This window comes from Rhinatrema bivittatum, chromosome 2 (assembly GCF_901001135.1).
Source record: "Rhinatrema bivittatum chromosome 2, aRhiBiv1.1, whole genome shotgun sequence".
In the NCBI taxonomy this organism is placed as follows: Eukaryota; Metazoa; Chordata; class Amphibia; order Gymnophiona; family Rhinatrematidae; genus Rhinatrema; species Rhinatrema bivittatum.
Window position 1 is genome coordinate 15496742 of NC_042616.1, and position 72089 is coordinate 15568830.

A 72089-nucleotide genomic window follows, 5' to 3' on the forward strand; every position below is an offset into this window, starting at 1 on the left:
AGGTGTAGGTTGGTGAGTAGGGAATTGATGGATGTGAGGCATTATACCAGAATTTTAATGTTATGGATACTGGTTCTTGTATTGGTATAATGATTTGTACATCATCTGCGTAGATGTAGAATTTGAGGCCGAGTTCAGATAGTAGCTGGCAGAGGGGTAAGAGGTAGATGTTAAATAGGGTGGAAGATAGGGCGGATCCTTGGGGGACACCTTGGGAAAGAGAGAATGAGTGGATTCTGAGTTGCCTAGTTTAACAGAGAATTGTCTGTTAGCCAGGTAAGATTTGAACCAGAGGAGGGCTACGCCAGAGATGCCAATGTCAGTTAGACGGGAGATGAGGAGGTTGTGGCTTATCATGTCAAAGGCTGAGGAGATGTCGAGGAAAGCAATGATGAAGGTATGGCCTCGGTCTAGGCCAGTAAGAAGGGTATCAGTGAGTGAAAGTAGTAGTGTTTCGGTGCTCAGGTTTTTACGAAAGCCAAATTGCGAGGGGTGAAGGATGTTGTCTTCAAGGTAGTCCACTCCATAAGTTGGGAATTCAACACCTTTTCCATAATTTTTGCGATGAAGGGAAGGTTTGAGATTGGACGGTAGTTGGTAGGATCTTTGGGGTCTAGGGATGGTTTCTTGAGCAGGGGTTTGACAGCTGCGTGTTTAAAGGAATCTGGGACTGTGCCAGTGGAGAGGGAGCAGTTGATGATGTCTGCTAGGGGTTTGGCAATAGAGTTGGGAATGGCTAGGAGGGTTTTGGTGCGGATGGTGTCAGAGGGGTGAGAAGCGGGTTTGATCTTTTTGAGGATAGACTCGATTTCCTTGGATGATGTGAGGTTGATCGAGTCTAATGTGGTGTTGTGAGTGATGAGGTGGTTGGGGGACATGGGGGGGCTGTGGGCGGGAATCGGAGGAGGATGTTTGTTATTTTATTATGGAAGAAACAGGCAAGTTCCTCGCATTTAGTGCTGGCTTCGTTGTCAGCTATGGGTGGAGGGGCAGATTTGGTGAGGGCAGCCACATATGAAAACAGGGCTTTGGGATTGTACACTTATTCATGTATTTTGGCGGCGTAGTAGTCACGTTTAGTTTTTAGAATTGAAAGTCTGTAGGTATGTAGGGTTGATTTGTAAGAGGAAGCATTTTGTTGAGATGGGACTTTACACCAGATTCTCTCTTTCAGTCTGAGGTTGCATTTCATTTGATGTAATTCTGTGGTGTACCATGGTTTGTTGTTTGAGTGTGTGGGGTATTGCTTGCGAATGGTGAGGGGACATAGTTTGTTGGCTATGTCGTGGGTGAGGTTGTTTCATGAGCTGAGGGCAGCTTCAGGGGAGGAGCAGTCTAGTTTGGTCAGGGATTCGGCTAGTGTGGAGGTTAGGTCCTCAGAGGAGCAGGATTTTCTGAAGGAGAAGGTGTTGTTGTGCGGATGGTTACAGGTGGAGGGGGCGTTTATAGTGAGGGGAGTCTTGATGAGTGAGTGGTCTGACCAGGCTACTAGGGTATAAGAAGCAGGGGATGGAGCGTGGATGCAGGAATTAATGAAAATGAGGTCAAGGGTGGTCCTCAGAGGAGCAGAATTTTCTGAAGGAGAAGGTATTGTTGTGCGGATGGTTACAGGTGGAGGGGGCATTTATAGTGAGGGGAGTCTTGATGAGTGAGTGGTCTGACTAGGGTACTGGGGTATAAGAAGCAGGGGATGGGGCGTGGATGCAGGAATTAATGAAAATGAGGTCAAGGGTGTACCCAGCTTTATGTGTTGGAGCGGCGATGATCTGGGTGAAGCCTATGGCCTGAAGAGAAGCAAGGAAGGTTTCACATGAGGGGGAGAGGGGTATGGAGTCCACGTGGATGTTGAAATCTCCTAGTAGGATGGTGGGTTTTTCAATGTTAATGTTGTCAGATATAAATTCTATAAGGGGGAGGGGTTGTGTTCCAGGCCTAGGGGGGGGGGGGGTGTAGACAAGGCAGATTTGTAGTTCAGTGGATTTAAAAAGACCAATTTCGTGTTTGGGTGGGGTGCTGATGTTCAGTGGTCTGAGTTAGAGGTTCTTTTTGGCAGCTAGGAGGATGCCTCCACCTCTTTTTTTGGGTCTAGGAATGGAAAAAATATCATGGGGGGTGGGGAGTTGGTTTAGGATTACGGTGTCCGTATCCTTGAGCCACGTTTCCGTGACTGTGCAGATTTCAGGTTTGCAGTCCAGGAGGAGATCATCTAGGATGTGGGTTTTCTTGGAGAGTGACTGGGCATTGAATAGGACTAAGGATAAGTGGTGAGTCCTAGTAGTTGTGTTAGAGGAGAGATTAGGATGGGGAGGAGGGATTTGCGTTGGGCTGGGGGTTAGCGAGAAGGAGGTTAGGTGTTCTGTGTGACGAGTGATATATACGGGGGATAGGAAAGGTGGGAAAGTTGGTGACAGAATAGGGGGGCATGGTTGATGGGTAGAGCTTAGATGGAGGAGGAAGGGAAGATAAGTGAGAGGTGTGGTAGGGAGAAAATTTGGGAGGAGCAGGTCATAGTGGTTAGCAGACTGTTGCAATATGTTGGGCGACAATAGTACAGTTTACCAGTGATAGAATATATACAGTGGCTACGTAGGCTGTTACAATGCAGAGAGAGGCTGTAGCACGGATTGCCAATGATTAAGTATATGCAAAGAATGCTAGAAACGTTACTGTCAGGTATGATGCGTCAGGCTGTGAAATATCAAGTCAGACTAAGAAGATCTTGCCAGCAGTTCTGAGGCAGACGACAAGGGCACACTAAAGGGCGCACCAAGGGGCAGGTCCCTTAGGTCACGCTCCTTCGTGCGTGCGACGCCCGGTGCGAGGTGCTGCAGAGAAAAGCCCAGATTTAAAGGGCTTTAGGTGCCTCCCTCCCAGGCGCTGACGTCAGCGCGGCTCCCACCACTTTGATTGGCTGGTCGGCCGCAGCTCAGGGAGGGGATGTCCTGGGAAGGCCTCGTGGTCTTCGGGTCGGCAGCTGGATGAGCTGGAGCGTCTGCTGGACGGGCGAGGCGATTGAAGGGCTGCAGGCAGGTCGGGCCAGGGAAAGAACGAGCCGCAGAGAAAACCCCAGATTTAAAGGGCTTTAGGTGCCTCCCTCCCAGGCGCTGACATCAGCATGGCTCCCACCTCTTTGATTGGCTGGTTGGCCGGAGCTCAGGGAGGGGATATCCGGGGAAGGCCTCGTGGTCTTCGGGCCGGCGGCTGGATGAGCTGGAGCGTCTGTTGGATGGGCGAGGCGATCGAAGGGCTGCAGGAAGGTCGGGCCAGAGAAAGAACGAGCCTCAGAGAAAAGCCCAGATTTAAAGAACTTTAGGTGCCTCCCTCCCAGGTGCTGACGTCAGCACGGCTCCCACCTCTTTGATTGGCTGGTCTGCCGGAGCTCAGGGAGGGGATGTCCCGGGAAGGCCTTGTGGTCTTCGGGTTGGCGGCTGGATGGACTGGAGCATTTGCTGGACGGGCAAGGCGATCGAAGGGGCTGCAGGCAGGTTGGGCCGAGTACTTTCCATTCACTCTAATACTCGCCTTCGGTTGGTTATATAATGCTTTAATCCAAGTAGTAAAGTTGGATCCCAAACCCATCTTGTGCATAACTTGAAAGAGGTAAGGCCAATGCACCTTATCATATGCCTTCTCGGCATCCACCGCCAACATAACTGCTAGGAAATCTTGATGTTTCACCTAACACATTAAATTCAAGACTCTCTGCACATCGTCTACCACGAGTCTTCCCAGAACAAATCCTGACTGGTCCCCATTGATAAAGAAAGGATTTTTATACCCGACCTCAGAGCCAGAACCTTCGCGAGTATCTTTAGATACAAATTTTTAGGGAGATAGGCCTATAAAAAACTACAAAGAGTGGGATCCCGGCCCCCCTTTAGCCAAAACAGTGATACTGGCTACATTCCCACTTGCACTAGTTGACCATCCTCCCTCAAATAGTAAAACATTGACATTTTAGGTCAAACTAAGATCTACTTGCATGACTTACAAAATTTGGCCATATGCCCGTCAAGCCCAGGGGCTTTGCCCATTTTTAAGTCTGATATCCACTTACTACCTCATCTTCCCTAATCTTTGCATTCAACTGCTCTCTTGCCTCTGCTGAAGATAAGCTAAAGATATCTAATTGAGATATTTCTCAATATCAACCTCCTGATATTATGGTCAGGAGCATAAAGCTCTTCGTAAAATTGGGCAAATCTATTTGAAATTACCTTACTGTCATATATAAATTTCCCTTCCCTGTTATTCATTTTGTGAATCTGGTTTTGCATAGATTTTTCCTTGAGACACCTGGCCAAAAGCCAACTTGCTTTGTTTCCAAATTCGAAATATTTCTGTTTAATCTGCGTCATCTGTGATACCATCTCAGCTTCGTCTAAGGCCTTCAACTCTTGGCGAGCTAACTCTAAAATCATCAGCGTGTGAACATCCTGACATCTCTTATGCTTTACTTCTAGTCTGGCAATAATTATAATTTCACCCTTTCTTTCTCTTTCCGAAGGAAAGAGACTCTAAAGAATAACTTCCTATGGACTACAATCTTTAAACAGAGTATGCTTTATCAGTCAACAAATCTTCATTCAGCCACCAGCATTTACGCCCTGATTATTCCTTACCAACTTTCAGTTCCACCCACACTGGAGCATGTTCTGACCATGTAATATTATTTATATCTGCATCCAGTGCATTTCCCACCAGGATCTTATCTATCAGAAAATAGTTGATCAGGGAATAAGAACCACGTGGTTTTGAGTAAAAAGAATAATCTCTTGAAGTTGGATTCCTCAAGCGCCAAATGTCAGTAAGACCCCATTTACAGATCATTTCCTTCTGCCTTTTTTAATGCATGGAATATATTGCATCTGGGCCTCAAGGATGGTAATTTTAAAAAGTGTCTTCATCTTCTGCAAGTTTTTGATCTTCTGGATTGATGCTTTCAGTTTCTTAACAAATTTCCTTATTTTATCATAATTTCCCTTTTTATAATTAAATGCTACTGCGGTCGTTTTCCTTAGTAGATCCTCCAGTGATTATGTCAAATTGTATTACGTTATTATCACTGTTGCCAAGTGGATCCCCCACTTTATCTCTTGAACTAGATTCTGCCGGCCACTGAGAACTAGATCTAATATAGTTCCACCACTAGTCAGTTCCATGACCAACAGCTGCATGAAGCAGTCATGGATGTCATTTAGGAACTTTGCCTACCTTGAGTATCCTGATGTGACATTTACCCAATCAATACTTGGGAAATTGAAGTCTCCCATTATTATTGTGTTGCCCATTTTACTAGCCAGTCTAATCTCTGTTAGCATTTTACAGTCTGTTTCTTCATCCTGGCCAGGTGGATGGTAATATATCCCCACTCACAAAAGAAAAATGTGTGGCACAAAGTAAACTGGACAATAACAGTTTTCACATCCAGTGACTACTTATTTTAAATATGCACATTCAACAGTGAAGGACCTTTGCATTTATACAATTGTTTACTGTGTATTTAAACTCGTGCACTGTTGAATCACTTTTGTAATTTACCTATATGTGTGTGTTCTTTACTCCGCCCTCCTCCTATGCTATCGCTCAATATATCCCCACTACCATACTCTTCCCTTTTACCCTTGGAATTTATTTCTGTAAGGAATCCAGAGTGCAGTGTTTTCTACAAAATTTTTATCCTGCTCGACTCTATGTGATCCTTAACATATAGTGCCACCCCTCCATCAATTTTATCTGCCCTGTCATGTTGCTATAATTTGTACCCTACTATCACAGTGTCCCATTTTGTTATCCTCCTCCTTCCAGGTCTCTGAGATGCCTAGTATGTCTATATCTTCCTTTAGCATCATACATTCTCCGTTATGTTTTGACGTGAGTCGTGGGCCCTTGGTCACAATAAGAGATGGCATCTCCCACAGGGCGGAGCCCTTTGGGGACTTGCTGAGATAGGCTGCCTCTAGTAGTAATGGACACAGAGGATAGAGAGTTTTATTGTACAGCAAACGATGAATATGGCCCAGGAAGCGGGCAGAGAACCTCAGCCCAGAGAAGAGGGTCTCAGATTAAGTATTCCTGTCTATACACTGTAGCGTGGAAAACGCGGAGGCAGGGCCGGTGGAAGCACTAGGCGATCGCCTAGGGCGCCTAGCATTAGGGGGCGCCGAGCCGCTGGTGGCCGATAAGAAGGCTCATATGGCTGCCGAAGATTGGCAGGGCCGTGGTGGATCTCATGTCACCACGGCCTGAAAAAAAAAGGTCGCTCTAAGCCTGCAAATACTCCTCCTCCTTCCTGCCCCCCCGCGGCCCTGGAAGAAAAATGTTGCCGGAGCCGCGTGGGCAGGAAGGAGGAGGAACATCAGCCGCGTGCCGGAAGAGGAGCATCAGCCGCATGCTGGAAGGAGGAGAAGCATCAGCCACTTGCAGAAGAGGAGCAGCGCTTACGGGCTGCCGCGAATCCCAATCCACATTGCGGGCGGCCCGAGAAGACCAGGGTCGCCGCAGAGCCCATCCTGCAGCGCCAGCGACCCGTGAAGAGGAGGCCCAGAGGTGAGAGAGAGGCTTAGGGTCTGTAGAGGGTGTGTGTGTGTATGAGATGAGTTGAGAGATTGTGTGTGAGAGTGAGTTGAGAGACTGTGTGTGGGTGAGGACTTGAATGTTTGCAGAGACAGTATGTGAGAGCCTCTGTGTGTGTGAGAGAGAGACAGCATGTGACAGTGAGAGCCTGTGCTTAAGCAAGGCTCTCACTGTCACATGCTGTGAGAGCCGTGCTTAAGCAAGGCTCTCACTCCCAGCATGTGGGAGTGAGAGAGAGCCTGTGTGCATGAGTCAGACAGCATATGCCAGTGAGAGACTGTGTGTATGAATGATTGTATAAGAGAGAGCATGTGACAATGAGAGCCTGTGCTTGAGCAAGATAGCATGTGGGAGTGAGAGAGAGTCTGTGTGTGTGAGTCAGACAGCATGTGACAGTGAGAGCCTGTGTTTGAGCAAGATAGCATGTGGGAGTGAGAAAGAGTCTGTGTGTGAGAGTCAGACAGCATGTGCCAGTGAGAGACTGTGTATATGAATGATTGTATGAGAGAGAGCATGTGACAGTGAGAGCCTGTGTATGTGTGTGTGAGAGAGAGAAAGCATGTGAGAATGAGAACCTGACTGTGATTTTGAGGGAAGAAGATAGATGGAGAGAAAAGAAATAGAAAAAAGACAATATAAAAGGAATTGGCTAAAAAAATAAGAAAAGAAAGGTGGAAAAAAAATCCTGTGACCAAACGATTAGAAAACTAAGATCAGACAGCAAAGTAAAAAATAATAAATTACTTTTTAGTGATTGGCACATGTAATCTTTGGGAATGTGCAAGAGTAGCACTTTCTCTATGCGGATCTCACAATGTACGAGATCAACTTGGAGGAAGTGGAAACCCACGGGGCCTGCACAGAGGAGGCAGCAGAATGGGCTTCAGTGCCAATAGCAGCAATCAGCGCCTCCCCAATAGCCATGCGGCATCAGTGACAGTGGCAGCAGAGGAATGAGAGAGGCTCCGAGGTTGCTGGCAAAAGAAAGAGAGGGGGTCTCTGCCTTTAGTGTGTGCATGTGTATGAATGGGAGTCTGCCTGGGCAGACCCAGACCCGGTTCCCAGATCCGGGGGATATGGATCCTGATAATTCAGATGGTGATGATATCCTAACCGCTGAGGGAGATGATCCCAGCCTGGTCCGCCTTTTTAAGTGGGAGGAGCTGCAGTCCCTTATTCCCCAGGTTTTGGACGTCCTGGGCCTTAAGGTTTCTCACGAAGAATCTGACAATGAAGGAGATGATCCAGTCCTCGATGGGATACGGGGTCCTACAACTTCTTTCCCGTTGCCTAAGAAGGTCCGCAAGCTGGTAACTCGCGAGTGGGATGCCTGGATGCCCTGCCCAGAAAAGGGAGCAGAGCACAAGGAGAAAGATTTATGCCAAAAAAACCCAATACAGAACCCCCAGCGCAGAGCAGCCATGAAAGAAAAGTCACACCCATGCCCATTGATGATTCCAAGTCCCATAGGTCAGCCAAGAAACTAAAAGGCCACAGAGAGAAGGTTAAATGCGCTGCCTCTCCAGGTTCATGTGATAAAGATCGAGACCCAAAGTAGAAAACTTAATAGCAAAGAAAAGAAAAATATTGCAGCAAAGGGCTGCAAGCCTGAACATCCAGGAGAAAAAATCCCCAAAAAGAGAGTGCACTGTCCCCAGAAGAAACAGTCAAGAAAGAGACAATAAAGCATCAAAAGGGAATGTGATCAAAAATACATTAGCACTGCGAGGGGAGGTGAAGCTGGAACTTCTGCTCAGGACCAATTAGAAAGATGTCAACATTAGCTCCCAGAAAATTGGAGACCCCCCCACGTAGAAAAGTACCCATGAGAACGCCTAACAGCATCTCCCGGTTAGAAAGAGAGGTGGGGTTATCCTTCAGCCACTTGACGGATGCGGAGCATGATAAATTGAAACAGGGTTGGGTGCTATTTATTATGTTATGATATTAGGATAAGGGATTGTGATATGTTTTCTTTGCTATTGTTAATGTTTATGATACAATATATACTTGCATTAGATTTTAGATTCTCTTATGTATGATTTATTTGTATTGTTAACTGTTTTGAATTATGTTGATTTGTGGTTTATCAAAAATAATTTTATTTATTTATTTATTTATTTAAAGTCTCTTCTATACCGATGTCCGTTTGCACATCGCATCAATTCACAATAAACAAAAACTTTTAGGCGGAGCCCTTATATCAAACAATAAATATACAGATAACTATAGGGAGGAGCCCTTACATATATCAAGTGGAGAACAAAACCAGGGAAGGGTCAGGGTAGGGGAAGGGACAGGGGTAGAGAAAGCAAAAACAATGAATTAAAAGATATAAATTATATACAATTATATACAATAACTAAAAACATAGCTTCAATAATGTACAAAATGAGGGACATAACGTATTCCGTATTCCGTATTCAAACCGCTTTCGTAGACATAGTTCGCAAAATTACAATATAATGGGTATTTATGTAATGGGGGGTGTCATGGTGTAGCCAGGTTTTCAGTTTTTTCTTGAAAATGGGTGTGTATGTCTCCAGGCGAATATCATGCGGTAAGGAGTTACAAATGGTGGGGCCGGCTAGAGAGAAAGCTCTGCTTATGGTGGAGGAAAGTTTGAATGATTTGATGGATTGGGCCCGTAGTGTTCCTTGTAGAGCTGGGCGTGTGGGTCTGTTGGAAGTACGAGGAAGGAGTGGGGGGGTTGATCCAATTGAGGTTGGAGTTTAGCAGACTTTTGTGGATGATGGCAATTGTTTTATAAAGAATTTGTGATTGTATTGGGAGCCAGTGTAGTTCAATAAGTATGGGAGTGATATGGTCCCTTTTTTTGGAATTTGAGAGTATACGAGCGGCGGCGGCATTTTGTAAAAGTTGTAACGGCTTGGTGTGTGAGGCGGGGATGCCAAGGAGGAGTGCGTTACAGTAGTCTATTTTGGATAGAATAATAGACTGGAGTACTGTGCGGAAATCCGTGAAATGCAGCAGAGGTTTAAGTTTTTTTATTGTTTGTAGCTTGAAATAACATTCCTTTATGATGGAGTTAATATATGGAGGATGAGTGCGTAAGTGGAATGTCTGGAAGCGATTGTTTGTTGGAAATTATTAATAGTTCAGTTTTGTTAGGATTTACAGCTAGGTGCATGTCATTAAGGAGTTGGTTGATGGAGGAAAAGCAGGATTCCAGGTTTCCTAGAGCCGTTTGAAGGGAGTCAGAGAAGGGGAAAATGAGTTGCACATCGTCAGCATAAATGAAATGCTTGATATGCAGGTTAGAGAGCAAGGTGGTAAGAGGAAGCATGTATATATTGAACAGGGTAGATGAGAGGGACGAACCTTGGGGAACACCCTGGGGAAGACTGATAGGGTCAGATTCGTTATTATCAACTCGGACAGTAAAAGAGCGATTTTGGAGGTATGATTGTATCCAAGCGAGGGCAGTGCCAGAGATCCCAATACTCCTGAGGATGTTGAGGAGGACATCGTGGTTGACTGTGTCGAACGCAGCAGATATGTCAAGCATGGCAATCAGGTAAGAGGAACCTGAATCAGTACCTTTTATGAGAGTATCATGAAGGGAGAGCAGTAAGGTTTCAGTACTAAGATGCTTCCTGAAACCATGTTGAGTGGATGGGAGGATATTGTTTTGTTCAAGGTGATCAGAGAGGCGAGAGTTGACTAGTTTTTCAATGATTTTAGCTAGGAAGGGGAGGTTGGAGACAGGTCTGTAATTGGACAAGGCGGAGGGGTCAAGATTGGCTTTTTGAGCAGTGGTTTTACTACGGCTTATTTTAGGAAATTTGGGACTGTGCCATGCTCTAGAGAGCAGTTGATAATATTCGATAGAGGTTTCGCGATCACCTTGGGTATAGAAAGCAGGAGTTTAGAAGGAATGGTTTCAGAGGGATGCGATGAGGGTTTCATTTTTTTTAGGATGTTCTCTACTTCTAGGGAGGAGGAAGAGTCAAACGAGGAGAGTGAAACTGTGGAACAGATTGGGAAGGCTAATATCGAAGTTATTGTGGGAGAATTGTGTCGTGATGGCTGCGACCTTATTTTTAAAGAATTGTGCTAATTCATTGCATCGATTTTTTGTTGCATTTGCAGGTTGCTGTGTGTGGGAGGGAGAGGTTAGGTCAGCTACCATAGAGAAAAGGGCCTTGGGGCTATATTGCAAACCATGTATTTTTTAGAGTATTCACGTTTGGTGTGAAGGATGGAACTTCTATATTCATGCATGCGTTGGTAGTATATTGTTTTATTAGAGGCGGATTGTTGTTTGCGCCCAGACCTTTCCGCAGCTCTGAGTTGTGTTTTAAGATTTCTGAGGAAAGGCGTGTACCAAGGTTTTCTATTTCTACGGTTCGGGTTGATAGTTTTCGTTATTTGCGGGCAATGTTCGTTGGCAAGGCTAAGAGTGAGGTTGACCCAGGTGGAGAAGGCGCTATCTGGGGAGGAGAGGTCAATTAGGTTTTCTATGTCAGCGCATGCTTGTGTGATGGTATCAATGCAGGATTTGCGAAATTTAAAAGATATGGGCTGTTGTGGACGGAGGGAGCACTTTGAGGAAGAATGAGTTTAGTCTGAATCATAGAATGATCTGACCAAGGTACAGCGCAGCAAGAGGGGGGATTGCTAATGTTGATGGGGGAATTAATAAAAATCAGATCAAGAGTGTGGCCGGCTTTGTGTGTGTAAGATTTGACAATTTGTTGGAAGCCCATAGCTTCGAGGGATGAAAGGAAAGCTTCACAGGCGGGGATTGCGGGGAGGAATCAACGTGTAAGTTAAAATCTCCTAATAGAATCGTGGGTATGTCGTGGGATAATGAGTTTGCAAAGAATTCAATAAGTGGGGATGAATCTTTTTCTAGAAGCCCTGGAGGGGTATAAAAGAGACAGAGTTGAAGTGATTTTGATTTGAAGAAGCCAATTTCGTACTGATTTGGAACTTCACATTTTTGTGACAAGAGATGTAGGTCCTTTTTTACAGCTAGGAGGATGCCGCCTCCTCTCTTCTTTTTCCTAGGGATTGAGAACACATCGTAGGTATCTAAGGGTAGTTGGTTGATGAGGGGAGTGTCATGTTGCTTGAACCAGGTTTCAGTAACAGCGCATTTTTCAGGTTTAGAGTCAGTGAGAATGTCATGTAGGATATGAGATTTCTTTGGAGTGATTGTGCGTTGAATAGGATAATGGAGATGAGTGAGAGACTGATGGCTTGATTGCGTGTAATGGTGGTTATTGGGATAAGCCTTCTTTTGTTGTATGAGGTCTTGTGTTGTGAAGCAGGGTATGAGAAAGAAAGGGATGGCTTAGAGTAGTGTCTTGGTTGGTAGGCTAAAGAGCAATTGGCGATTAATGGAGGCATTGTAGTACTGCAGAGTATTTAAGGTGTATGGACTGGGAAAAGTGAGAAAATGAGGTAACTTGCAGTCGAATAAGTTATCAGCTAATTTCCAGGTATTGGGTAAATTACAGACCACATAGAGATATCAGATTACTGACAAATAAGTTGTAAGGCAGGTTAAACAGACATTATACATAGACAGTAAATACTTTTCTCGGATTACTGCTGGCAGACTACTTTACCAGTCGTACTGTTCCGCCGGGTTTTGCTTGCGGCTGAGGTATACGTGGTACTTTGCTGTCATTTCCGGAGCGAGGGAGCGTAACAATGTGGCTGCTGTGTTCCGTGTCCGAACGTAAATGGTCGCCTAAAAGTGTAAGATGCTGTGAGGCTTTTCGGGGCTGTCTGACGGGGCTGCTCTAAGGAGCGCGTCAAAGGGGCAGGCCCCTTTGACGCGCTCCTTAGGCGCGTGACGCCTGGTTTGCTTTGAGATTTATAGAGGGACAGTTGCCTTAGTCGCTCTTCTCCGACATCATCGGCCGTGCGACTGAACTCGTGGCGGCAATGGGAGGCAAGGGGAGGTTTAATAAGATTAAACCTCGAGCTTGGTTTTGGAAAAGCAAAAAATCAAATGTAGAATCAAAATTTAACAATTAGAAAATAAGAATTTATAGACAGAGGCATTGCTAGGTACTCCAGAGAGATGCAGCACAGGCTCATGTTATGAAAGTGGACCCTGTCTCGAGGTAGATGACTACCGTCGAAGGGCGAGGCCGCTTGGACTGAAGAGACTTGCTAGAAGACTTCACCCTGGAAGCACACAACCCCCCAGGAGGAGCCCATAGGGGTCCGGCCGCTGGGACTTAGGTGACTCCTCTGAAGACTGTAGAAAGTCTGGATGCAGGTGCCTCCTGCAGGTCGTGGGTTCCAGACGGCTGGCGCCTCCAGCAGGTCGAAACAGTCTGACGATGGAGTCGAAGAGAGTCCAAAATCGGTCCGAGAATCAGTATACCAGCGGGGTCCGAGTCCAGTCCAGGGTCAAAGCAGGAGAATGGTCCAGAGCCATACCGGGGTCAAGCCAGGAGAAGGGTCCAACGCCGTACCGGGGTCAAGCCAAGAGAAGGATCCAACGCCGTACCAGAATCAAGCCAGGAGAAGACACGTCCACCAGTCCAGAAGTCAGAAGCCAAGAATCAATCCACGGAGTGGGGAAGACGAGCGGGACGAAGAACCAGGAGCCAGGAACACACTCAGTCAGGAACCTCAATACCAAGGCAAGGACTGAATGCTCAGCCCTTGCCTTAAGTGCAGGAAGCCAGGGGGAGGAGCTTCAGGGGGAGCCATGACACTTCCTGTCATGGCTCCTTTAAGAATCTCTCTCAGCCGCGCACGCGGCTCTAAGGAGCAGAGGGGGAGGAGCCAGACCGCCGCGGAGCCATTCTGCCGATCTCAGCCATGGCAGCAGCCAGGAGAGAGAGAGAAAAGGCTGCCTGCCCCGCGGGCGCCCTCATCCAACCCGACCCGGGTAAGCTATTTAGGTTGTGTCCGTCGGCCTGGCCTCAGTCGCGGTCGGCCGCAGCCGGCGGCCATCACACCCAGTCCCGGTCGCCGCCTGCCGTGGCCGACGCTGCTAACAGCTCATGTAACTCGGGACCCATACAGTCTCTGCCTGAGATTTTGATTATTAAATTCAATGATCATAATCAACCTCTCCCTCCACCCAGAGACTGATCCTGTAAAGATGCAGGTGCTAAGACATAAGTTGCCCTATTGGGTCAGATGGAGGGTCCATCAAGCCCATTATCCTGTTTTCAATAGTAGTCAATCCAGGATATAAGTACTCAAACATTAAATAGATCCTGTACTACTGATGCCAGTAATAAGTAGGGGCTATTCTCTAAGTCAACTTGATGTTTAGCAGGTTATGGACTTCATTTCATTTATTAAAACTTCAGATCCCACTGGATCAAACCTGTTAGCCAAGTGGTAGTACAAATAAAAAATACAGTCATAATAAACTAAAATTATCATAACCAAAAATTATACAAATAATCGTAACAGAGAAAACATAACATAAATTCACATATTAAAAAAAAGAAAACCCGCATTCACAATTCCATCCTTAATGAAAACATAATCTATATATGTACAAACACGTTATAACTTGATTAACTTGAACTGGTTGAATTGACTATAGCTGGAGACCGCCAGTGTACTCACCCGGAAAGCATCGACACCCAGTAGGGTGGGTGCCCTAGGTGAATGAAAACATGTCTTACCCTTGAATCATTCGAAATTCCATGCGTAACGGCAGCAAGGGTGGGATGCTGAGTCCATCTGTCTACACTAAGGAAAACGAAATTATCAGGTAAGTAATTTCTCCATTTCCTAGCCTGTGGCAGATGGACTCAGGACAAATGGATGTATAAAAGCTACTCCCGAACCATATGGGAGGCTGACCGTGACACACTTAGTACTGCCCTTGCAAATGCCGTGTCCTCCCGAGCCTGAACATCCAGTCGGTAGAATCTGGAGAAGGTGTGGATGGAGGACCATGTCGCCGCCCTGCAGATCTCGGTGGGTGACAGCATTCTGGTTCTGCCCAGGATCGAGTTCTGCCCAGGATCGGTCCTTGTTGAAGCAGGTCTCTGTGTGGAGGCAGAGGTAGGGGGCTCTCCCTGCCAGTAGTCCTTCTCATGTCTGCATACCGTGGTCTTCTTGGCCAGTCCGGGGCCACCAGAAGAACTAGTCCCCTGTGTATCTGTATCTTGTGAATGATTGCGCCTAATAGGGGCCACGGCGGGAAGGTGTATAATAGGGTGCCCTGTGGCCAGGTCTGTACCAAGGCATCGATCCCCTGGGACTGAGGTTCCTGCCTGCGGCTGAAGTACCTGGGTATTTGGGCATTGGACCAGTGTGCCAGAAGGTCCATGTCTGGTGTCCCCCACCGGTTCACTATCAATTGGGACGCTGCCCCAATACTATTAAGAAAGACAATGTCCCAAGCAAAAACTTACTGATTCCTTTCAGCCTCCAGCAAGGTGATCCTCTCCTCTCAGTGTTCCCACTGGAATACCTCTAACTTCAGTTAGTCAGCCAGAGTGACTCACTGCTCTCTTGATTAACAAATGGTGGTACCTATTCAAACTAAGGCACACTACCTCAACACCTTTCCAAGGTGAGTAACTGGACTGAAACTTTTCAAACTTTTTTTACTTAAGTATACACTGCTCCTAGCAATTTCTAGCTTCTGGCTACTTTTTTTTTTTTTTTTTTTAAATACAAACACTCAGTTCTGCTTACTAGCTGCCTTACAGACTTTTAAAAATAAACACACTACCCTACTGCTTTCTAGCTGCCTTATTGACTGACTATTTAAAAATACAGTCTAACTTGTTTATTCACTGTCTTACTGACTATTAAAAGCACAAAACACACAAACACACTAAATAATATTCCCAAATAGTTAACTTTGCCCCAATACTATTAAGAAAGACAATGTCCCAAGCAAAAACGTACTGATTCCTTTCAGCCACCAGCAAGCTGGTCCTCTCCTCTCAGTGTTTCCCACATGTTTATTAACCCCTTCAAAAAAACTGAAGGCAGATTTGTAAGGCAAAGACTTCCCTTGGGTAAATCCATGTTGACTGTGTTCCATTAATCATGTCTTTCTATATGCCCTACGATTTTGATCTTCACAATAGTTTCCACTATTTTCCCTGCACTGAAGTCAGGCTCACTGGTCTATAGTTACCCGGATCGCCCCTGGAGCCTTTTTTAAATATTGGGGTTACATTGGCCATCCTCCAATCTTCAGGTACAATGGATGATTTTAATGATAGGTTTACAAATTTTAACTAATAGATCAGAAATTTCATTTTTAGTTCCTTCAGTACCCTAGGATGCATACCATCCGGTCCAGGTGATTTGCTACTTTTAGTTTGTCAATCTGGCCTACTATATCTTCCAGGTTCACAGTGATTTCGTTCAGTTCGTCTGAGTCATCACCCTGAAAACCATCTCCGGAACTGGTATCTCCCCAACATCCTCATTAGTAAACACTGAAGCAAAGAAATTCATTTAGTCTTTCTGCAATGGCCTTATCTTCCCTAAGAACCCCTTTAACCCCTCGGTCCATCTAATGGTCCAACCGCCTCCTTCACAGGTTTCTTGCTTTGGATATATTTTTTAAAAATTTTTATTATGAGTTTTTGCCTCTATGGCCAACTTCATTTCAAAATTCTTTCTTCGCCTGTCTTATCAATGTTTTACACTTAACTTGACGATGCTTATGTTTTTATCCTATTTTCTTCTGATAGATCCTTCTTCCAATTTTTTAAGGATTTTTTTGCTAAATAGCCTCTTTCACCTCACCTTTTAACCATGACAGTAATGGTTTTGCCTTCCTTCTTAATGAGTGGAATACATATGGACTGCGCCTCTAGGATTGTATATTTAAACAATGTCCAAGCCTGTTGAACACTTTTAACCTTTGCAGCTGCACCTTTCATTTTTTTTTCTATTTCCTCATTTTATCAATGTTTCCCTTTTGTAAGTTTAGCGTTAGAGCTGCAGATTTACTTATTGTCCCCCTTCCAGTTATTAGTTTAAATTTGATCATGTTATGATCACTGTTGCCAAGTGGCCCTACCACCGTTACCTCTCTCACCAAATCCTGCGTCCACTAAGAATTAAATCTAAAATAGCTCCCTCTCTTGTTGGTTCCTGAACCAATTGCTCCATGAAGCAATCAATTTATTACATCCAGGACTGTATGTCTCTAACAAGTCCTGATGTTACTTTACCCAGTCAATACTGGGGTAATTGAAATCTCCCATTATTATTGCATTGCCTAATTGGTTTGCTTCCCTGATTTCTCTTAGCATTTCATCATCTGTCTGACCATTTTGTCCAGGTGGATGGTAGTATACTCCTATCACTATACTCTACCCACAACACATAGGATTTCTATCCATATAGATTCTACTGAGCATTTAGTCTCTTGTATGATCTTATCCTGTTGGACTCTATACCTCCTGGACATAAAGTGCCACCCCCGCCAAGTTGATCCTCCCTATCATTGCGATATAATTTGTACCCTGATATAGCACTGTCCCATTGGTTATCCTCCTTCCACCAAGTCTCTGTGATGCCAATTAGTTCAATCTTCATCATTTGCTGCTATCCACTCTAACTCTCCCATCTTACTTCTTAGACTTCTGGCATTGGCATACAGACATTTCAAAGTGGTGTTTTTTGTTGCTTTAAACAACCTGCTTTTCAGTTGTTTGGGCGAATTCTGAAATCGTTAGTTTGGTGATTTTTACATATAGGCATATGGACTATTGTTTTGCTTTTTAATGGAACCTCTCTGTTGGGCTGCCCTAACGCTCCTGTTTCATTAGTATCCTTCAAGGATACATTTCTTCCGAAACATGCACTGCTGAGTGACTATCGGCTTTCCCCCTTCTTCTAGTTTAAAAGCTGCTCTGTCTCCTTTTGAAAAGTTAATGCCAGCAGCTTGGTTCCACTTTGGGTTAAGGTGGAGCCCATCCTTCGGAAAAGTCTCCCCTCTCCCCAAACGTTTCCCTAGTTCCTTACAAAGCTGAATCCCTTCTTCCCTGTGCCATCGTCTCATCCACGCATTGAAACTCTGGAGCTCTGCCTGCCTCTGGGGACCTGCACATGGAACAGAAGCATTTCAGAGAATGCCACCCTGGAGGTTCTGGATTTTAGCTTCCTATCTAAAATCCTAAATTTGGCTTCCAGAACCTCTCGCCCACATTTTCCTATGTCGTTGGTGCCCACATGTACCACGACAACCGGCTCCTCCCCAGCACTGTCTATAATCCTATCTAGGTGATGCGTGAGGAATGCCACCTTCGCACCAGGCAGGCAAGTTACCAGGCGGTCCTCACGTCCACCAGCCACCCTGCTATCTACATTTCTAAAAATCGAATCACCAACTATGATGGCCGGCCTAACCCTTCCCTCCTTGGCAGTAGCCCTGGGAGACTGTCCTCAGTGCGAGAGGACAATACATCACCTGGAGAAGGCAGGTCCTTGCTACGGGATCACTTCCTGCTACACCAGGGTGATGTTCCCCTACTGGGAGACCTTTCTGATCCAAGGCAGCACTGGGGCTGCCAGACTGGATCTGGGACTTGGCTACTGTGTCCCTGAAGGTCTCATCAATGTACCTCTCTGTCTCCCTCAGCTCCTCCAAGTCTGCTACTCTAGCCTCCAGAGATCGGACTCGTTCCCTGAGAGCCAGGAGCTCTTTGCACCGAGTGCACACATACAATCTCTCACTGGTGGGTAAAAAAAATCATACCTGTGACACTCAATGTGACTCTCATGCAAAAGACTGGAAAGCCCCCCTCGTGCTGCTGGACTGTTGATAGGAATGAACCTCATTTTTAAGCCATGGCATGTTGAGGATGATTTCAATCTCACAAATTTACTGCTAATGCCTTTCTTAGTACTTGCATTATACCGCAGAGAAACCTCCTTCTGAAGTTCATAAGATGTAACCTTAACAGGTTGCATATCAAGATGAGCTTTAAAATTATTCTTAATCAGACCTGTAGCACCAATATGATTGGGCATATTTCTGTATCTTTCTGCCATATTTTCTTGGTCTCTGATTGCATCTCTTGGTATTTAAGGATCTTTGATTTCTTCATAAAATCCAAAGAATAATCACTGAGTACTGACACTTCTATCAACTGATATTTTCTTGCAAGAGCTTATTGTTTTTCTGATTGAAACATTTAACATATTCAGAATAATTAGAGGGGTTTTCATCAGTACAAATTCTTTTATGTTGTGTTAAAGTGGGATTATAAGTGAAACATTTGCCACATTCAGATCACCAAAACTAGTTTCTTACTGATGTGGATTTTTTCATGTCGTGTAAGCTCCAATTTCTCTTTGAAACATTTATCTCATAGAAAACATTTAAATGGTTTCTCACCAGTATGGATTCTTTCATGCTTCCAAGATGAGACGTCAACCTAAAACATTTATCACATTCAGAACATTTGAATGGCTTCAATCCAGTGGTGGCTTCTCTGATGTGCTGTTAGTACATAGTTCCACATGAAACCTTTATCACATGCAGAACATTTAAAATTCTCACCCATGTGAGTTTTTCATGGCATTTCAGATTGCTTTTTTGACTGAAATCTTTATTACATTCAGAACATTTAAATGGCTTCAGACCAGTTTGGATTCTTTGATGTGCTAGTTCATAATTCCACATGAAACTGTTATCACATGCAGAACATTTAAACCGTTTCTCCCCAGTTTGGGATGCTTTGATGTCTTTTTAGCTTATCTTTATGTTTGAAGCTTTTTTCACATGCAGAACATTCAAATCGCTTCTCACCAGTGTGAATTCTCTGATGTTGTATTAGACAGAATGCTGACTGAAACATTTATCACATTCAGAAAATTTAAATGATGTTTCACAAGTGTGGATTCTTTCATACTTCCTTAGCAAATATTTGCAACCAAATATTTTATCACATTCAGAGCATTTAAATGGTTTCTTTTACCAATGGTTCATTTCGTGCAGTGTAAGAGAACGTTTCTTTTTGTGACTTTATCACATTCAGAACACTTGCATAGTTTCTCTTTCCAGTGGGTCATTTCATGCAACAACACATTGCTTTTCTGATTAAAACATTTATCACATTCAGAATATTTAAATGGTTGTTCACCAGTGTGAATTCTTGTATTAATGCATAACGCTGAATGAAACATTTGACACATTCAGATCACTGAAATGGTTTTTCATCAGTGTGGATTTTTTAAAGCCTTGTAAGATCCGATTTCCGGTCGAAACCTTTATCACATTCAGAACATTGAAATGGTTTGTCTTTCCTCTGTATCCTCTGGCTATTCTGATTGAAACATTTATCAGCGGTGTGGATGTTTTGGTGAGATATTAGCAAATACCTGCTAAAAAAGCCTTCCTCACATTCAGAATATGAGTAAAATCTTTCACCGGTTTGCATCTTTTGATGTCTGGTGAGGTTTTCCTCAGATAGAAGCTTTTTCTGCACATAGTACATGTAAAATGGTTTGTCACCAATTTGGACTTTCTGATGGTGTAAGAGCTGTGTTTTTCTTAATGAAACATTTTCCATATTTAGTACAAGAGAACTGTTTTTTGCCTGTGTGTTGCAATCCGATACTGCAGGCGAAGTAGTGGACCCTTGGGCCGACCTACCCTGGGTAATGGAGTAGGCCGGGAGGCGGAGCCAGAGGCTCAGGGTGTTCACCCGGGCACCAGGAACCCCCAGGAGGAGCCCGTAGGGTTCTGGCACCTTGGGACTTGGGCTATAAAGTGAGAGAGTCCAGGGGCAAGGATGGAAACAAAGTCACTGTGGCCAGCGGGACTAGGAACAGGCAAAGTCTGAACAAAGTGGGGTAGATTTTAAAAAAGGGCGCCCATCGCGTACTTTTGTAGGCGCATCAGGCGCAAACAAAAGTACGCTGGATTTTAGTAGATACGCGCGTAGCCGCACGTATCTGCTAAAATCCTGGATCGGCGCGCGCAAGGCTACCGATTTCATAGAAACATGGAAATGACGGCAGAAGAAGACCAAATGGCCCATCCAGTCTGCCCAGCAAGCTTCCCTCATTTCTTCTCCCATACTTATCTGTTTTTCTTAGCTCTTGGTTCTAATTCCCTTCCACCCCCGCCATTAATGTAGAGAGCGGTGGAGGAGCTGCATCCAAGTGAAATATCTAGCTTGATTAGTTAGAGGTAGTAGGAGTAGTAACCGCCGCAATAAGCAAGCTACACCCATGCTTATTTGTTTTTACCCAGATTATGTTATACAGCCCTTATTGGGTTGTTTATCTTCTCCCCTGCCGTTGAAGCAGGGAGCTATGCTGGATATGCGTGAGGTATCAGTTTTTTTCTTCTCCCCTGCCGTTGAAGCAGAGAGCTATGCTGGATATGCATCGAAAGTGAAGTATCAGGCACATTTGGTTTGGGGTAGTAACCGCCGTGACAAGCCAGCTACTCCCCGCTTTGTGAGTGTAAATCCTTTTTTCTTCTCCCCTGCCGTTGAAGTTATGCTGGATATGCGTGAAGTATCAGTTTTTCTTTTCCCCTGCCGTTGAAGCAGAGAGCTATGCTGGAAATTCGTGATGTATCAGTCTTTCTCCCATGCCGTTGAAGTAGAGAGCCATGCTGGATATGCGTCGAGAGTGAAGTATCAGGTACATTTGGTTTGGGGTAGTAACCGCCGTAACAAGCCAGCTACTCCCCGCTTTGTGAGTGCGAACCCTTTTTTCTTCTCCCCTGCCGTTTAAGCAGAGAGCTCTGCTGGATGTGTGAAGTAACAGTTTTTCTTTTCCCCTGCTGTTGAAGCAGAGAACTATGCTGGATATGCATTGAAAGTGAAGTATAAGAATGGAGTGATCAAGCTAGTTGAAAGGCATCAGGAATAGAGGAAGGTGGAGGTAGTAATTTGGATATTTGGTTTGGGGTAGTAACCGCCGTAACAAGCCAGCTACTCCCGTCTTTGTGAGTGCAAATCCTTTTTTCCACATTTCCTCTTGCTGTGGAATCTTAGAGTGATGTTGGAGTCACAGTAACCATGTGTATGTTTATTGACTAAGGGTATTGTCTCCAGGCAGTAGCCATCATTCTGGCGAGTCACCCACTCTTCATTGGCGGCCTCTTGACTTTATGGATCCACAGTGTTTATCCCACGCCCCTTTGAAGTCCTTCACAGTTCTGGTCTTCACCACTTCCTCCGGAAGGGCATTCCAGGCATCCACCACCCTCTCCGTGAAGAAATACTTCCTGACATTGGTTCTGAATCTTCCTCCCTGGAGCTTCAAATCGTGACCCCTGGTTCTGCTGATTTTTTTCTTATGGTAAAGGTTTGTCGTTGCCTTTGGATCATTAAAACCTTTCAAGTATCTGAAAGTCTGTATCATATCACCTCTGCTCCTCCTTTCCTCCAGGGTGTACATATTTAGATTCTTCAATCTCTCCTCGTACGTCATTTCGTGTAGTCATTTCGTGTAGCTGGCGCGTGCCGAGCCGCGCAGCCTACCTCCGTTCCCTCCGAGGCCGCTCCGAAATCGGAGTGGCCTCGGAGGGAATTCGCTATCGCCCTCACCTTCCCCTCCCTTCCTCTACCTAACTCACCCCCCCGGCCCTGTCTAAACCCCCCCCCTACCTTTGTTGGGGGATTTACGCCTCCCGGAAGGAGAAGTAAATCCCCGCGCGCCAGCGGGCCGCTGGCGCGCCTAGACACAACCCAGGGGTGGTTCCGGAGGGCGCAGCCACGTCCCCGGACTGCCCCTGGTCCGCCCCCAAAACACTGCATCCCGCCCCGAAAACGCCGCGCTGATCGGCTCCGCCCCCGACACGCCCCCCCCCCTCGGAAAACCCCGGGACTTACGTGAGTCCCGGGGCTCTGCGCACGTCGGCAGGCCTATGTAAAATAGGCGCACCGGCGCGCAAGGCCCTGCTCGCGTAAATCCGGGCGGATTTACGCGAGCAGGGCTCTTAAAATCCGCCCCAGTCTGTGGCAAGCAGGAACTGGAGCAAGCTGTGGACTGAAGCAGGATCGGAGACAAGCCAAGATCAGAGGTAGGCCGGCAGGCTGGGCAACCAGGAACAAGCCAAGGTCTGGGCAGGCGGCAGACAAGCGTAGACAGGAGCAAACCAGGATCAGAGGCAGGCAGCAGGCAAAGCGTAGTCAGGAACAAACCAGGGTCAGAGGCAGGCAGCAGGCAAAGCGTAGTCAGGAACAAACCAGGGTCAGAGGCAGGCAGCAGGCAAAGCGTAGTCAGGAACAAACCAGGGTCAGAGGCAGGCAGCAGGCAAAGCGTAGTCAGGAACAAACCAGGGTCAGAGGCAGGCAGCAGGCAAAGCGTAGTCAGGAACAAACCAGGGTCAGAGGCAGGCAGCAGGCAAAGCGTAGTCAGGAACAAACCAGGGTCAGAGGCAGGCAGCAGGCAAAGCGTAGTCAGGAACAAACCAGGGTCAGAGGCAGGCAGCAGGCAAAGCGTAGTCAGGAACAAACCAGGGTCAGAGGCAGGCAGCAGGCAAGCGTAGTCAGGAACAAGCCAAGGTCAGCAGCAGGAACACACAGAAGACGGAGCGCAACTCAGAACTACAAGGCAGTAGTGAACCTTGTTGCAAGGCGCTGGGACGGAGTCTGAGCGCCGCTTATATCTGCCTGGGTGCGTGACGTCATCATTGCGGACAGAGCTCTGCTTCCGGGTGCTGGACGCACAAAGCGAGTGCACTCGCGCACGCGTGAGGCCGGGGCAGATCAGCAGAAAATGGTGGCCGCCACGTGGAGTTGTCGGCATCTTGGGACCCCGAGGTTGCGGGGCATGGCGTCTCCAGCCGGGGAAGGTAGGCACAGGTTAGGCACAGCGGGAAGGAAGCGGTGCGGACCGCAACACTGTGTGGATTTTCAGGTAAATATTAGCATAACCTTCTGAATAAAGCTTTTACCACACTTAGTACATGAGAATGGTTTCTCACTAGTGTGTATTTTTAGGTGTTGTCTTAGACTCTAGACACTAAATTCATGTGCCTGTGACAACTTCCTGTTTATAGATGGGAGTGGGAAGAACAGGGGTTGGGACCTCAGCTAGCACAGCTCTCTGCAACCTTCCTGAGGCCCCCTCCTCACCTCCCCTGCTGACTGGAAGTGTAGGGAGAACTGGTGGGGCCATTGCTCAGTTTCCCCCCCTCACTGGCAGTAGCTCCCAGCTGCTCTAAATTCTGCATCTCTGGTAGCCCAGCAGTAAAAGTCCTCACTCTCAGCTCCACTGTGTGCTGGGAGGTGAGAGCAGAGAGCTGCTTAATCCACAGGAGAAAGAGAGAGGCCATGGGGGTGGGAATGAGAGGGAAGGGTGTTCCAGATTCAGACTGAGACTAAGATCACTCAACTTATTAGTGACTGACAGGGCTTGCACCAGTAACTGACAAGGCTTACCTTAATACTCCTCTCTCTCTCTCTCTTACACACACACACACACACACACACACATTGCGTTAGAACACCTAAGTGCCAAGTAAGGATTTATTATTAGCTAATAGGAATAATTAGACAAAGGGGATTGATACAAATAACACTAAAGGGCTGATTGCAATAATCAGAGAAGCTAATCAATCAGAATATACATTAGATAATAGGAATAATAATAATATGGCCTGACATATCTTTTAGGTAAACAGTCCAGTGCAGGCTGGCAGCTCCTCAGGCCATCAGTCTTCTCCTGCTTGCTTGGGTCCGTCCTTTTATCTATTGCTTTAGACTCAACATAAGAACATGCCATACTGGGTCAGACCAAGGGTCCATCAAGACCAGCATCCTTTTTTCAACAGTGGCCAATCCAGGCCATAAGAACTGGCAAGTACCCAAAAACTAAATCTATTCCATGTTACCATTGCTAGTAACCTTTTTTGAACTCAGCTATACTAACTGCACTAACCACATCCTCTGGCAACAAATTCCAGAGCTTTATTGTGCGTTGAGTGAAAAAGAATTTTCTCCTATTAGTCTTAAATGTTATTACATTCACTACATGAGAATGGTTGCTTCCCTGTGTGGATTCTCATGTGACTTGTGAGGGCACCCTTCTGTGTGAAGCTTTTATTACATTCACTACATGAGTGGTCGCTCCTTTGTGTGGATTCTCATGTGACTTGTGAAGGCACCCTTCTGTGTGAAGCTTTTATTACATTCACTACATGAGTGGTCGCTCCTTTGTGTGGATTCTCATGTGTTTTGTGAGAGTACCCTTCACTGCGTAGCTTTTATTACATTTACTACATGAGAAAAGTCTCTCACCGGTGTGGATTCTCATGTGACTTGTGAGGTTACCCTTCTGTGTGAAGCTTTTATTACATTCACTACATGAGAATGGTAGCTCACCTGTGTGGATTCTCATGTGATTTATGAGGGGTACTATTCTGTGTGAAGCTTTTATTACATTCACTACATGAGAGTGGTTGCTCCCCTGTGTGGATTCTCACGTGACTTGTGAGAGCACCCTTCACAGAGAAGCTTTTATTACATTCACTACATGAGAATGGTCGCTCACCTGTGTGGATTCTCATGTGTTTTGTGAGGATACACTTCTCAGTGAATCTTTTATTACATTCACTACATGAGAATGGGTAGCTCCCCTGTGTGGATTCTCATGTGTTTTATGAGAGCACCCTTCACTGCGTAGCTTTTATTACATTCACTACATGAGAATAGTCTCTCACCGGTGTGGATTCTCATGTGACTTGTGAGGTTACCCTTCTGTGTGAAGCTTTTATTACATTCACTACATGAGAATGGTCGCTCACCTGTGTGGATTCTCATGTGATTTATGAGGGTACTATTCTGTGTGAAGCTTTTATTACATTCACTACATGAGAGTGGTTGCTCCCCTGTGTGGATTCTCACGTGACTTGTGAGAGCACACTTCACAGAGAAGCTTTTATTACATTCACTACATGAGAATGGTCGCTCCCCTGTGTGGATTCTCATGTGTCTAATGAGGCTAATCTTCACAAGGAAGCTTTTATTACATTCACTACATGAGAATAGTCCCTCCCCTGTGTGGATTCTCATGTGTCTAATGAGGCTAATCTTCACAAGGAAGCTTTTATTGCATTCACTACATGAGAATAGTCTCTTTCCTGTGTGGATTCTCATGTGTCTAATGAGGCTAATCTTCACAGGGAAGCTTTTATTACATTCATTACATGAGAATGGTAGCTCCCCTGTGTGCATTCTCATGTGTTTTGTGAGTTCACCTTTCACAGGGAAGCTTTTATTACATTCTCTACATGCGAATGGTTGCTCCCCTGTGTGGATTCTCATGTGACTTGTGAGGTTAACCTTCTGTATGAAGCTTTTATTACATTCACTACATGAGAATGGTCGCTCACCTGTGTGGACTCTCACGTGACTTGTGAGAGCACCCTTCACAGGGAAGCTTTTATTACATGCACTACATGAGAATGGTAGCTCCCCTGTGTGTATTCTCATGTGTCTTGTGAGGGCACTCTTCACAGAGAAGCTTTTATTACATTCACTACATGAGAATGGTCGCTCCCCTGTGTGGATTCTCATGTGCACTGTGAGGGCATTCTTCACAGAGAAGCTTTTATTACATTCACTACATGAGAATGGTCGCTCCCTTGTGTGTATTCTCACGTGACTTGTGAGAGCACCCTTCACAGGGAAGCTTTTATTACATGCACTACATGAGAATGGTCGCTCCCCTGTGTGTATTCTCATGTGTCTTGTGAGGGCACTCTTCACAGAGAAGCTTTTATTACATTCACTACATGAGAATGGTCGCTCCCCTGTGTGGATTCTCATGTGCACTGTGAGGGCATTCTTCACAGAGAAGCTTTTATTACATTCACTACATGAGAATGGTCGCTCCCTTGTGTGGATTCTCACGTGACTTGTCAGGGCACTCTTCACAGAGAAGCTTTTATTACATTCAGTACAGATATATGGTCTTTCACCTTTGTGGATTTTCTGGTGTTCGGAGAGGCGTATTTTGCTATTGAAACATTTTCCACATTCAGTACAGGAGAATGGTCTCTCTCCTATGTGCATACGCTGGTGCAACATTAGCGTATCCTTATGGTGGAAGCTTTTCCCACACTCCGTGCAGGTAAAGGGTTTGTTTCCAGTGTGGACTTGCTGGTGTTGGGTGAGGCTTTTTTTCCTAACAAAACATTTTCCACCTTTAGTGCAAAAGAAGGGTCTTGCTCCAGTGCGGATTCTGTGCTGTAATTTTATCTTATACTTACTAATTAAAATTTTCCTCCAATCATTGCAGGGGAAGGGAGGCTCTAGTTTATGGAGGGGTAAGTGCACTTTCAGATTTTTCTTCTGACTGAAAGTGTTCCCACTTTCATTGCATAGAAATAATGGGGGGAGGGGTGGGATTGCTGATGTAATTCCTTAGCAAAGCTTTTACCATAGGAGTCACACAGAAAGGATTTCTTCCCTTTCACCTCCCTCTGGTGAAGTTCAGAAGTCTTTTGATCACTGTTATTGCGCTGGAAGGGGCTCTCTGTGCTCACGTGTCTCTGGTGCTCAAGGATGACTTTGACCTCCATCTCACATGCAGTGACTCCATCCCTTGAGTCTCCTGCAAGCTCTCTCTGCTTCTTCTCTGACTCCTGCTGACTATTCCTTGTGTTTCTCCTCTCAGACCCCTGCGAAACATTCTCAAAGACATTTCCTAATTCTCTTGGAAACAGTCCTTCCACAGGACGTTCTTCTTGATTTTCCTCCTTTATGTGCTGTGTGACCTCATCACTTGCTGTTGATAGAAGAGGACATTAATCATGCATTAGTGACCATGCAAATGGATCTCGATCTCTTATCCTATAATCACTGCTCTTGCAATGTCACACAGTGATAGAAGTGGACATTCCTGACCAACCACCGGTGACCATGAAAAACATTTAACAATGGGGTCTGCACCTATATATATGTGCAGACCCCATTATTGGAGAAATTACTTACCTGATAATTTCGTTTTCCTTAGTGTAGACAGATGGACTCAGGACCAATGGGTATAGTGTACTCATGCTAGCAGTTGGAGACGGATCAGATTTCAATCTGACGTCAGCACCCAGTACATATACCCCTGCAGGAAGTGCAGCAGATCAGTATTCTTCCTTGCAAAGCAATATGGATATATGTGTGACTGACCGATTGATTAACTTGATGTGTTTAATTCTGATAACTTTGAAGTAATGTTAAGATTTTGGTTAATTTTGACTAACCTGAACAGGTTGGTTAACTATAGCTGGAGACCGCCAGTGTCCTCCACCGGAAAGCGTCGACACTCGGCAGGGTGGATACCCTATGTAAGTAAAACATGGCTTACCTTGATTTGATGAATAAACCATGTATAACGGCAGCCGAGGGTGGGCTGCTGAGTCCATCTGTCTACACTAAGGAAAACGAAATTATCAGGTAAGTAATTTCTCCATTTCCTAGCGTGTAGCAGATGGACTCAGGACAATGGGATGTATAAAAACTACTCCCGAACTGGGTGGGAGGCTGCCCCTGGTCCACTTAGGATTGCTCTTGCAAAGGCTGTGTCCTCCCGAGCCTGAACATCCAGACGGTAGAATCTGGAGAAGGTATGAATGGAGGACCACGTTGCCGCCCTGCAGATCTCGGCAGGTGACAGCATTCTAGTTTCTGCCCAGGAGACCACCTGAGTTCTGATAGAGTGGGCCTGACCTGTAGAGGTGGTGGTTTTCCCGCTTCTACATAGGCCGCCTATGTACATAGAGTAGAGCTTCTTTTGATCCATCGAGCAATGGTCGCCCATGAAGCCGCTTCCCCTTGTTTCTTCCCGCTGTGAAGGACGAACAGGTGGTCCGTCTTTCGTACTGGTTCTGACATTTCCAGGTATCTGGATAGGAGTCTGCCAATGTCGAGATGGCAGAGATCGGCCTTCTTCCGACTTCTTCAGACCTTCCATCGTTGGCAATGAGATGGTTGGTTGAGGTGGAAGTGTGAGACCACTTTGGGGAGGAAGGAGGGGACCGTGTGTAGGTGGATGGTCCCCGGGGGGATTCTGAGGAATGGATCACGGCCAGGACAGTGCTTCTAGTTCTGAAATGCAGCGGGCCGAGCACACGGCCAGCAAGAACACCATCTTTAGGGTTAGTAGACGGAGAGGCAGGCCTCGGAGAGGTCTGAAGGCGGGTCCTGCTAGGAATTCCAGGACTAGATTGAGGTTCCACAGGGGTACTGGCCACTTTAGCGGTGGGTGAATATGTTTGACCCCTTTCAGGAATTGTAAAATGTCTGGGTGCGCGGCTATGCTGTCACCCTCATTCCTGGGGCCATAGCATGACAGCGCTGTGACCTGTACCTTGATTGAGTTGAGGGACAGTCCCTTCTGAAGTCCATCTTGTAGGAATTCCAAAATTGTGGGGACTTTAGAGGAGTGAGGTTTGATGTTGTGGTCTTCGCACCAGGCCTCAAATACTCTCCAGATTCTTATGTATGTTAATGATGTGGAGAATTTGCGTGCTCGGAGGAGGGTATCTATTACTGCCCCCGAGTATCCCTTCTTCCTTAGTCGGGCCCTCTCAATGGCCAGACCGTAAGAGAGAATTGAGCTGGGTCCTCGTGGAGGATGGGACCTTGTTGTAGTGTGTCCCTGGGTGGGGGCAGGGGTAGAGGGTCCCCTGCCAGTAGTCTTCTCATGTCTGCGTACCAGGGTCTTCTTGGCCAGTCCGGGGCAACCAGAAGAACCAGACCCCTGTGTCATTGAATCTTGTGGATGATTGCGCCAGCAGGGGCCATGGGGGAAAGGCGTATAGAAGGGTCCCGGTGGCCAAGCCTGTACCAAAGCGTCGATCCCCTGAGACTGCGGGTCTCGCCTGCGACTGAAGTATCTGTGTACTTGAGCGTTGGATCTGTTTGCTAGTAGATCCATGTCCGGAGTCCCCCACCGATCCACTATCATCTTGAAGGCTGTGGTTGACAGCTTCCATTCTCCCGGGTTTAGACTTTCCCTGCTGAGGAAGTCTGCCGTGGTGTTGTCCTTCCCGGCGATGTGGACGGCGGAGATGTCCTGGAGATTTGTTTCCATCCAGGACATGAGGGGGGGCTATTTCTAAGGATACCTGTTGGCTTCTGGTTCCCGCCTTGCATGTTGATGTAGGCCACGTGGTGGCGTTGTCCGACATCACTCTGACCGCTTTGTTTCGAAGTCTGTGAGCAAATCGTAGGCAGGCTAACCTGACTGCCCGTGCCTCTAGGCGGTTGATGTTCCACCCCAAATTGACCTCGTTCCACCACCCTTGGGAGGTTAGCTCTTCACAGTGTGCTCCCCATCCGTGTAGGCTGGCATCTGTGGTGAGCAGGATCCAGGTTGGGAGGATATTCTTGATCCCCGGCTCATGTGGTTGGACTGTAACCACCACCGTAGCTGGGTCCGGACTCTGGTCGGTAGAGGTAAATGTACGGTGTAGTTCTGCTAATTTTCGTTCCTGTAGCACCAAGGATCAGTTCAGACGCCCGCCCTTGGAGCTTGGAGAGTCCGTTACGTATTGTGATTTTCAATCTGCAGAATTCTTTACTGTGTTAGTCATTCGCATGGCGTATGGAAGTGTCCTTTCTTGTACATATGTTCTGCGGTTCTACGTTTTTTTTTGACTGCGCAAATTTGATGTAGCCATTGGTTATTACATTTGGAGTTTTATCCTCTAATTTTTTCTTCTTCTGCTATGGTATCGATAATACTGAAGGATCGCAGGTGGCACACCAAGTTAAGAGGGTTTTTTTTTTCTCTGACTCCACCTGCTGGAAGTGAAACACAACCCAAAGGTCTGAACTGATCCTTGGTACTACAGGAACGAAAATTAGCAGGTACAAACCAATTTTCCTTTCGGTATATGCGTAAACCCGATATCTTTACATGCTTTACATTTGCTTGAGTACACATGCTAGGCATATTTTACATCATACACATGTACTTGTGCACATGATTTAAAACTCCAGCGTATCTTTGCTCACTCGCTCCCACGTGCATGTATGGTCGCGTGCATTCTTGTTTTGCAATTAGCTGAATATGAACAGCAGGATACAAGAGGTCTGACCTTGCTTCATGACTGTCTGACATACTTAGCCATGCACTGATATAATAGGGAGGTTTCAGCTTGTCTGCATACTTCTAGCTGTCTCATGGCCATTTTTCCCTTGTCCCCTACCTACGGATCAATTCTCCTTCCTCTTCCTTACGCTAACCCTACCCAATCTCATTCCCCACTTCTGTCCATTGGGAACATCAAATGCCTGTCAGCCTCTCATATTCTCCACTTCCTCGGCCATTCTGTCTTCTTCCTTGTCCATTGCTTTACAAAGTTTTCTTCCTCTCATTAAGCCATCACCTCTCACCCTAAGTGAATCTCATTGTCTTTACTGTCATCACACCTGCCCTTTTCTGGATGTCAATCTCAGTCCTTCCCCTCCAAGCTTATCCTACCTCCACTCTCCTCCCTCTTCTCCCCCTCAGGTTTTATCTATGGAGTATCCGCTCTGTTTGCAGCAAGCTCGCCTATGTTCCTGACCTCTTATCTCTCATTCTCTCTCTCTTGTGTGTTTATCCCACTGTTATTTTTTATCTTCTGTTACAGTTTTCATCTCCAACACTTCCTTGAGGTAATTCCAGGTATCCACCACACTTTCTGTGAACAAAAAATATCTCTTGATATTATTCCTAGTCTCCTCCCTTGGAACATTTGCTCTATAAATTATTTTCCATTCAAAAGAAGTTTACTTCTTGAGCATTATTACCTTTCAGGTATGTAAGGGTCTCTAAAATCTCCCCCTTTCTCCTCTCCTCTGGGTTATATGTATTTTCCTAGCGTGTAGCAGATGGACTCAGGACCAATGGGTATAGTGTACTCTTGCTAGCAGTTGGAGACGGATCAGATTTCAATCTGACGTCAGCCCCTAGTACATATACCCCTGCAGGAAGTGCAGCAGCTCAGTATTCTTCCTTGCAAAGCAGAATGGATATATGTGTGACTGACCGATTGATTAACTAATGTGTTTAATTCTGATAACTTTGAAGTAATGTTAAGATTTTGGTTAATTTTGACTAACCTGATCTGGTTGATTAACTATAGCTGGAGACCGCCAGTGTCCTCCACCGGAAAGCGTCAACACCCGGCAGGATGGATGCCCTATGTAAAGAAAACATGGCTCCAAAGCAGTTAGGAGCTATCTGCACGCTCTCCGAGCGTTCAACCAAATTTTTAATCAACAAAAGAACAAATTCCTACCTGAAGACGAGCCCCGCACTCCTGCGATGATACCCTCGGGTCCCTCCCCCAGTTGAGTTTCCCGAGGTGATTTCCGTGGTCCCTCGGAGGTAAGAGCCTCGGTCCGGTGGCCGAATCGCGGCAGGGACCTAGCCCCCGAGCGAGATGGGTTCGGGCGCGGTGTAGAGGCAGCCTCAGTCCGGAGCCGAATCACGGCGAGGACTTAGCCCCCGAGCGAGAGGAGTTCGGGCGCGGCTGAGAGGCAGCGGGTGCATCCCCTTGAGTGCGGTGGTGAAGGTATTTACCCTCTCCCCCCGCAGCCGGAGACTGCCCGGAACGAAACCGGGAAGCGCCGAAGACATTATCCGGTCTCCGAAGATTGAGGAGGAGCAGGGTCTGCCCACGTGGAGACCCTCCAAGGAGGTCGCCATATTGCCCGCACGCTCGCCGTCCGCCGTACAATCGAGCGCTCAAGTTAAGCTAAGCGCACAAGTTTAAGTGGGCGCATATTATGGGCGCACATCTTAAGCTAGGCGCCCAATAATTGGGCGCGTATTATAGGCGCCGATTCTCAGGCTCGTATCTTAAATTGGGCACGTACCATAGGCGCATAAAATTTGGGCGCACAATTTTAAGCGCACATTAAATCCTCCGCGCGTAAGCTTCGCGCACAGTACAAGGCGCCTTTTTACGGCTTGGAGCACACCGGCGCGCATATACCAGACGCAATGGATCGCATAAAGCCTCACGCGTCCTCAGAAGCGGCACCTCCAGAAACAGGCATTAAAGCTCAAGGCCTCTGCCCAGCATGCCACATCAGAGCCGCACAGAGCGAAGAAGCAGACGCCCTATGCGCACACTGTGAGGAGGCCCTGGGAGAACCGGGCCAGGGCCAGTCCCACCCGGGACCCAGCGCTAGCTCCTCCGGGGGCCTCCTAGTGGGCCCCAGTGGGTCCACCCCACCGACAGGGACCCCCAGGGAACAGACGCCCCTCAACCTAGACCCAGCATCGATCTCCTGGGTGGAGTTATTTAAAGGGATCCACGCCTTTGTCAAGATGCAGACTGAACCCCAGAGGGTCCAGCCATATGCACCGGAAGACCCTTAGGCCCAGGCTTCCACCATCCAGAAGCCCCACCTACGGGGACATGGATTTCTCCGAAGAAGAAGCCTAGCCCCTCGAGGAGGGAGAACTCCCCTCTGGGATAGAGCCACATCGAACCATGAGACACTTCTTCTCAAGGGATGATCTTCCGGACCTGGTATCCCAATGCCTATCAGAACTCGCCATCCCGGGCCAGGACACTCAGGGAGAACCTAGAATGAATCCCCTGCTGGAGGGCCTTCGACAGACGTCCCACCATTTCCCCCTTTTACAGGCGACACAACAGCTGATTGACCTGGAGTGGAATGCGCCGGAGTCCTCATTCAAAGGGGGTCGAGCCTTATCGACCATGTACCCCCTGAACCCAGCAACCAAAGAGCTTCTGGATTGCCCCAAGGTGGACGCCATGGTTTGTGCCGTTGCCAAGCGCACCACCCTTCCAGTGGAGGGAGGAGCGGCCCTCAAGGATCCACAAGACCGATGCCTGGAATCCATACTGAAACAAGCCTTTTAGGTGGCAGCCATATCCCTGCAAATTGCGGCCTGCTGCACAGTGGTGACGCGCTCCTGTTTATCCCAAGCCAGGAACAACACCCCGGGGGAAGACATGGAACCAGCACTTTCGTTCCTCACTGACGCTGCCTCCGATTTAGTACGCATGGCAGCCAGAAGAGTGTCATCCTCAGTGGCAGCCAGGAGACAACTCTGGCTGCGAAATTGGTCGGCTAACGCCTCCTCCAAAACACATCTCACAAGAATGCCCTTCAAGGGATCCCTCCTGTTCGGCAGCGAACTTGAGAAACTGGCTAACAGATAGGGCGAATCTCCAGTACCTCGTCTACCAGAAGACAAGACTAAGAGAAACCAGCGCCCCTTTCCCAGACCCACCAGAGGCAGAAGTTCACAGCGCTTCAACCCCTACAGGAACAACTACCAAGCGCCCCGCCCAGCGGGCAGGAACCAGTCCTTTTGGACCAAGCACAACAAAAGAGGAGCCAGATCGGGCCCAGGCCCCAATCGCACCCTACAATGAGATTCAGCCGACCCATCCAAGGGAAGAAGCCATAGGGGGCAGACTAACCCTATTCTACTGCAGATGGGTTGAGATAACTTCGGACAAGTGGGTCCTAGCCACCTGGAATTCCTTCGAACCCCTCCGGACAAGTTCGTGGAATCTCCCTGCCATGCCCCTCTCAAGAGGGCGGCAGTGGAAGCTACTCTAGCCAGACTTCTGACCCTAAAAGCCATAACCCCAGTCCCGGCACGGGAAATAATTTCCGGGCATTACTCCATCTACTTCATCATACCCAAGAAAGAGGGTACATTCAGGCCCATCCTGGACCTCAAGTCTGTCAACCGACACCTAAAGGTCCCAAGATTTCGCATGGAAACCCTGCGGTCAGTCATACGTGCAATACAGCCAGGAGAGTTCCTCACATCCCTGGACATGTCAGAAGCCTATTTGCACATCCCAATCCATCAGGAACACCAGCGCTACTTACGCTTCAAGGTCCTGAATCATCACTTCCAATTCCGAGCTCTACCCTTCGGGTTGGCCACTGCACCGCAGACCTTCACCAAGGTAATAGTAGTCGTAGCAGCGACACTCAGGAAGGAAGGAATCCTTGTTCATCCCTACTTGGACGACTGACTGATCAGAGCAAAATCTCCGGAGGAGAGCCATCGAGCAACCAACAGAGTCATAGCTCTACTGGAAAGCCTAGGATGGGTGGTCAACGCAAACAAGAGCTCCCTACAGCCATCACAATCGCTGGAATACCTAGGAGTCCAATTCGACACCAAGAAAGACAAGGTCAGCCTGACTCCCATGAGGAGATCAAAGCTACAGAACAGAATCCAGACCCTGCTGCGCGCCACCCGGCCCACAGCATGGGATTACCTACAAGTCCACGGCCTAATGGCATCCACCCTGGAGGTGGTTCCATGGGCACGAGCCCACATGAGACCTTTACAACGCTCACTCCTATCGAGGTGGAGTGATATAATATCTAAAGTAACTAGAAAAAAGGGGGCCTGGGGACATTGTAAATCCTGTAAGATAGTAATGAGATGGGCAGAATCTCTTATATATGATCTATTGAGGAACACAAAGGGCTGGAGAAATTGATCAACAAATTTGGATAGTGGTTCCAACAGAGAGCCAATACTTGAAACAATCAGGCATCCAGGGGGCTTAATCAAGGATTTATGGATTTTGGGGAGAATATAGAAGGTTGGAGTAATAGGAAACTCTGTATACAAAAATCGTGCTTCACGAGTGGTAAGAAAATGTCGGTCTTGTGCATCAGAAATAAGATCTTTAATGACTATTTGTAACTCAGCAGTGGGATCACCTGGAAGTGGCATGTAATATGTAGGGTCATTTAGTTGATTATGGATTTCATCTATATAGTCTATTCTATTCAGGATCACAATCCCACCTCCCTTATCAGCAGGCTTTATCACTATACTCTGGTCAGATGCTAAAGAGGTAATAGCCAGCTTTTCAGCTTTGGTTGTGTTAAAGCGTGTATAGTGAGGGCCAGAGCTACAGCGATCGATGTCAAATTGTACTAAATTCTCAAACGTCAGTAAGGTGGGATCTCTTCTCGATATGTGATAAATTAGATACATAAGAAACATAAGAAAATGCCATACTGGGTCAGACCAAGGGTCCATCAAGCCCAGCATCCTGTTTCCAACAGTGGCCAATCCAGGCCATAAGAGCCTGGCAAGTACCCAAAAACTAAGTCTATTCCATGTAACCATTGCTAATGGCAGTGGCTATTCTCTAAGTGAACTTAATAGCAGGTAATGGACTTCTCCTCCAAGAACTTATCCAATCCTTTTTTAAACACAGCTATACTAACTGCACGAACCACATTCTCTGGCAACAAATTCCAGAGTTTAATTGTGCGTTGAGTAAAAAAGAACTTTCTCCGATTAGTTTTAAATGTGCCCCATGCTAACTTCATGGAGTGTCCCCTAGTCTTTCTACTATCCGAAAGAGTAAATAACCGATTCACATCTACCCGTTCTAGACCTCTCATGATTTTAAACACCTCTATCATATCCCCCCTCAGTCGTCTCTTCTCCAAGCTGAAAAGTCCTAACCTCTTTAGTCTTTCCTCATAGGGGAGTTGTTCCATTCCCCTTATCATTTTGGTAGCCCTCCTCTGTACCTTCTCCATCGCAATTATATCTTTTTTGAGATGCGGCGACCAGAATTGTACACAGTATTCAAGGTGCGGTCTCACCATGGAGCAATACAGAGGCATTATGACATTTTCCGTTTTATTCATCATTCCTTTTCTAATAATTCCCAACATTCTGTTTGCTTTTTTGACTGCTGCAGCACACTGAACCGACGATTTCAATGTGTTATCCACTATGACACCTAGATCTCTTTCTTGGGTTGTAGCACCTAATATGGAACCCAACATCGTGTAATTATAGCATGGGTTATTTTTCCCTATATGCATCACCTTGCACTTATCCACATTAAATTTCATCTGCCATTTGGATGCCCAATTTTCCAGTCTCACAAGGTCTTCCTGCAATTTATCACAATCTGCTTGTGATTTAACTACTCTGAACAATTTTGTGTCATCTGCAAATTTGATTATCTCACTCGTCGTATTTCTTTCCAGATCATTTATAAATATATTGAACAGTAGGGTCCCAATACAGATTACTAAAATGCTTATGGTATCTTTGTTAAAATTTTGTGAAGTTGCCCTTCAGGTCCTCTATATGTTATACTACTATGGATAGTTTTCTATCACGTCCAGATTTGAGACCTCTCCTCTGATTTGTTACTGAACTTTTCGCGCCAAAACCTTGAAGTTAAATGGCTGCCGTTGTATCGTTCACGTTGCTCTCCCAGTGACGCCCTGTTGAAAGTAACTTCAGGTATGTAGTGAAATTTGGTGTACTATATTCTAGTTTTGTAATTTGTTTAAGGGACCATTTGTCTCGTTTTGATTATCGATATTAAATATATTACAGGAGCCAGCTCTATTACCTCGCCTGTTTACATTTGAGTTATCTATATTTTATACTCTAAATATTGTATACATTCTTCAACTCCTTATACAGTATGATACCTGAAGAGTTACTATGCATTCATGTTTTAATCTTGGTTACCTGACATAACTGAAGTTAATCATTTGTTACTCTATTTCTCTTTTGTTCGGTCTGTCAGATATGTTTATCTCAATGATTAATTGACTTTGTGACTGTTTCCGGCACATTATTAGATTGTTATGTTTTGACGCTTTATCATTGCCAAGCTCCCTATGTTTTTTGTCCACTGTTTTCAAAAAAATTTTTTATTTGTTGTTTTCTATATATATTTTTTAGAATAATAAAGTTTCTGTTTTCCCGTCCCTCCCGACGCAGCCTGGTGGCGAAACACGGGTCCGTGTTGGGGGACCTGTCCATATACAAACCTTTGCATTACACTGTGGAGTTGCCGAAATAAAAATCCAAAAATTTACTTTTGCAACAAGAAGTGTGGACATTTAAATTCTTCTGCACATTTTCCTGTGGACTACTGTGAAGTTTCAAAAAATACATATTTCTGATTTTGATACGTTATTTCGCACCTACAAGGGAATTTCAAAATCATTTTAGCCCCCTTATTTTCTATTTCTGATTTGAAAGTCAGGAATTTCTTCCTTCTTTCTTTTGTTAACCTAGAGAAGTCGGGGTATATCCATACTCTCTCCCCATGAAAATTTTCCATTCTCCTTCTCATATAGAGGCGAAACACCGCATCTCTGTCAGATGCAAAAGCGAAAGTGACATGCAACACTGATCTTGTGGTAATAGTTGTCTCTACTGTAGCTTCAATTATAGCTGTCAGGTTCAAAGATGATTCCTTAGATTTATTATCTGGAGAAGAATCACTTCTATTTAGAACATAATAAGTCTTTCAAAGAGGAGGCATAGATTGTTGGGGCATTTTTAAAACCTGCATTAGGTATTCTTTAAACTTATCAGATGGCTGTACTAAATCTAACCTAGGAAAATTTAATACCCTGAGATTTAGGTATTTTTGTGAATTTTCAATAGCCTCCAATCTTTTATCATACAATATTTCATTTTTTGTGAGTCTTTGATGACATATTTCAAGTTTATTCATCCTCTCTTCCATTTGCTGTCTTTCTCCTTCAAATTTAACAATGGAAGTCTCAATTTCCATAAATCGCTGAGTTGAATCTAAAGATATTTTAATCAATTCTGAAATTGCTGCTTCCAGTGATTTAATCGCTGACCACAAAGACTCAAGTGTGATTGTACTAGGTTTCTCCAATTACTGTAATATAACTTTTGTAGATCCAGATTCACACTGTCCCTTTTCCGCTCTGTCACCTCCTCTCCCCCCTTGGATATCCTCTAGTTGTAAAAAATCAGAAGGAATTGCTTGCGGTGGAGGGGGGGTATTCGGGGCACCGGGGCTGAAAGATGTTTCAGCTGGAGGTATAGGCATCTGCTCCATGCCTAATTCCTCAATGGCTTCTCTCACCGGTTCTCTACTAGGAACAAGTGGGAAGAATGATGGTATTTGAGACTGTGTAGGCTCAAATACTGGAGATGATGTTGCATTCACCTCTCGTATCTTTGCCTTGCGTTTGGTGTGGGGCATATAATAAGCAATGTTCTGGTCTCAATGTCCAATGTTCCCTCACTTTAATCTTAATTTTATTGTTTCCTTCTTAGGGTAAGGAGGACTTGGAGTGAGTAAATTGAAAGTTTAAAGAAATCAATATAGTACTCACAGTTTAGCTTCGGTGGGTTTCAGACTCAGTGTTGTTATAAGGATGAGATGAGGTAGATCTTCTGGACAAAGCCGCGCGTGCGGCTTTGGCGCCGCGCCGCAGGGGGCTGGCTTTTGAATATTTGCCAGTCGCCCCTTGATGACGTCAGCACGCCAGGTAATTGCAATTCGGGGGATAGGGAGTTCTCCTTGCCCCTTCAATGCGTCGGAAGAAATTTCAAAGAAGAAATTCAAGCAAGTTCCCGCCGTAGCGTCCTCACTCCTCACTCCTCAGCCTGTCGATGCGCCGCAGGGGGCTGGCTTTTGAATATTTGCCAGTCACCCCTTGATGACGTCAGCGCGCCAGGTAATTGCAATTCGGGGGATGGGGAGTTCTCCTTGCCCCTTCAATGCGTCAGAAGAAATTTCAAAGAAGAAATTCAAGCAAGTTCCCGCCGTAGCGTCCTCACTCCTCAGCCTTATTTAACACTTTTCTATACCGACCTTCATGGTTAAAAGACCATATCAGATCGGTTTACATCGAACTGGGGGACTGAACCAAAGACAATAGTATAAAACAGGAAAAAAAACAAAGTTACATTCAACAAGGAAAATAAAACTTGGATGCATAGACTGCTGGAAGAGAAAAGGCCTAGGAACGCAGAAAACAAGTATAAACGATTGGTGAATCAGGGAAGGATCTTATTGGAAACTTCAAGGAGGTACGGAGATCCATAAAAAAAAACATAACCTCGGCTAATGTGTATCAGGGGGATCTGAGGAGGCTTGGCGGAAGAGCCAAGTCTTAAGTTTTTTTTTGAATGTTGAGAGGCAGGGTTCCATTCTGAGGTCGGAAGGGATATTGTTCCAGATGGCTGGGCCTGCTGTCGAAAATGAACGATCTTTGGTGGAGGTGAGGAGAGTTGCTTTTGTGGGAGGGGCCTGTAGAGTTCCTTTATATGCTTCTCTAGTCGGCCTGTTGGAAATATGAAGATTGAGAGGGAATACCAGGTCCGGATATAGGTGATTGTAGATGGATTTGTGAATTAGAGTGAGTGATTTGTGAAGGATACGACAGTACACTGGGAGCCAGTGTAAGTTACGGAGGATAGGTGATATGTGTTCTCCACGGTTGGTGTTGGTCAGGATTCTTGCCGCAGTGTTCTGTATCATCTGTAGGGGTTTGGTGGTAAAGCCGGGGAGACCCAAGAAGAGAGCGCTGCAGTAGTCTATTTTGGCAAATAGCAAGGCTTGCAGAACTGTCCTAAAGTCGTGGAAGAAAAGAAGAGGTTTGAGTCTTTTTAGAACCTGAAGTCTATAGAAACAATCTTTGGTTGTGGTGTTGATCATTTTCTTTAAGTTAAGGCAATTGTCAAGAAGAAACCCAAGATCTCTAACATGGGTATGTGTGAGCTGGTTGTTGTGGTTGGTCTGTGGCAGTGGGTTGTCTTGGTTAGTGGAAATGAGGAGGAGTTCTGTCTTCGATGCATTAAGAAGCAGGTTAATACTGTTGAGGAGGTTGGTAATCGATTTTAGGCAGTTGTCCCAGTGCTTGAGTGATTTAGCGATGGATTCAGTTATCGGAATCAGAATCTGCACATCATCTGCATATAGGTAATGTGTTAGGTTAAGGTCTGTTAGAAGCTGGCAGAGGGGGAGGAGGTAAATGTTGAAGAGGGTGGGTGATAAAGAGGATCCTTGAGGTACACCAAGTGAGGAAGAAGTCGAGGGTGATTCTTTGTTGTTAATTTTAACTTTGAAGCTTCTATTGCTGAGGAAAGACGTGAACCAGCTGAGGGCAGATTCGGAAATACCTATGTCTGCCAGTCGGTTCAGGAGGATGGAGTGGTTGACGGTATCGAATGCCGCCGAAATGTCTAGGAGTACTAGAAGGAAGAAATGGCCCTTGTCTAGTCCCATGATGATGTTACGACTGGGCACAGGTCTCATGTATTGAACACTGCTATGAGGAGTGTCTCAGGGTGGAGAGAGACAGTAGTGTCTAGTACTGGCTGGTGCAGGCAGGAATGAGTAAACCCTATGGGTAAGTGGGAAAGTGGAATAAGCAGACTAGGTCTAATAGTGGCTGGAGATACCCGATACCAGATGCATGAAGGTAAGGGTGAACTTGAATACTGGAACAGCATGGAGGTATGTGTGAGCGTGAATGTAGGTAAAGGTGGACAGGAAACTGGAACTGGGTGCTGGTAAGGATGAATTCAGGAAGCGTGCAGGTAAGAGTGATAATGGCTGGAGGTATAAGTGACTGGTTTGAGGTAACAAGACTGACAGAGAACTGAACAGACAAACCAGGACAGCACTAACATTGAACATGAAACATATAAGCCTGAAGGCAGCAGAGCGGAGAAAGCCCGTAGGCCACACACACACACAATAGGCAGAAGGCCCGTAGGCCACACACACACACACGATAGGCAGAAGGCCCGTAGGCCACACACACAATAGGCAGAAGGCCCGTAGGCCACACACACACACACACACACACAACAGGCAGAAGGCCCGTAGGCCACACACGCACACACAATAGGCAGAAGGCCCGTAGGCCACACACAATAGGCAGAAGGCCCGTAGGCCACACACACCCACACACAATAGGCAGAAGGCCCGTAGGCCACACACACACACACACACAATAGGCAGAAGGCCCGTAGGCCACACACACACACACAATAGGCAGAAGGCCCGTAGGCCACACACACACACACAATAGGCAGAAGGCCCGTAGGCCACACACACACACACACACACACAATAGGCAGAAGGCCCGTAGGCCACACACACACAATAGGCAGAAGGCCCGTAGGCCACACACACACAATAGGCAGAAGGCCCGTAGGCCAGATACACAAAGGCAAGGCAGATCAGGTCAGAAGGCCCGTAGGCCAGATACACAAAGGCAAGGCAGGTCAGGTCAGAAGGCCCGTAGGCCAGAAACACAAAGGCATGGAAGGCTAGAGCAGGGAGCCCAGGCGAGCTCGATGCTGAAGCGCCGATGGTACTGCTAGACAGGGTTATAAAGACAAGAGTGGTGTATAGAGTAGACAGGGAGGAAGGAGTGGGCCAGCCAGAAGGACATGCTCGAGGAGGACCTCTAGTGGTGAGGCGGCTACAAAGCAGGCATAGCCGTAACAGCACCCTCCCTTCAAGGTCTCCTCCCCCTCCGGGGTCCCAACTTAGCAGAGAACACCGCAGGATGGCAGATCCAAATTCCTCCTGAGGCAATGCAATAACCCCAAACTCCTCCTTGAATCGTAAAAAAGTCTCAAAACCCTCCAGGAGTGGCAAGGTAGTCCATAACCCCAGTCGAGGCAGCAAGGCGGCAGACACAGGCCCCTCCGGAGATGGCGCAACCAGGCCAGACCCTTCCTGTGGCAGGTGGGCAGGTCCAAACCCCTTCCGAGACAACACGGCAGGTACAAAGCTCTCTAGGGGCGGGAGGGCAGGGTTAAATGTCTCCTGGGGTAGAGAAACAGTCTCGAGCCCCACCTGGGGCTCAGTGGTAAGTCCATACCCCTCCTGGGGAAACATGGCAAGGTCAAGCCCTTCCAGGGGCACAGTGGGAAATCCAAACCCTTCCTGGGACGGCGGCAGGGCGGCAGGCACAGGCCCCTCCAGGGACGGCGGCAGGGCGGCAGGCACAGGCCCCTCCAGGGACGGCGGCAGGGCGGCAGGCACAGGCCCCTCCAGGGACGGCGGCAGGGCGGCAGGCACAGGCCCCTCCAGGGACGGCGGCAGGGCGGCAGGCACAGGCCCCTCCTGAGATGGAGCAAGCAGTCCAGACCCTTCCTGTGGCAGTCGTGCAGGCTCAAACCCCTCCCGAGGCAGCATGGCAGGTACAAAGCTCTCTTGGGGCGGGAGGGCAGGGTCAAACCTCTCCTGAGGTAGAGAAACAGTGTCGAGCCCCACCTGGGGCACAGTGGCAATTCCAAAGACCTCCGGGGGCGGCAGCAGCTGGACCGGTTCGGACCCCTCCGGGGGCGGCAGCAGCTGGACCGGTTCGGACCCCTCCGGGGGCGGCAGCAGCTGGACCGGTTCGGGACCCTCCGGGGGCGGCAGCAGCTGGACCGGTTCGGGACCCTCCGGGGGCGGCAGCAGCTGGACCGGTTCGGGACCCTCCGGGGGCGGCAGCAGCTGGACCGGTTCGGGACCCTCCGGGGGCGGCACGGCAGGCTCAAGCCCCTCTTGAGGCACAGTGGTAACTCTAAACCCCTCCTGGGGCACAGTGGTGAGTCCAAACCCCTCCTGGGGTGGAAGAGCAGGTTTCACCCCCACCGGGGGCAGCAGAGCCGGCTTAAGCCTCTTCTGAGACGCAAGGGTAATTCCAAACCCCAAACCATGGTTCCTTGAAACTGCAGTGGAGACTTGCAGCTTTGTGAAGACCCAGGCAGGTTTGGGCCGTCTCGGGAAGGTGCTCGTTACAGGCCGATCAGCAGCTGTGGGAGGCAGAGCCCTGCTCGGGTTCATTAGTTCCATCTGTTTTTGTTCTCGAGGTTCTAGAACGGAAGTCCGAGAAGTTTTCTTGACCAGGTAAGTTTTTGGTTTTCCTGAAGTATAAGTTGCCTTTTGGTGAGAAGTTTTGTGAAAAGTTGTGCTGAAATTTTCTGTTTGCAAACTGCCCAGGGTGAGAACATTCTTAGTTGGGTCAGAAGCAGGGCAGAGTGTAATAGCCCTGATTGAATCTTTTTGAGGGGGAAGATGGCCCGTTAGCTGTGCAGCAGGGGCAGGGTTTGCCTGGAGGCAAAAGACAAGGAAGACAGAGACACTTCCACCAGCCTGGTTTGGGAGAATTACAATTAAGGCATTCATGATAGAAGGAAACATTCCTTTTCTGACAATTGCTGCATGCCCAATGTTCCAGGTCAGAAAACTGACAGGCTAAACAGTTCTGGTTCGTGGGGTAATTCAGGGTTTGACAAGAAATACAGGTAACAAACTGTGGAGACTCACCCTCAGAATATAGAGTCCTCTCTGTCTCTCCACAAGTGGATGGCTTCAGCATACTGTTACGACTGGGCACAGGTCTCATGTATTGAACCCTGCTATGAGGAGTGTCTCAGGGTGGAGAGAGACAGTAGTGTCTAGTACTGGCTGGTGCAGGCAGGAATGAGTAAACCCTATGGGTAAGTGGGAAAGTGGAATAAGCAGACTAGGTCTAATAGTGGCTGGAGATACCTGATACCAGATGCATGAAGGTAAGGGTGAACTTGAATACTGGAACAGCATGGAGGTATGTGTGAGCGTGAATGTAGGTAAAGGTGGACAGGAAACTGGAACTGGGTGCTGGTAAGGATGAATTCAGGAAGCGTGCAGGTAAGAGTGATAATGGCTGGAGGTATAAGTGACTGGTTTGAGGTAACAAGACTGACAGAGAACTGAACAGACAAACCAGGACAGCACTAACATTGAACATGAAACATATAAGCCTGAAGGCAGCAGAGCGGAGAAAGCCCGTAGGCCACACACACACACAATAGGCAGAAGGCCCGTAGGCCACACACACACACACACACAATAGGCAGAAGGCCCGTAGGCCACACACACACATACACACACACAATAGGCAGAAGGCCCGTAGGCCACACACACACACACACACACACAATAGGCAGAAGGCCCGTAGGCCACACACACACACACACACACACACACAATAGGCAGAAGGCCCGTAGGCCACACACACACACACACACACACACAATAGGCAGAAGGCCCGTAGGCCACACACACACACACACACACACAATAGGCAGAAGGCCCGTAGGCCACACACACACACACACACAATAGGCAGAAGGCCCGTAGGCCACACACACACACACACAATAGGCAGAAGGCCCGTAGGCCACACACACACACACGATAGGCAGAAGGCCCGTAGGCCACACACACACACACACAATAGGCAGAAGGCCGTAGGCCACACACACACACACAATAGGCAGAAGGCCCGTAGGCCACACACACACACACACAATAGGCAGAAGGCCCGTAGGCCACACACACACACACACACAATAGGCAGAAGGCCCGTAGGCCACACACACACACACACACAATAGGCAGAAGGCCCGTAGGCCCACACACACACACACACACAATAGGCAGAAGGCCCGTAGGCCACACACACACACACACACAATAGGCAGAAGGCCCGTAGGCCACACACACACACACACAATAGGCAGAAGGCCCGTAGGCCACACACACTCACAATAGGCAGAAGGCCCGTAGGCCACACACACTCAATAGGCAGAAGGCCCGTAGGCCAGATACACAAAGGCAAGGCAGATCAGGTCAGAAGGCCCGTAGGCCAGATACACAAAGGCAAGGCAGGTCAGGTCAGAAGGCCCGTAGGCCAGAAACACAAAGGCACGGAAGGCTAGAGCAGGGAGCCCAGGCGAGCTTGATGCTGAAGCGCCGATGGTACTGCTAGACAGGGTTATAAAGACAAGAGTGGTGTATAGAGTAGACAGGGAGAAAGGAGTGGGCCAGCCAGAAGGACATGCTCGAGGAGGACCTCTAGTGGTGAGGCGGCTACAAAGCCGGCATAGCCGTAACAGATGATATGGTCGTCAATGAAATGAGAAGCGTTTCTGTACTACGGGATTTCCGAAATCCGTATTGGGATGGATAAAGGTTATTATGTTCTTCAAGATATTCAGATAACTGAGTATTAACTAATTTCTCAGTTAATTTGGCTAAGAAAGGGAGGTTCGAAATGGGGCGGAAGTTAGCCAGCTCTTTGGGGTCTAAGTTGTGCTTCTTGAGGAGGGGTTTGAGAGAAGCGGTTTTTAAACTGTCTGGGTACCTCCCTTGGAGGTACGAGCAATTTATGATGATAGCTAGATGTCCCGAGATCATGTTATGATGGTGAGGGATGGTGAGGGGTGAAAGGATCATGTTATGATCCCCTCACCATCTCATCAAGCTCCTCTCAACCAAACTCAATTAGCAAGTTCTCACCTGACGTCAGGGATCTTGGAGCCTGGCTAGACAACCATCTAAACCTAAAAAAGTTTGTAAACACTACCACAAAGGACTGCTTTTACAAACTGCAAGTCCTCAGAAAGCTAAAACCCCTCCTTCACTTCACTGACTTCCGGCTAGTACTTCAATCCATCATACTTTCTAAGCTCGATTATTGCAACTCCCTCCTTCTCGGTCTTCCCACAAATACCATCAAACCCTTACAAATGGTACAGAACGCCGCCACCAGAATACTCACAAACTCTAATAAAAGAGATCATATCACTCCAATCCTTCGTAACCTACACGGGCTTCCTATTAATCACAGGATCCTCTATAAAGTTCTCACAATCATTCACAAAGCAACATACAATCTTGCTCCGATCATGTTAAGCACCCAACTTCAACCTCATACATCTTCCAGACCAATTAGAAGCGCATACAAAGGCACACTGCAAGCCCTACAGGTAAAATCATCACTGAGCAAACGAGCACTATCTTCAGGAGGCCCCCACCAATGGAACGCGCTCCCCCCAGATCTAAGACTAGAACCAGGTCATCAGGAGTTAAAAAAAAAGCTAAAAACCTGGCTTTTCCGCCAAGCCTTCCCAGACATTTAATGCTACCTAGTCAAGATTATAAACCCAAATTAAGGAATACCTCACTGTTTTTTACTATTACGATTTTTTCAACTGCACTATGATTTTGAGCTCATACATTTCTTGTATTTATACTGTATTTACACTATATTATAATATTACTATGTTTAATTGGTTATTTTGTTCTTTTGTTCTATTGTTATTTTGTTCTATTGTTCTATGTAAAGCCCCTACTCTTTTTGGGCATTTCAAAGTTGTATGTAAACCGGAGTGATTTGTAGTTCCTACAAGAACTTCGGTCTATAAAAATTAAAAATAAAATAAAAAGGTTAGGGATCAGTAGTAGCAGTTTGGATGGAACGCTGTCAGCTGGATGGCTAGAAGGTTTCTGTCTCTTGAGGAGGGATTCGATCTCACCGGGGGAGGTTAGCTCGAAGTTGTTGAGCTTGGATCCTGTGTGGGAGTGAGGGTTGGTGAATGTAGTGTAGGGAATAGCATTGGTGGGAAGGAGAGCAAGAGTATTCGTAATCTTCTGCTGAAAGAATGATGCCAGCGCGTTGGCCTTAGATTGTGCCTGTTCGTCGGGAATCGTCGGTGGGGATGGCTTAGTGATTTGCGACACATATGAGAAAAGCGCTTTGGCGTCATATTAGTGATCATGGATTTTGTTGGCATAATATTCTTTTTTTGATTTTAGGATTGCTGTCCTGTAGTGATGTAAAGTTCCTTTGTATGTTGATAGCGTAGAAGAGTTGGGAGCTTTGCGCCATCTGTTTTCATTTTGACGAAGGATTTGTTTCATCCATTTCAGCTCTGTGGAGAACCAGGGTTGGTTTCCTTTTTTTCCTGGGTTTATTATTTTGGATACTGCGGGGCATAAATTTTAGCGACTGCTTCAGTAATGTTATGCCATGAGAGGATGGCAGAATCAGGGTTGGATAGGTCTAGGTTTGCTAGTTCTTTCGCAAGGTGGTCGCTGAGTGTCTCAGAGGCACATGATTTCCTGAAGTGAACTGTAGAAGAGTGTTGCGGGTTGTGAGTCTGTTGTTTAGCGGAGACCTTGGTGGTTATCAGAAAATGATCTGACCATGGGACTGGAGTACAGGATGGAGTTGAAGAGCAGGAGAACTTCGAATTGATAAAGATAAGGTCCAGCGTGTGTCCTGCTCTGTGTGTCGGGTTGTTGACGATCTGTGTGAATCCCATTGCGCTGAGAGAGTTGAGGATGGTTTCGCAATTGGAGGAGCGGGGAAAGGCGTCGGTGTGTAAATTAAAATCTCCCATGATCATAGTTGGTAGGTCTGAATCAATGTGCTTCACTATGGATTCGATGAGGGGAGAGGCGTCTGATTCAAGTAATCCTGGGGGAGCATAGATTAGTAGTAGTTGAAGTTGTTGTGATTTGACTAAGCCTAGTTCCAGTTTAGATTCTGACTTGATTGTATGCGGTGTAAGTCTAAGTTCTTTTTTGGTCGCAAGAAGTAGACCACCTCCTCGTTTTTTGTGTCTGTGGATTGATAGTATGTCATACTTGTGTATAGGTAATTGATTAACTAGAGCAATGTCTGAGTTTTTTAACCAGGTTTCTGTAATGGCACAGATGTCTGGTTCGGAGTCCCGTAAGTAATCATTTAGGATGTGCATCTTTTTGGTCAGGGATTGTGCATTAAACAGGGTTACCGAGAGTAGAGATAGCCGTAAGAGCTGAGTAAGTGGGGTGATCATGATTGGAATGAGGGATCTATGATTTCTTGATGGTATTACTAGCGCAGGATAAATGCTGGTGTGGAGATGACAGTGTCTGACAGGGATATGTTGAGTTAGCATATTCCTCCCGCAGTTCCTTTAGTGGGAGAAGAGGCTGAGGAGTAAAATTTAAGATGGTGGGGGGTTGGAGGTCCCGATGGGAAGCCGGCTCAAGTTGTGAGGCCTTGCTTAGAACGTCGCGGTGCTGCTTCCTGGTACTGTCGTAACTGCTTCACGGTGAGTCTGCAGATGAAGGAGGTTTGGTGGGCTGAATGGAATTAAAGCGCCGTTGATCTTCTTCTGTTTGGCTTGGACACGTGAGGGGGTGGGTTTATCAACATGCGAGGACGAGAGCCGGTCGTGATCAAGCCTAGTTTGGTCATCGTAAGAGAGGTGGACCTGTCTGGTTGAGAGCGAAGGAAGGAAGGAAAGGGAGCAGGAGACGAGGGAAGAAACGGGAAAGGAAGAAGAAGGCCTTACCCAGGTGGCGCGAAGGCGCTGTTTGCACGGGTCTAGCTTTGAAAGTTGTGGCCGTAGCTGTTTGGGTTTCTATGGCAGTTGCCACTGTCCAGTAAGGAGGGTTTGATAAACAGAGTGGTTGAGGTAATATCAGCATAGTCTATCAGGGCTGTCTGAAGGGGCTGCCCGAAGGGGCGCACAAAGGGGCGGGCCCCTTTGTTGCACTCCTTCGGCGCGCGGCGCCGGGGCTTCAGTGAAATTTAAAGAGCCTCTGGGCCCTTCCTGATTGGTTGCTGGGGAAGCAGCTGTGATAGGCTGTTCCCCAGTGGCTGGTCGGGAGGGCAGGATGCTGACAGCAGGGCGGCGGCAGGCCGGCGGCAGGAACGGCGCTGTGGGCCGCGTGGTCGGGCGCGGACCCACCGAGGGTAAGAGATGGTTTTTAAGGCCTTACCCTGATGGGTCTGTGGCGCCGATCGCGCAGGCCTTCCCTCGAGCCGAGACGCCGCTTGCAGAAGAGGATCGCCACTGAAGAGGAGGATCGCCGGGGCTTCAGTGAAATTTAAAGAGCCTCTGGGCCCTTCCTGCTTGGACCTGGCGGGTTCCAAGAGGGGCAACTGCAGCTGGAACTCCTCCGACTTCGGGTCCCAATGAGAAAGCAAGCCCTCTGCAAAGGTCTCATATGCGCAAATGCCCAGGGAACCAACTCCAGAGTAGACACCATGGAACCAAGTACTTGCAAATAATCCCACACTAGGGGAAGAGGTAATGACAAAAGCCGACATATTTGCGCCCATAACTTGAGCATCCTCTCCTGGGTGAGGAAGACCTTGCCTACCGATGTATAGAACCAAGCACCTAAGAAGTTCAGAACCTGAGAAGGGACCAACTGGCTCTTGGCAAAGTTGACCACCCAACCAAGAGATTGGAGTCAAATCAAAACCGTTCGGACCGCCATCCGACAGAGGTGTTTCGATTTTGCCCGTATGAGCCAGTCGTCCAGGTAGGGGTGGACTAAGATCCCCTCCCGCCTGAGGGCTGCTGCTACCACCACCATCACTTTGGTGAATACTCGCAGAGCCGTCGCCAACCCAAACAGGAGCGCTTGGAACTGATAATGTTCCCCCAAAACCATGAACCGGAGGAATCTCTGATGACGTTTGCGGATCCCTATGTGAAGATACACCTCTGTTAAGTCCAAAGAGGCCAAATATTCTTAGTGGACGGCCGCAATGGCCGAGCGGAGTCTCCCTGCGGAACCGAGGAACCCAAAGAACTCGGTTGACCTGTTTCAGGTCCAAAATCGGGCGAAATGTTCCCTCCTTCTGTGGGACCACAAAATAGATGGGAATACCTGCTGGACCCATGCTCCTCCGGAGGAACCAGCAGTATGGCCCCTAGGGTTTGCCGTACCACCTCCCGCTTGGCTTGAAGGGTGATACCAGGAACAGATCCCTTAAGGGGGCGGGCAAAATCCAACTCGCAACCATTTTCGATTATACTGAGGACCCACTGGTCTGATGTAATCTTGACCCACTCCTAGAGAAAGAGTGAGTAGCGGCTGCCCAACACTGGAACTGGGGAGAGGGTCTGCACGCCTTCATTGGGCCGGCTTGCCCCCGCAGCTCCTTGGGAACCCCTGTAACGGAAGGGCCAGCGGCCGCGAAAGGAAGAAGACCAAGACTGAGATCTCAGAGTCTGCTGCTAGGCAGGAAAGGCGGGATCCCTAGCCTGCCTAAATATGCGCTTTCCCCGAAATCGGGACCATGTCGAACCAAAGGATCTGGAAGACCAAGGCTTATCCTCCGGCAACTTATACACCTTGTTCTCACCCAGAGACTTTATGAGGGCTTCCAACTCACCCTCAAACAACAATTTCCCTTTAAAGGGAAGGTTGCCCAACTGAGTTTTAGAAGAAACATCCGCCGACAAGTTATGAAGCCAAAGAAGCCTCCTGGCAAAGACTGCCGTATTGCACGAAGAAGCCAGGAAAAAATCATATAAAGCATCCGCAGTGTAAGCCACCGTGAATTCCATCCTATTCGCCTGGTCAGCCTCCTCCAGAGGCAACTCATGAGAGGTGAGCATTTGTTGCACTCATCCCAGGGTCGCCCTCTCCATTAGGCTACTGCAGACAGCCGCGCGAACACATGCTCCTCCCGCCTCAACAATTGGAAAACACGGGGATCATCTCCCTCTAACGGGGTGGACTCATCGACATCCAACCTAGCACCTTCCCCTAAGCTTCCCCAGCTGTAATTATGTCATCAGGACGCTGGTAAGCACTATTAATGCATACCCACACAAGCGCTTGACCACTCCACTTCCACACAGCCAGCACAATTTCTTCTCACCACCTCCACCGCAATCAGCGGCCGTGACCCATCGGGGTACCTGGAGGCCTACCTCAATCTGCACTGCGACCGCTGCCCAAGAGAACCAAGAGAACCCCGAGGCCTACCCAGTGACAACGAGTTCACCTATCTTTCTAGACACTCCCTCTCTACTCCTCCACTCCTCTCTGCTCCTCTCTACTCCTCCACCCCATTCCCCACCCCTAGCACACTCCAACCTCTCTATAATTGTCCAACCACCCCCCTCACACTCAACACACCACCAGCCATGCACACCTACCCCATTACATCCATCAAACACTACCCCCTCCCACTGAGACCCCCTCACCCCAAAACACAAGAAATACACCACAGAAACCTCATCCCTATCATGGCCACACCACTCACCCAAATACTAGGCCTCACCACCTTCACCATACTCCTAATTAATGCGCAATCTATCATCAAAAAACCCCCCCTCATCAATGACATTCTACTGGACGACAACCCTGACATCCTAGCCATCACAGAAACATGGCTAAAGGATACAGACACAACACTACTGAACCAACTCCCTCTCAAAAAATATGACATTTTCTCCATACCACGACTTAAGAAACGAGGAGGAGGAGGCCTCCTCCTAGCAGCCAAAAAGAGTTTTAAACTAACTAGAAAATCTATCTCCGCACCCCCCAGACTAGAAATCAGCTTTTTTCACTCTCACAACCTCCAAATCTGCCTAGTGTATGCCCCACCAGGTCTCCTCGAGACTAATCCCTCCCCCCTGATCGAATACATTTCCAAAAACATTAACATACAAGTTCCAGCTATCATCCTTGGAGACTTCAATCTCCACGTCGATAACATCCCCACATCACCCGCCTGTGACTCCCTACTAACTGCATTAGATGCACTTGGTTTCACACAAACCATCACCCAACCCACTCACAAAGCAGGCCACACCCTCCATCTCCTCTTCACCAACTCACAAATCCATACCAACACCCCCTCATGCACACCCATCCCCTGGTCCGACCACTATCGCATCGATGCAACATGCTCTGTAATTAAAACCCATCATCCCACCCAAGGTAAAAAAGTCATACATTTTAGACGTAACTGCAAACAAGAAGAATTAATAGCAGCCATGTCTAACGATATCAATTCGCTTGACTTAACAGACGTTGATTCGGCACTCACATCATGGAACCATATCACCAACACGATTGCCAACAAGATCTGCCCCATACAGGACATGTCCCAAAGACACAAACAACCCTGGTATACGCCAGAACTAAAAAACATGAAATCTACTCTAAAAAAGCTCGAAAGAGCATGGCTCAAAGACCCCTCCACCACCCAACAAAATTAATTCAAATCTTACATGCACTCCTACCGAGTAGCTATCGATAAAACCAAAAGAGACTTCCACTCACAACGCATACACCACCTACAATTCAACCCAAGAGCCCTATTCCAACTAGTAAACAATTTAACTAAACCTTGCACACCATCCATACCAGACATAGACAACCAGACAAAATGTGAAGAACTTGCCTTATTCTTCCACAATAAAATCAGCAACATCATGTCGCGTTTCCCCCTCAAGCAAACATCCAACGATACTACACAACCCCAATCCACCTCTAATCTCTCATCATTTGACACCGCCTCATCCCTAGAAATCGAATCCATCCTAAAAAAAATCAGACCCTCTACACACCCTACAGATACCATTCCCACAAAACATCTCCTCTCCATCCCCGGGATCATCGCCAAACCCATATCAAACATCATAAACAAGTCCATTGAACTTGGCAGTATCCCAAAAAACCTTAAGCATGCCATTGTTAAACCCATACTGAAAAAGCCCTCCCTCGACCCCTCTGATCTCACCAATTTCCGACCTATCTCCAACCTGCCTCTAATCACAAAAGTCCTTGAGAAAGCTATAAACAAACAGCTATCAGACTACTTGGATGAAAACAACATCCTTTCCCCCTCACAGTTTGGCTTTTGCAAACACCATAGCACAGAGACCTTACTCATTTCACTCTCCGACCAAATTTTGAAAGGTCTTGACAAAGGTCTCTCACACATCCTCATCCTCCTAGACATCTCCGCTGCATTCGACACCATTAAACATCAAATCCTACTAGAACGTCTCAGCAGCATTGGCATCTCAGGCCTGGCTCTACAATGGTTCCACTCATACCTAGCTGATAGACAATTTAGCGTACAAATGGGAAACTCCACCTCCAAGCCACACAACCTCGCTCAAGGAGTACCGCAAGGCTCATCTCTATCTTCTACGCTTTTCAATATATATCTCCTCCCCCTCTGCCATTTCCTTGCTAAACTTGACCTTCCGCACTTCATATATGCCGATGATGTGCAGATACTTATTCCGGTTAAAGACTCAATACACAAAGCTATGGAAATTTGGAAATCCGCCCTCTCTGAAATTAGCAGCCTCTTATCCAACAACTTTCTCGCCCTCAACGCTACTAAAACGGAACTCATCCTCATATCACCCCCCAACATCACCCCCACCCTCCTTATGACCCCCCCTCTCACACACAACAATGTTCCTACCACTGACCTCACCTTTCCCACCCATGTACGAAGCCTCGGCGAATCCATTGACTGTCACCTTAACTGCAAGAAATTCATCAATAATACCCTCAAAGACTGCTTCTACAAACTGCACACCCTAAAAAGACTCAAACCTCTCCTACATCTCAATGACTTCCGTACCATATTACAAGCCCTCATATTAACGAAAATAGATTACTGCAACTCCTTGTTTATTTATTTTATTTATTTATTTAAGGTTTTTCTATACCGGCATTCATGATAAGATCATATCATGCCGGTTTACATATAACAGGGGGTGCAAAAACTGTTCTTTTAACAAGTGCAACGGAAGCAAAAGTTACAATAAAACAAGGTTGTAGAACTGGGAGAGGAAGGAAATAAGGATAGTAGCGTAAAACTTTACAGAGGTAACTTATTTACATTGTGCAGTGATGTCTCTTTATGGATATTAACATTGTGCAGTGAGGTTATTAGGCCTGCCTAAAAACACCATACAGCCTTTACAACTCCTCCAGAATGCAGCTGCCCGGATACTCACCAACACCCACAAAAATGATCACATAACCCCGGTTCTCAAACATCTACATTGGTTACCCGTAGCATCCAGAATTACCTTCAAAGCCCTCACCCTAATACACAAATCTCTTCACAACCAGAACATGCACTGGTACAAAGAACACTTCTCATTTCACAACAGCAATAGACCTACTAGAAAACAATATCTAGCTACACTACACACCCCCTCACCTAAGCTTACTAAACTCCGCACCACAAACGAAAGAGCCCTATCCCTAGCAGGCCCGCTTCTTTGGAATAAGCTACCCACCTCCCTCCACCAAGAAACTTGCCCAAAAATATTCAGGCAAAACCTGAAGACCTGGTTCTTCAAACACTCTTACACCTAACATTCACACATTCACTCTCACCCCCCCCTGAAGACCTGGTTCTTCAAACACTCTTACACCTAACATTCACACATTCACTCTCACCCCCCCCCTGAAGACCTGGTTCTTCAAACACTCTTACACCTAACATTCACACATTCACTCTCACCCCCCCCTGAAGACCTGGTTCTCCAAACCTGGTTCTTCAAATACTCCTACACCTAATATTCACGCAACCTCTCTCACCCCACCCCCACCAACTCCTAACCTCTCCCCTTCCCCCTCCCCTTCCCTCTCCCCCCCCACCTACTTTCCACCTCCTTTCTACCCCCTCTCTCTACTTAAAACTTTCTCATCGCCCTTACCACCCATAAAGTGAATGTTATCAGGACAACATATTGTATATAAAAATTTTTATCAGAACAACATATTTGTATATAAAAAAAAATAATAATTTTGTTCCCACTCACGTGTCCCCCGCCCCCCCCCCGTTTAGATAACCCCATTCACTTATCCCACTTTGCTAATTTCTACTTGTATAATCTAATCTGTTATTTATATGTTATTTAATGTTCCTTATGTAATTATGCAATAATTTAATGTTCCTTATGTAATTATGCAATAATTGTAAAACCTGTTGCTAAGTTCTGTTCTATGTAAACCGACGAGATGTTCCCAACGTTCGTCGGTATATAAAAGTTATTAAATAAATCAATCAATCAATCAATCAATCCCCGTTTGAATCCAGGAGGAGCGGGTCCAGGGAAGGATCCACGGAACCAGGATACGGAACCCCCACAGGGGCTGAAGGGACATTTGGTGCCGCGGCACGTTTGGCGACCTTTGCTGGCGGAGGCTCAGTATCCTGAAGCCGTGCCTCAGCTTCTAAAAAAGGTTTATGCATTAATAAAATAAATTTCGGAGAAAATGGCATCTGTTCCTTTAAGGGCTCCATAGGGGAGGGGGCCGGGTTCCTCCCCCTGCAGTAGAGCGCAGGCCCGACAAAATGTCAACTGTTCCCACGGCAGCCGGGGACGGGGCCGACAGCGATCGGGATCACCGCGAGGCAGTTCGCGCCAAAATCGTATCCGAATCCGCCTCGGATGGGCATTCCCCCCCCCCCGGAGGCAGCATGTGCACACACCGTCGCGGGAAAGCCGCAGCCCGAGTCCCCACACGCGCGGAACAAGAGAGTCCTTGTGGCATCCCGGGGATTCAAAAAATAGCCCGGCTGTGAAAAGAAGCCCCAGTAAGCAACAAAAACAATGTGGACTGCCGAAATTCGGCCTTCCGGAGCTCTGGGAATGGAACACGGCCCCCCGAGAAATGTCATGTCTGGGGCCGCAGGGGGGAGGGACCGGCCCACCGGTTAATCACCCCACTCACCAGGTTAGAGCGTGCCTCCGGGGATGGCGGTTATTGGGACGTCCAGCCCCAGCCGCACCTCTACCAAGGCTGCAGACGCCTCGGGAGGATAAAATAGACTGCACTGACTGAAAACAAAACTAAGTTTTTTTTTTGGTTTTTTTTTATTAAAACAAACTTGTTGTATCCAAGCTGCCAGAACAAACAAGGTAGAGTAAAACAACTCTGAAAACTATTAAGAAAATATGCTGGGATCAGGACTGCAGGGAATGCTTGACCTCCCCTGCTGGAGTCAGAGAAAATACTGAAGGATCGCAGGTGGCACACCAAGTTAAGAGGGGGTGCCTTTCAGTTTTTTTCTCTGACTCCACCTGCTGGAAGGGAGACACAACCCAGCGGTCTGGACTAATCCTAGTATGTACAGGGAAGAGGATTTTAAACCCTGCTCAGGTTAAAGCCATTCCCAGTTTTACCCATTAGCCCACCAGTATGCCCAGTCTATCTCAGGGTCATCCAGACCCTTCTAGTTCTTCATCCTGCACTCCCCCCAATTGAGCAAGACCCCTCACCCTATCGTGTTAATCCTAAAAAGTGATTGCTGCAGACTTACACCTCATCAGGAGCAGCAGGAAATATACGCAGCTAACAGTGCGCCACGAGCAGCAGCCGCCGAATTTGCACACTGAACTGCTGGCCCCGCCCCTTTTTTAGCACGCGCAAGTAATTAGCAGCTTTTGAAATTCATGTTGCTCACGTGCGGCCGCGTATTCATCTTTTAGTGCGAGTAACATGGAGGGGCTCAGTAAAGTCCCTCAAGAAACTTTGTGGATGCTCCCCAGCAGGTGCCTCATGTAAGACATCTGAGATAAATTCCTAGACTGCCTCACAGGGGCCGTCTCACGTGAAAAGATCCAAACAACCAATCTCAGCTGCCAGCTCAGACACAGAGCAATGCTGGAGCTGGAGTCAGGAGAAAAGTCACAAACGACCTTCAGTAAATCAGCCCTCGAGTCCACTAAACATGCAGATAATGCGATCCTTACCGAGGGAGATCAGGGTCTCGTAATTCTCCTTCATCACCTCCCTGTAAAGCTCCTTCTGCCCTTCATCTAAATACTCCCACTCCTCCTGGGAGAAATAGACAGCGATGTCCTCAAACGTCACCCGCACCTGAAAGACAAACCAGAAACACTCAGAGACACGTGGAGGGGCTCAGGATGCATTAGATCTCAGCTGGATTTATTCTCCTAACATTTTATCATTGAAAAGAGGGCATCAGGACCCATCTTCCCCAGGAAATGCCAGATTTGTTCCCTCTGTGAGCCCCTAGAATCAGTTTCCTCCATAGACCCCAGGATTTTCAAATCAAACTGGAAAACATTCTCTAATACCAGAGACAGAGAATATGAAATGTCATTGCGTGGATAAATCACATTATAATAAAAAGGAAGCTATAAGAGCATTATCCAGAACATCAGGAACATCTGGTTCTATTCCATCAGGAGGACTCACTGTGCTAAATCCTAAAGATTTTGGTGAGGGATCACGTGGTGCACTAGCTGAGCTGATGTGCTTCGGCTCAGCTCCGGGCCCGTCTCAGCGATAACGCGACCCCAAACCGTGTGAACACCACCAAACCGGACAGTTGAGGAGTCAGGGAAAGGGGCTCGATCCAGCGATTCGCTTTTTGCAAAACCGTGGGTCGAATGGCATCGTTGAAGGCAAAAAAAGAGAAAGAAAAGGCCAGGGTGGCTGACGAGAAAATGGCTGCCGCATCGACGGGCGAGTCCCCCTCCCCCCCCCCCCCGCTTCCTCTTACCATAGATGACAAAGCTAGCGATTCGGGAGGCCTTGGACGAGCGTTGGGCTGGACTGACCGATCAGTTGGGGGAGGTGAGGGACACCCTGGCAGCTCCGCCGCCGCGGCTGGAAGCAGCCGAGACTCGTATCTCAGCTCTGGAAGAGGCAGGCACTGACCGCATGGCCAAGATGGCGGAGCAGGCGTCCACACTTCAGCCCTTGGCAGACAAGGTGGAGGATCTGGAAAACAGAGCGCGCGGGGATAATCTGCGCTTCCTGGGATTCCCCGAGAGCCTGGAGGAGGGCTCCCTGCGCACTGTGCTGGAGACCCGGCTCCCAGAGGCGCTGGCCCTGCCACACCTTAAGGGGAAGCTGGTGGTGGAGCGCGCTCACCGGCTGGGAACAAAGCAGCAGGCGCTGGAGAGGCCAAGACTGGTGATTGCAAAATTCAGCGCATAAGGCGGAGCTGTGGAGAGCATCGCGGCAGAAAGCAGATGTGAAATATCAGGCTCACACTATCCGGGTGTTGCAGGATTTCTCGGCAGCAGCGTCAGCGAGCAGACGTCGCTTTTCACAGAGATGCTCCACGCTTCACACCAAAGGCATAAAGTTTGCGTTGTTATTTCCAGCGCGTTTACGGGTTTGGCACGACGCGCCGGTGCATTACTTTGATACGGTGGAGAAGGCTAAGGCCTTTGTGGATACCCTGGATACCTGATGATTGTTTGTATCTCAGGGGAAGATAGTGATGGCTCCTGCAAGAGTTTGTTTTTTCTTCAGAAGAAGCAGATGAGAGTCCAGCGTCTATGACAAGTACAATCCCATTACAGGTTTTGCTGCGTGTGGACCAGGTTCTGCAGTTCAAAGGCTGGTTGCCTGGTTCCGTTGTTCATTTGGTTTTTTTCTGTCCACACATTATTGGGATACTGGACACCTCAGCTTTACAGATGGACTTGAAAGCTTCTGAGTGCTAGTTTTTATTATACCATCTATTTCCTTTCATATCTGAGGAGCTATGAACTGTGCACTTCCGCTGCAATAGGCCTTAGAGTCTGGCCGATTACGCCCCTCCAGCTCGGACATAAGAATTAGATGCTCGCTCGGAGAGGACTGGCTATGCTCCTGCTGACGATGAAGGGTCTGCATCTCTCAGAACTCGTACTCATATGCTCTCAATTTGGTCTGGACTTAATGGAGTGGGGAAGTCACATGTTGCAGTTGCTTTTTAGGGGATGGGGCTTAGACCAGAGAGGGACGGCGAGGAGGGGGGAAGAGTGCAATGTGGACCCTGTATATAAGACTGGGGCGGTGCCCGGAAGCATCAGTAAGCGTGATCCTTACCTCCGCTTAGGGGGTCCGGGGGGTGATGATAATGAGGGGGACTGGAGGGAAACCCTATTGGGTGGGCCACGGGGGGGGAGAAGTTGTAGAAGCGAGGATGAATGCTTGTCTGGCTGGTTGGTGCTATGGAATGAGTGTTTCCTTTGAAATGGGGGTGTATGGATGTTGGAAGGTGGGGGTCTTGGCTGGGAGGGTCCCTGCCCCTTTGAGGTGGGATACGAGGCATTCCTGTGGATGTTGGTCTTTCTGGTATGCTTAATCTTACACGGGTGATATCATGGAATGTCTGTGGATTACGCTCCCCGGTTAAGCCTCCTAAAGTTCTCACTTTACTGAAACGTAAGCAGGTGTTGGTGGCATTTCTACAGGAGACACATCTTGCGGTATCGGAACTTAGGTACTTGAAGCTGAACTGGGTAGGAGAGATTAGAGGGGCAGGGGGGTCCTCTAGATCAGCAGGGGTTGCTATTTTAATACATAAAAACTTACCTTTGCAGATATTGAAGGAAATCGCAGACCCTCAAGGGCGATATATTATTCTCATTGCTGAATTGTATGGGCAAACTGTAGTGCTTTGTAATGTATATGCCCCTAATACCTATAACCCCCATTTTTTCAGATGTTTATACTCATATTTGCTACCACATTTGACTGACATACTTGTAGTGGGCGGAGATTTCAATACAGTTAAAGATGGAGAGTTGGATGCTCGACCTGCGAGACAGAGGGAGCATGGAATGGGGAGGGGTCCTGTAATGTTGGAAGTTGCACTGCATTTACTAGACGTGTGGAGAACTTTGCATCCGCTGGAACGCGACTTTACCCATGTCTCGCGGGCGCACGACTCGCAATCCAGATTGGATTTTTTCCTAATCAGTGGTCACGCCTTTAGGCAGGTGCAGGGTGCGGAAATCGATAATATTGTGATTTCCGACCATGCACCCGTATGGATGGATTTTCAGTTTAGAGGCAGGCAACCGGAAACAAGACTGTGGTGTTACCCTTATTTTTTGGCCAATGACAGCCATTTTCAGGAGCATGTCAGGGCAAAGTGGGTGGATTATCTGGCCTGTAACCGATCTCACAATTTCGCAACCGATCTTGCTTTGGTCAGCGGCGAAGGCAGTTCTGCGAGGGGAGATTATTTCGTATATGGCCCATAGAAGTAAAATGCTTAACAAAAGGATCTTGCAGTTAACCAGGCAGTTGACTACTGCTCGAGCAGCCTTTAATAGGGCAGGGACACCCCGTAATCGGGACCATTACCGCTCGGTCCAGGGGGCATTAAATTCTCTTCTTCATCAGCGTGCTAAAAAAGGGATTCTCTACTGTAAGTTCCAATTGTTTCAATATTCCAACAAAACAGGCCGCAAGATGGCTAACCTTCTCCGGTCGACTCGGGGTCGCAGGCACATCCCTGCATTGCGTATGCCCTCGGGTAGGACTGTGAAGGACTCTCCCTCTATCCTACAAATCTTTCATAATTATTATGCTGATTTATACACATCTACAGGGGGTAGTGAGGAGGTTTGGGATAATTTTTGCTCCAAGGTGTCTCTCCCGTGCTTGACAGAGGAGCAGCGGCAGAGTTTAAATGGCCCCATAAAAGAGGAGGAGGTGAGGTTGGTTATTGGCCGCCTACGTCCCTTGAAGGCCCCAGGCCCAGATGGTTACACAGCGGAATTTTTTAAACTTTTAAAGGAGCAAATAGCGGGTCCATTGGCAGAGGGATTTATGGATCTCATCCGCCAGGGATCTTTCCCTGCTTATGAGAATCGGGCTCACATCGCGCTTATTCCTAAAGAGGGGAAGGATCCCCTTCTTCCTGAGTCCTATAGGCCCATCTCCTTACTGAATGTAGATGTCAAAATATTAGCAAAAATTTTGGCAGATAGATTGGCTGTCCTCCTCCCCTTTGGAGACCATCAGGTCGGGTTTGTCAGACAGCGCTATGCACTGGCAAACATTAGGCGGGTGTTGGTTGCTATGACCATGTGTCGCCAAATGGATATTTCTTACCTCACTATTAGCTTCGACACTGAGAAAGCGTTTGATAAGAGTGGAATGGAAATATCTCTTTACTGTACTGGAGAGGATGGAGTTTTCGGGTTTTTACCTTCAAGCATTACATCTCTTATACATGCGGCCTGAGGCGGTCGTTATCGCTAATGGCACGCAGTCGGAACCGCTGGAGATAGCTAGGGGGACCCGGCAGGGCTGCCCTTTATCGCCCCTCTTGTTTATCCTTCAGCTCGAGCCTCTTCTCCTTGCCATTCAAAGCACTCGAGAGATAAGGGGGGTCCGTATGGGTAGTCACATCTTTAAAACGGTGGCTTTCGCGGATGACTTGCTGGTTCTCATCACAGATCCCCAGAGATCCCTTCCTGTCTTAATGAAGACGATTTGGGACTTCGGAATTTTCTCGGGCTTTAGTTTTTTTGGTTTTTTTGGGGGTTTTAAAGATTTTATTGCTCAAATTTGCATCAATACAAAAAGATAATATGTTAACGTAACAATGGCATGTAACTGACATCAGATAACACCTGAATATACAAAGCAATAAAACATCAGATATCAATTGAGAGTACTGTGTTTTATGATATATCATTACCAACAAACCGTAATGTGCAGTACCAGATTAAGAACCCTAATCCCTCCCCACTCCCCCCTCCCTCCCCCCAGCAGCCAATTGTATATAAGTGATAAGATATAGGCAAGGTATACTCGCTAGTAAATAGATCCTAAGGTGTCCTGACCTGAGCAAGGAACGCCATATGCAAGATTTCCTAAGTAGTGAGTGAGAATATAAAGGAACAGATATCCCATGCTCCTAACAACTCGCCGAACAGCTTTTAAACCAGGACAGCACTATCCAACCGTTTCCGCCACTCATAGTATTAATGCCAAACATTTCTGAATCTTCCCACTGTGTGTCGAAGATGTGCTGTAATTTCTGCAAGTCTATATATGTGTTCCACTTTGCTTTGAATTTCCCCCAGCGTAGGGACCTGAGACGATTTCCATCGTCTAGCTATTTCTATTCTAGACGCCGAAAATATATAATTAGCCATGGTATCAGGATGATCCTTCCCCAGACTCAAAGGAAACCCCAGCAGAGCCTGGTGTGGTAAAATGCAAATAGGGACCCTGTAAATCTGAGTCATCCAGAGTTCCAATTGTGACCACAATGGTTGCAATACTGCGCATTCCCACCACATATGAAAAAAACTACCAGTGGCCGAACATCCCCTCCAACATTGTGTAGAACATGAAGGACACATGCGGTGTAACTTCTCTGGAGAATAATACCATCTCAACACCATCTTCCAGGCGTTTTCAATAATATGTGAGGCTATTAAACCTTTGCCCATTTGAGAAAAAAGCTTCTCCCAGACCCCCAGCTCGAAGGTGCGATGTAAGTCATCTTCCCAGGCTATCACATATGTGGGTTTCTGGAAGGTTTCCCTTCCCAAAAAAGCATATACATTCGATAATAATTTAGTCGTTTGATGTGTATTCAAACATAAACGTTCAAAATCAGATTTCCCTTGCCCTAAGTGCTCCTGTAAATGATGAGACTGAGCAAAATGACGGAGCTGTAGATATAAGTAGACATCAGAGGCCGCCAAATCATATTGTTGTTGTAAGGCCCGGAAGCTTAACAAATTCTGTGCTCCCCACAACTGCCCCCAATATTGAATGCCCTTTGCGGCCCACCCTTGGAAGGCCTGACTTTCGAAACAGAGGGTAAAGAGAGAGTTAGCATACAAATATGTACTATGATGAAATTCCTGAGTGCCCACCAGCCAGGATTTTTTTGTTTCCCATAACTGTAGGGGAAGTACCATGGATGGCGGCAAAATATTCAAAGACTGTAGCACCCAGGTCTTCTTAGGCTGCCAAAGAAGACTACACAATGGTACGGAAGCCATTAATTGCTGGCTAAACACTAGCCAAGGTTTCTGCAGAAAGCTCCTATGCCAATCAACCAGCGTCTTGAATCTAGCTGCTAGGTAATATCTTTCTAAATTGGGTATACCCAAGCCGCCCTGAGATTTATTTCTATAGAGAATTTCTCGGGCTTTAGTTTAAATGCCACCAAGTCTTCTGCGCTGGCCTACCCTCCCAATTTAAGAGATACATGGCCAGACGAGTTTCCACTGAGATGGGCGGGAGAGTCGCTGCGATACTTAGGGGTGCAGCTACCGGTAGATCCAGAACGTCTTTATCAGGTTAATGTCCCTTCTCAGATACAGGTAACGATTGACAGAGTGACGGGCTGGAGTCGACTTCCCCTTTCCCTTAGTGGCCGGATAAATATGGTTAAAATGATACTGTTGCCTAGATGGCTTTATCTTTTCCAGAATCTCCCAATATTGGTTCGGCGCAGAGACATAAAGGTGGTTGAGAGAGCGATCCGGAAATTTATCTGGGGAGGGGGGAGAGCAAGAGTTCCCCTATCCTGGTTAAAGGGTGCGACTGGTAGGGGGGGCCTTGGGCTGCCTGACCTGGCTGAGTATAACCTAGCTAGTAATTTGCGAATTGTGAGAGACTGGTTGGTGGACGAGTCCATGCACACATCCCTGGTAGCGGATAGAGCCTTGATGTATCCTTGGGCCCCCTCGTACGTGCTACAAGCTAACTCGGCGTCCCTGCCCTCTTTTTTGACTCATACAGCCATGACTGGCCCGCTGCGGCAGACGTGGAAACGGTTAGCTCGAAGGTTGCAGCTTCCTGCTTTAAATGCTTATTTTCTGCCGATAAGTGGGAATGCCGATTTTAGCCCGGGAACACAGTCCTCGGTTTTTAGGTCTTGGTTTGCCCGAGGGGTCACACTACTGGGTCATTTGTTAACGCGTGAGGGGACGCTTTTCTCGTATTCAGATTTTATGTCCCAATATGGATTTGGGGTGACACACACCTTCCCATTTATGCAAATTTGTCATTACATACGGGCCCTCCCAGCGGATGCAAGGTTACCCTCATCTTACCTGATTTTGGACAATGTGTTCCATTTTGAGCGTCGCGTTGCTCCCTCACTGTCAATGTATTATAAGTGTCTGCGGCGAAGGTCAGCACTAAATCAAATTCAGATACTGGAGACGCGTTGGAATGAGGATGGGGAGTTTATGGTGACTCAATCGATATTAAGAAGATGTTTTGGACGCATAGCCAGGGTCACGAAGAATCAATATTACCAGGAGATGCAGTTTAAATTTTTATGCCGGGCATACGTGTCCCCTGTGTTGGCCAGGCATTTTGCTATAGCCCCTACGGCGGCTTGTCTTAAGTGTGGTCATAACAGGGGTACACTTTCGCATATGTTTTGGGCTTGCGGCCCGGTTCGACGATTTTGGCATCGAGTGGCAAATTATCTAGCGGACCTGCTGGATGTTGTTTTCCCTATTGCTCCCTTGTGGCTACTTTTTGGCTGCATCTCCCCGATTCGCATTCGGGACCCTGGCTCGCGTTTGCTTCTCTCCAAGGCCTGTTTGGTGGGAAAGAAGCTTATTCTCTCGACGTGGCGGTCTGCTGAGTCCCCCTTCCTTTTGGTCTTGGCGGAACAGTTTGCACTTCATGATGACCATGGAGAGCCTGGAGGCTTGGATGACACCCCAGCGCCGCAGGCGATTTCTGAGGATCTGGCAGCCGTACCTGCAGTCGTTGACCCCCCCGTGCTCGCAGTCTTGTTGTCAATGATTAATTTTCATTTCTCTTTCTATTTCTGTAAGGGATGGCCTTGCCTACGGAGAGGGGGACTATTTTGTAGTACCTACAGTTTTACTCGCTTCTGTGGCGGGGGGGGAAGGGGGATCCTGTAGAGGTTTTTTATTGGTGATACTGTTCTGGGGTGAGATCAGAGTTCCTCTCACTTCCAGGTGTTGTGATTTGTACTGTTATTGTAAAACCCAATAAAAATTGTTTAAAACACAAAAGAGTTTGGTGTCCTGGGCAGTGACATATCTCCCATTGTGATGTACGAATTCTGTATTCAGGGGTGTTGCAAACCATGGGCACATAGGGATCGTGCCCCAAATCTCAAACAGCTGTTTGGTTTCCTTCTCTGCAGGGAAAAGAAAAGGAGAAATGAATACTTACCTGATAATTTCCTTTCTTCTGCATTCAGGCAGGTCAATCCACACAAATGGGTTATGCACCTCTACCAGCAGGTGGAGACAGAGTAAAAGCAGATGTCAAGGACATATAGGCTTGTCCCAACATCAGCCCGCAAAAAGTCTCTAGAAAAGCCAAACTGTGGACAAACTGCTCATACTTCCAACCAATTGAGAACTCTGAGCTCAGTCAAAAGAGCTAACATTTACTAAGCTAATGAGCTGGTCATGACACTTAGCAATCCTGAAATGAGTAAGAGATATAATACTCAGCGTCGTCCATACCTAGAAGACAAACTGAAAGCAAGATGGCAGCTGAGGGTGGATTGTGGATCAGCCTGCCTTCCTTAGAGGAAAGGAAATTTTTTTATTTTAATTTTATCACATAAGTAGGAATTTCTCCATCCTGTGTTACGCTTTGCTCCTGTAGAAGGAGGAGTCAGCAATCTGTTAGAGATCTACTCCTCAAGAAGGGAGGAGTTAGCAATCTGTTATAGATCTGACAGCCAGGGAGGCGGAGTTAATCTGTTGTGGGTTGGCTCTTACAGAGTGGCAGTCTGTTATGGTACCGCTCTAGTAGTGTAAGGAATAAACACTTAATGGAAATTGGTGAATCCTTGGGCCGATGGCAGCGCCCCCAGGAGGATATGCTGAGAGGGACCACCGGCTAGGCTGGAGTATGGAGACAGACACAGATAGTTCTTTATTAGACAGGAAATAGAACCACCAGAGGTGGCAGTAGTGAGCTGATGTGCCCGGCAGGGCTGAAATCCCTCCGATACTAGAATTGCGATCTCTGCATTGCTGAGCTGACGAGAGAGACTATAGATAATGAGTAGACAGGGTATGCTGGATACATAACAGTAGTAGATGATACACTCATAATTGTAGATATCTGTAATGGCTTCTATGTAACAGAAAGTCTTCAGTATATTCAGGAACAGGAGCCGTGGGCGAGTACTGGTTCCTGTATGCAGTCTGGAATAAGAACTCACAGTATATCTGTGTATGAGATGGCTTCTGGAATAAAAGAGAATCTTTGGAGGGATTTAGGAACATGGGCCCTCGTGGAGCGAGTACTGGTTCCTATCTGCAATAATAACTCACGATCTCCGTACCTGCGATAACGTCTTAGACAGAAGAAAGTCTTCAGAGATTAGGAACATAGGCCCTCGTGGAGCGAGTACCGGTTCCTATCTGTAATAGAATTCACAGTGTTCACATCTGCGATCGCTTCCAGGCAGTAAGGAGTCTTCTGAGCATTCAGGGACATAGGCCCTCGAGGAGCGAGTACCGGATCCCGTCTTAGCAATTTGAAATCAAGAAGAGAGAGCGGGGCCCCCGAGGAGCAGGAACCCCTTGGTAAGTTTGTGGAGGCAGAGCAGCAGAGAAAGAATTCCCCTTGCTAACTCGATTCGTAGTTGCAAACAAAGACCTTTTAAGTTGGAAGCGGATGACGTCACTACGGGGGGACGCCCCCGAGGTTCACGTCCTTGCCGGTACAAATTCTGGAGCACGCGTGCCCTTACGTCATCTGGAACAAGGTGGATCCGCAGCGTCAGGCCAGCCCGGGGATTCCAGGGAGAAGTGGCGAGGAGAAGCCACAGCAGTATCTGTCCATCAGACCGGAAGGGAACTGCCACAAAGGTAGAGAGGGTGGAGCGAGGGTGAGAATAGGCACGAACACAACATCCTGTTCATTCAGGTAGAAGAATACACACCGGTTGGATGTACCAAAGCTGAATAGGGACGCAACAACAATTGTACATGCTAAGGCCGGCATCTTCCTGAGCCCAAACGATCAAGCAGAATGCCTGGAAGAGTGCGTAAGGACTACCGCTGATGACTTCCATAATCCAATAATGGACAATAGTTGCCCGCGCCACTGGCTCACCCAGTATGCCTCCGCCATGGAGCACAGTTGACCAGACTTACTGAGAGGATTAATAACCTCCACGTATTGCATCAGATGTCACTTGACAGCCAGAGCTCGCAAGAGACGATATTCACTCTCCTCTATATTCCTTTCCACTGTGGCAGGGAAATAAACAGAGTCAAATAAAATAAAATGAGTTAATTAAAATAAAATTCTGAAACCACTTTGGGCCAAAAGAAGGCAGAGTCTGAAGCTGTACCGCCTCCAGAGTCAGGCAGGAATGGCTCACGGCAAGAAAAAGCCTGCAGCTCGGAAACTCGACGTGCTGAGCAGATTACCTTGAAGACTGTTTTCTAGGGTTACGAACCTTCAAGAAGAAACTATGTTGCGCTTGAAAAGGTAGGACTCGAAAGGAATCCACAATCAGATTAAGTTACCATAAGGACATTGGAAGCGAAAAGGGAGGATGAAGATGCTTAACTTCCTTCACGAACCGAGACACATCCGGTCAGGGAGACAAAAACCCATCAAGAACGCACCTCCTATAACAGGAGTTAAGGAGTTAAGGGCCAAGCCTTCAAGCAATCTGTCCTGAAAAATTCCAAAATTAATCAAATTTCCACTTTGAGAGGCTGAGAACCTCACTCCTTACACAAGGCCTCAAAATCTCGGCCAACTCTAACATAAGTCTGAGATATAGAATGTTGAGATTACTTACCTGATAATCTCCTTTTCCTTAGTGTAGACAGATGGACTCAGAACAAATGGGTATAGTATGCTCGTGCTAGCAGTTGGAGACGGATCTGACGTCAGCACGGGTATATATAACCCCACAGGAAGCGTAGCAACTTAGTAATCTTCCTTGCAAAAGCTGTTATGGATGTGTGTACTGACGCTCAGTGATATAGTGAAACAGGATTCCCCTGACCGATTGATGGTAGCTGGAGACCGCCAGCATTCCCAACCGGAAGGCGTCGACACCTGTCAAAGGGGACGCTCTTATGGAAGCAGATGACATGGCTTACCTTGAATCGGTGAAACCCATGTACACAGGCAGCTGGGCGGGATGCTGAGTCCATCTGTCTACACTAAGGAAAAGGAGATTATCAGGTAAGTAATCTCAACATTTCCTGGCGTGTAGCCAGATGGACTCAGAACAAATGGGATGTACAAAAGCTTTACTCCCAGCCTGGGCGGGAGGCTGCCTGAGGACCATGTAGGACCGCCCTCGCAAATGCTGTGTCCTCCCTGGCCTGGACATCCAGACGGTAGAACCTGGAGAAGGTATGGAGGGAGGACCATGTCGCCGCTTTACATATTTCTGCAGGCGACAGCATCCTGGATTCTGCCCAAGATGCCGCTTGTGCTCTGGTAGAATGAGCCTTGACTTGTAGAGGCGGAGACTTCCCGGCCTCTACGTAAGCTGCTCTGATAACTTCTTTAATCCAGCGGGCGATGGTGGGCCGAGAGGCCGCTTCACCTTGTCTTTTCCCGCTGTGCAGGACGAACAGATGGTCCGTCTTTCGTACGTCTTGTGTCATTTCCAGATATCTGGGCAGTAATCTGCCTATGTCGAGATGGCGCAGTAAACGCCCTTCTTCAGATTTCTTCAAACCCGCCGAGGTAGGCAAGGATATAGTCTGGTTAAGGTGAAACTGTGAGACCACTTTAGGTAGAAAGGAAGGAACCGTGCGAAGATGGATAGCCTCCTGAGTGATTCTGAGAAAGGGATCACGACAGGACAGTGCTTGCAGCTCCGAGATGCGGCGTGTGGAACATACTGCCAGCAGAAACACCATCTTCAAAGTGAGAGAATGGAGAGACAAGCCCCGAAGGGGTCTGAAGGTGGATCCCGCGAGGAAATCCAAAACAAGGTTGAGGTTCCACAGAGGCACTGGCCACTTCAGTGGCGGACGAAGGTGCTTGACTCCTTTCAGGAAGCGAGAAACATCTGGGAGCTTAGCAATAGTCTTGCCGTCCCTCCTGGGACCGTAGCAAGACAGTGCCGCCACCTGAACCTTGAGGGAGCTGAGGGAGAGACCCTTCTGAAGCCCCTCCTGCAGGAAATCCAGAACAATCGGGATTGTGGTCGCATGAGGGTTGGCGCCATGAGTGTCGCACCAGGCTTCGAATATTCTCCAGATCCTTACGTAGGTGAGGGATGTGGAAAACTTGCGAGCTCGGAGGAGTGTATCTATCACCGGCTCCGAGTAACCTCTTTTCTTCAGTCTAGCCCTCTCAATGGCCAGACCGTAAGAGAGAATTGAGCCGGATCCTCGTAAAGGATGGGACCCTGACGTAGCAGGTCCCTGAACGGAGGCAGGGGAAGGGGCTCCCCTGCCAGTAGTCTTCTCATGTCCGCGTACCAGGGTCTTCTTGGCCAGTCTGGTGCCACTAGAAGAACTAGGCCCTGGTGCTTCTGAATCTTGTGGATGATGGCGCCCAGCAGAGGCCACGGAGGAAAGGCATATAGCAGAGTCCCTGGAGGCCATGGCTGAACCAGGGCGTCGGTCCCGTGTGAGAACGGATCTCGCTTGTGGCTGAAGTATCTGGGTACTTGAGCATTGGACTTGTCCGCTAGTAAGTCCATGTCCAGAATCCCCCAGTGATCCACAATCATCTGGAAGGCTGTGGGTGACAGCTGCCACTCTCCTGGATTTAGGCTTTCTCTGCTGAGGAAGTCTGCCGTGGTGTTGTCCTTTCCGGCAATGTGGACGGCGGAGATGTCCTGGAGATTCGCCTCTGCCCAAGCCATCAGCGGGCTATCTCCAGAGATACCTGTTGGCTTCTGGTTCCGCCCTGACGGTTGATGTATGCCACCGTGGTGGCGTTGTCAGACATTACTCTGACTGCTCTGTTCTTCAGTCTGTGAGCAAATCGTAGGCATGCCAATCGGACTGCCCGGGCCTCTAGACGGTTGATGTTCCACGCTGACTCTTCTCTGTTCCACCGCCCTTGCGCGGTGAGTTCTTCGCAGTGTGCTCCCCAGCCGCTCAGGCTGGCATCTGTGGTGAGCAGAGTCCACGTGGGGGAGGACATCTTCGACCCCCTGCTCGTGTGGATGGGCTGCAACCACCACCGTAACTGGGTCCGTACTCTGGCTGGCAGAGGAAGGTGCTTGGAATAGTTCTGAAAGCGGGGGGCTCCAGCGAGAGAGCAGGGAGTGTTGCAGAGGTCTCATATGGGCCCTTGCCCAAGGTACCACTTCCAGGGTGGATGCCATGAGGCCGAGAACCTGCAGATAATCCCAATCTGTGGGCCGACTGGCTCCCATCAAGTACCGGAGATGCGTCTGAAGTTTTAACCTTCTCTTGGATGTGAGACTGACCGTGTCTGCCTGGGTGTCGAACTGGACTCCCAGGTATTCTAGTGACTGGGAAGGCTGTAGGCAACTCTTGCTGAGGTTGACTACCCAGCCCAAGCTTTCCAGAAGGGCGATCACCTTGTCGGTTGCCCGATGGCTCTCCTCTCGTGATTTCGCCCTGATCAGCCAATCGTCTAGGTAGGGATGGACCAGGATTCCTTCCTGTCTGAGTGCCGCTGCTACTACTACGACCACCTTGGTGAAGGTCCACGGTGACGTGGCTAACCCGAAGGGCAGAGCCCTGAATTGGAAGTGGCGTCCTAGAACCTTGAAGAGTAGGTAGCGCTGATGTTCCGGATGTATCGGGAAATGCAGGTAGGCTTCTGACAAGTCTAAGGCCGTGAGGAATTCTCCTGGCTGTACTGCGTTCTTGACTGAGCACAGAGTTTCCATGCGAAACCTCGGGACCCTTAAGTATCGATTGACTGACTTGAGGTCCAGTACTGGCCGAAAGGTGCCCCCTTTCTGGGGTACCATGAAATAAATAGAATAGTGTCCAGAATTCATGTCCCATGCAGGTACTGGGATGATGGCTTTCAAGGACAGGAGCCTCGCCAGGGTAGCTTCCAATGCTGCCTTCTTGTGTATGGGACATGAAGATTCCACAAACTTGCCCGGAGGGAGATGATGAAAGTCCAGATAATACTCCTCTCGGATGATGGCGAGGACCCACTGGTCCGACGTAATCCCGACCCATCTGGGGTAGAAGAGGGTTAACCTGCCCCCTATGGCTCCATCCCCCAGATGAATCGGCGGATTCTCATTGTGAGGCACGGCCGGGACCTGAACCCGGGCCTGCTCCCCTCTTGCGCTGCTTGGTCCGAAAGGACTGATTCCGGGCCTGAGGACGAGGCGCCTGGTAGCAACTCCTGTAGGGAGTGAAGCGCTGGGAGCTTCTACCTCTGGAGGGCCTTGGAAAGGCGCGCTGGTTCCTTCTGAACCGTTCTTCCGGCAGTCGAGGTACTGGAGAGGCGCCCCATGTGCTGGCCAGTTTATCAAGGTCGCTGCCAAACAGGAAAGAGCCCTTAAAGGGCAATCTGGTGAGGCGTGTCTTCGAAGGAGCATCGGCTGACCATTTCCAGATCCAGAGTTGCCTCCTGGCGGCTACGGAGGATGAGATCCCCTTGGCTGTTGTCCGGACTAGGTCTGATGCAGCATCCGTGAGGAACGAGAGAGCTGACTCCATGTCTGCTGCTGGAGCGTTGTTCCTGACCTGTGACAAACAGGAATGCGTCACCACTGTGCAGCAGATTGCGATCTGCAAAGATAGAGCTGCCACCTCAAAGGTCTGTTTCAGAATGGCGTCCAGTCGCCGGTCATGAGGCTCCTTGAGGGCCGTCCCCCCTTCAACTGGAATGGTAGTGCGCTTGACCACAGCGCTAATCAAGGCGTCCACCTGAGGGCACGCCAGCAGCTCCTGGATAGCCGGTGCCAGGGGGTACATGCCCGTCAGGGCCCGACCCCCTTTGAATGAGGCCGCTGGTGCAGCCCATTCTAAATCTATCAGTTGTTGTGCCGCTTGCAAGAATGGAAAATGGTGGGCTGTAGGACGAAGACCTTCCAGCAGGAGGTTCTGCGCAGAGGGTACCGTAGCGCTGGGACCTGTAATATCCAACTCCGCCAGGCACTGAGATACCAGGTCGGAGAGATCCTCTTTAGGGAAGAACCGCCTCATGGTTCTATATGGCTCAATCCCCGAGGGAAGTTCCCCCTCGTCCGGGAGTTCGGACTCGTCCGGTGAAACATCAGGGTCCGTCTGATCCGGACTGTCTGGAGGCGGGAGGTCCTGCTCACGATAAGGGCGTGAGGGTCCAGGAACAGGATCCGATGGAGCCGCAACCGCAGCAGCAGCAGGAACAGCAGGGCCTGAACGGGAAGTTGTTTGCATCTATACAAAGGCATGAATCCCCTTAAAGAGATCCACCCAGGAAATGGAAGCGGTCTCTAATCGCCGGGGTACGAGATCCCCCGGGATTCCAGGTTGGTTGAGACTGCTCGCTAAATCCGGGGTAGCCC

At 47.7% G+C, this 72089-nt stretch overlaps 1 protein-coding gene across 1 annotated transcript; it reads right to left on the minus strand.

The window, feature by feature from the left end:
• Nucleotides 1–18984: 18984 nt before the first annotated feature.
• Nucleotides 18985–27862, minus strand: LOC115086290 (oocyte zinc finger protein XlCOF6-like). The gene is made up of 4 exons (XM_029592722.1): nt 27841–27862; nt 26992–27267; nt 25111–26902; nt 18985–19039 (listed from the first exon to the last, which is right to left on the minus strand). Exons 1-4 carry the CDS (start codon nt 27860–27862, stop codon nt 18985–18987), a joined length of 2145 nt encoding a protein of 714 aa, XP_029448582.1.
• Nucleotides 27863–72089: the final 44227 nt, after the last annotated feature.

Coding starts and splice junctions, on each gene's coding strand:
- LOC115086290 (XM_029592722.1), bottom strand. CDS start 27,862: ATGGTTTATTCATCAAATCAAG. Junction 26,903..26,991: donor CCCCTTCCAGCGCAATAACA/GTGATCAAAAGA, acceptor AGCTTTGCTAAG/GAATTACATCAGCAATCCCA. Junction 19,040..25,110: donor ATGAGAATCCACACAGGGGA/GCTACCCATTCT, acceptor CATGTGATAAAG/GTTTCATGTGGAACTATGTA.